Source organism: Pan paniscus, chromosome 10, assembly GCF_029289425.2.
Source record: "Pan paniscus chromosome 10, NHGRI_mPanPan1-v2.0_pri, whole genome shotgun sequence".
NCBI lineage: Eukaryota > Metazoa > Chordata > Mammalia > Primates > Hominidae > Pan > Pan paniscus.
In genome coordinates, this window is record NC_073259.2 from 98110713 (window position 1) to 98182801 (window position 72089).

At 34.3% G+C, this 72089-nt stretch overlaps 1 long non-coding RNA gene across 1 annotated transcript; it reads left to right on the forward strand.

Moving 5' to 3' along the window:
- Window positions 1–6567: 6567 nt before the first annotated feature.
- LOC117975499 (uncharacterized) lies at window positions 6568–30736 on the forward strand. The gene is made up of 4 exons (XR_008620458.2): window positions 6568–6859; window positions 18625–18763; window positions 25641–25728; window positions 27412–30736. It is a non-coding gene; the product is annotated as an uncharacterized LOC117975499 (long non-coding RNA).
- Window positions 30737–72089: the final 41353 nt, after the last annotated feature.

The window sequence follows — 72089 nt, forward strand, 5'->3', positions numbered from 1 at the left end:
TCAATTTAACGGCTTTCTGAAACTCTATGTTAAATAGCCCTTCTGGGAAGAAAAAGCATATAGGTTACATTGTAATTCTAAAAATAACGAGCATTATAATTTTACGTAGTTTTTACTGCAATGCCTTATGTAGCATTTAAGATCACTAATTGGAACTGATTTTCATTTCTTCCCATCTTCTCTAATTCATCACAAAAGATAACACTGGAGTGATTACCTTACTCACTTACTGGATTCCAATAATGGACTTATTATGATGTTGGAAGGCATAGCTTTTGATGATTCATAAATATACCTCAAGATTATAACTATTGACAAAATGAGATCTATGTAATTAATGACCTATTTAGGCCATAAATTTCCTTACTTATTTTCAAATCTTTGGGAAGCATTCATTTTAGTGACTTCTAATTCCTGGTCAGTTCTTTGGAAGGTTTGACCTGGAAGGGACCTGAAGAGTCATCTAGTTTTAGCTCTCTGATTTATTGATAAGGGCCTCAGGGGAAACATTATGTGTATGTTTTAAAGTCATCTAGTGACTGGTAGCAGAGGCCATAGTGGGTTGCAATTTCATCTACACATTAGAGTCACCTGAAAAGCTTTTTAAAATGCTCATGTCCGAGCTTACTGCAGAGAACTTGATTTAATTGTCCTGGGGTTGTCCTGTCCATTGAGATTTTTTAAAACCTTGTTGTATAATTCTAATGGACAATTCCAATTGGGGTAGCAGTCTAGTGGTTTAAAACTCAGGATTAGAAGGCAGAAAGAGTTAGCTTACTTATCCTATCTAAGCTTCATTTTTACTCATCTTTAAGATGGGGTAATATGATATTTTCCTTACAGCTTTGTACTGACAGTTGAATGAGTGAACACAGCTGGGAAGCTGATCACAGGGACTAGCAGCTTGGCTGAGTCACCTGACTCCTAGGATAGTGTACTTCTGTGTGGCTTCTGCAATTATTTGCGATCCTTTCCTTTCTGACCTGATGGTCATCTGCTTGCTTCTCTCCATTCCTTGGCTTTATTTCTTGTGTTTTTAGAGCTATGGAGCCAAAACTGTGACAGGACTGTCCACTTTTGCACAGTGAAAGCCCACGTATATTTTCTAAAGATTCTGATCATAATTTTGTGCTCAGAGTTACTTTCTCCAGCTTCCAACACCCTGAGATAGCCTTGCATGTTTTTGCATGACTAATTTCATGTCTGGTGGTGATACATTGGAAATTTTCTTGCATGACCCTCTGCTCTCATTCCTGGATTAGAGTAGAGAAGGTGCTTGTGCTGCATGTTCTTTTCACCCTGAAACACTCTTCATTGTCCTCCTTTGTACTGTTGCTGGTTTAGTTGTCTTTCTCACTCCAGTATGTGCTGCTGCAGGACAGGGCTAATGTAAATTCTACTCACCATGATATTCTTGAAGACTACCAAAGTGTCTATCACACAGGTGCCAGGCATTCAAAAATTGAAAAATATGGAAAGAAGTTGTAGGATGCTAAGAATAATGATTGCATCGTTTTCTAGGAATCTTAGCTGAAGAAAATATGAATGGAATATCTTGCTGGTTGCCTTCAGACTCACAGAAAAGTCCCTATTATTATGAAAATGTTTGACTGATATGCTTCACAGAGACTAGCAAACTGGTGTGCATGAGACATACAGAATGACACAGACTTCAATTTATTTTTTTTTCTGTTACAAAATTGCTGGTTCTAGTCTGAGTCACTAAGTCTCCAGTCTTTACCTTTCTTTGAGCATTTCTAAGAGCATTTCTAAGCAGTAGACAGAAAGTTCTGCTATGCTGAAAGTACTAGGTTTCACACTTGGTCCAATAGCTAGGGAGGCCTTGATGAGATAAAGGGTTGTTACTCTTAGTTTTCTATACTGAATAAAGTCTAAGTGCTATGGAGTTAAGTCATGCAACTTTTAAAATAATTTTTTAAAATTGTAAATTGCCAATGTATAATTGTATAAATTTATGAAATAAAAGTGGTTATGATTTATGGATACAATGTAAAATATAATTAATCAAATGAATTAACATATCCATCACCTCAAATACTTAATACTTTTAGTGGTGAGAACATTTGAAATTTATTCTCTTAGCAATTTTTAAGTGTGTAATACTCTATTATTAGCATAGAACTGAAAAAAAAATCTATTATCTTTCCTGCCTGAGATTTTGTGCCCTTTGACCCCCATCCTTGGCCTCTGTAACCCCCATTGTATTCTCTGCTTGTGATGTGGATTGTTTTAGATTCCACATATAAGTGAGAACATGTCTCTTTGTCTTTCTGTGCCTGGCTTATTTCACTTAGGATAATGTTCTCCAGTTCCATCCATGTTGCTGTGAATGACAGAATTTTCTTTTTTTAAGGTTGAATAGTACACCACATTTTCTTGATCCATTCCTTCATTGATAAACACTTAGGTTGATTCCATAGTTTGGCCATTGTGATTAGTGCTGCAATGAACATGAGAATGCAGATGTCTCTTCAACAAACTGATTTGAAATCTTTTGAATAAATACCCAGAAGCGGAATTGCTGGATCACATGATAATTCCATTTTCAGTTTCTTGAGGAATGCCCATTCAGTTTTCCATAATAGCTGTGCTAATTTACATTCCCACCAACAGTGTACAACAATTCCCTTTTCTGCACATCTTTGCCAACATTTGTTATCTTTCATCAACTGATATATAAAAAGATGTTCAACATTGCTGATCATTAGTGAAATGCAAATTAAAACCACAAAGAGATATAATTTCACACCTGTCAGAATAGTGTTTATCAAGAAGTCACGCAACTTTTAAAAGGCTTTTGGAGTTAATCTTTTGTTTCTGGAGAAAGAAATACTTTTGTCGTTTACCAATCTCAAATTTTAATTTATACCTGGCAAATGAACAAATGACGTTTTGTTTAACTCTATTAAAACCTTGAGAAGGAAATTGCAATATGATGAATTTTAAAATAAAATAGACCCAGGAGAAAAATTCCAAAGGAGTAAAAATCTTTCAATTAATGACAAGGGAAATTATTTCAGCAATAATCCCATTGGGATTAAAAGAAGAGTTGTTAGATGTTAGGATGTTGTCATCTTAGCATGCCTTGTAGTATTAAATTCTTTGTGGTATATAATCTCATTAAAGTAGAGCTGGAAACCTCTACCTGTTTACCTTTTCTGTTTTCAAATGTACTTGTGCTTATTTATCAGTTTAATAGTACTATTTAGGCTAGTGAGGGTGAACTAAGAATAAATTTATTTTCCAACACTTGGTGTGTAATAAAAATTTGCTTTTGCCCTAGTGAAAAATTGGAGTGAAGAATGTGCTTAGCTTTGTCTGCAAACCTTTTTCCTATGAAAATATTTATCCAATAGAAGCTAGAGGACAGGTGGAGCTTTGAGTTCTATTCGTGCTCTGCCGGGATTTCATTAGATTTAGACTTAACTTTCATTTCCCTTGACTGATTTTAAGATGTGTAAAATTGCTCTGAAGACATTCAATGACAGCCAGCCTCCTTAAAAGATGTGTTTAAAAGTGGAAGACTTACACAGTTGCAAAACATAAGAAAACAGAAAAAAAAATTGGAAGACCATGATACTCAACAACTTAGTGAATCCAAGAAGCATTTTATGGTATGTACTCCTTGAGAGAGGTTAGGTTATGCTGCAAACATACAACCCTCAGATATTGTTCACTTAAAACTGAAATGGTTTCTTGCTTTCCACAGATAGTTGACTGTGATCTCTGTCCTTACATCATTGTTTTCCGTCCTTGCTTATTCAGCCATGATCCAGAATGCTGCTGCTTAGTATGGGAGAGGCAAAAGCGCATGTGGCAAGGCGCATCATGTCTCTTCAAGCTTCTGCTTGAAAATGACACTTAACATCCATTTCTTAGCCCAAAAAAATAATACGGTCACACGTGAATTCATCAGGATGAGGCAGTACCATCCTAAAGTAATGGAAAATGTATGAAAATTAATATTTGTGAACAGGCTGAGACCTCAGGTACCCACAAAAGTCTTATTCATTATCAATTCCAAATCAATTCTCAAATGTAATTATTAGCCCTTACTCTGTGCTCACCTAGAGGGCCTTGATTTACAAAAAGTGTATATAAGGCTTAGTTGTTCAACCAACATGTCTGCCTGAGACCTGTACAGGAGATGGTGCTTTGCTGGACCCTGACTCTAAGGCAATGGTACCCCTATCTATGGTGCATCTGCAGACAGACTAGCGCTGCCGACAAGAGGACCCAGGCAAGAATGAGCTAGTAGAATTTGTGGATGGATCTTTTGTTTTTAAATTTTACTTTAAGTTCTGGGATACACGTGCAGAACGTACAGGTTTGTTACATGGGCATATGTGTGCCATGGTGGTTTGCTGCACTTATCAACCCGTCATCTAGGTTTTAAGCCCCACATGCATTAGGTATTTGTACTAATGCTCCCCCTCCCCTTGCCCCTCAACCCCTGACAGGCCCCTGTGTGTGATGTTCCCATCTCTGTGTCCATGTATTCTCATTGGTCAGCTCCCACTTATGAGTGAGAACATGTGGTGTATGATTTTCTGTTCCTGTGTTAGTTCGCTGAGAACGATGGTTTCCAGCTTAATCCATGTCCCTGCAAAGGACATGAACCCATTCTTTTTTACAGCTGCATAGTATTCTATGGTGTGTATGTGCCACATTTTCTTTATCCAGTCTATCAGTGATGGGCATTTGGGTTGGTTCCAAGTCTTTGGTATTGTAAATAGTGCTCTGATAAATATATGTGTGCATGTGTCTTTATGGTAGAATGATTTATAATTCTTTGGGTATATACCCAGTAATGGGATTGCTGGGTCAGAGGGTATTTCTGGTTCTAGATCCTTGAGGAAGTGCCACAGTGTCTTTCACAATGGTGGAACTAATTTACACTCCCACCAACAGCGTAAAAGTGTTCCTATTTCTTGTAGATGGATATCTTAAGCCAGCCTTAGCAGTGATGTGGGGATTATAGAAGAGGTGAATTTCAATAGGTGGAAGACAATTGGACATTTTCTAAGTAAAAACTCTTTACTTAGATGCAATCTCTTTTCTTTCTGTCTCTCTCTCTTTTATTTTTATTTTTATTTTTATTTTTTTGGGGATGGAGTCTCGCTCTGTTGCCCAGGCTGCAGTGCAGTCGTGGGATCTCCACTCACTGCAAACTACACCTCCCAGGTTCATGCCATTCTCCTGCCTCAGCCTCCCCAGTAGCTGGGACTACAGGTGCCTGCCACCACGCCCGGTTAATTTTTTGTGTTTTTAGTAGAGACGGGGTTTCACTGTGTTAGCCAGGATGGTCTCGATCTCCTGACCACATGATCCACCTGCCTCGGCCTCCCAAAGTGCTGGGATTACAGGCGTGAGCCACTGCACCCGGCCTCTTTTCTCTTTTCCTCTCTTTCTTTTTGTTTTCTTTTCTTTTTTCTTTTCCCTTCCATCCTTCCTTCCTTCCTTTCTTTCTTTTCCTTCCTTCCTTCCTTCCCTCCTTTCTTTCTCTTCCTTCCTTTTAATTTCTTTCTTTCTCTTTCTTCCTCTCTCTCTCTCTCTCTCCCTCTCTCTCTCTCTCTCTCTCCCCCCTCTCCCTCCCTCCCTTCCTTCCCTTTCTTTCCTTTCTTTTGACAAGCAGTCTCACCCTGTCACCCAGGCTGGAGTGCAGTGGTAAAATCATAGCGTACTGCAGCCTCAAACTCCTGGGCTCCAGTGATCTACCCACCTCAGCTTCCTGAGTAACTGTAACTTGATGTGCGTGTCACCATACCTAGCTAACTAAAATATGTCGTGTTTTTTTTTTTTTTTTTCATAGAGACAGGGTCTCACTCTGTTGTCCAGGCTGGTCTTAAACTGCTGGCCTCAAGCAGTCCTCCCACCTTGGCTTCCCAAAGTGCTGAGATTACAAGCACGAGCCACTACGCCTTGCCTGGATGCAATTGATAATTATGAAAATCCAAAAAATCTCTTAGGGTCACAAAAAGAAAAGTCAGATTTATTGAAATACTGTGTTAAGTTAGAGTTTACTATTTCTCTTAAAAATTTATATTTCTCCTCCCCATTCACCTCTTCTCATGCCATTGTACATCCTTCCTTGCACTTCCCAGGAAGCATTTAAAGTTTTTCAGCAGTCTGCAACCAGTAATACTGTTTCTATTTATAGGATTTTAAATCCTGGCTTCAAAGGTACTCAGGCAGTAGACTGAGAAGATTGTGGGAGTGTGGAGGATTAGCCTTAGGCAGCTGTATGACAAAGCAGTCTATTCACTCCAGATAAGAGTGAAGGAGGTTGAGACTTATAATTCATTTCACTTACATCTGTCTTCTAGACCCCTCCTTAAACATAAGGGGGAGAAAATTGTTCATTCCCCCTTTCTGCGTTTTAACAATCTCTTTTATTTCTGCTCTTGGGAGGTGGAGAAAGACACTACTGAATGCTGTTATCCTGAAGTGAGGCTGAATTTTGCCCACTCCAAGCAACTGCATTGCTAGGACTTTATGTTGCATCATAACCCAGCCACACCCAGTGATGCATCGGTGATTGCACCCACACCTAGTGGGTGGGAGAATGACTTCCACATCCTTTAGCACCTTGGGAAAAGTCCTCAATTTCTTTACACCACAGAGTGGAATGACTCACATGAGACATTTCCATATCAGCAGCCTTCCGAGACCTAACCATAGCTCTCTGACTTTCTGCATTTGGTGTCAAAACGCAAGTCCCTGTGCTTTGATTGATTGAAATGCAAACCCTACCTTGGGTGCTGGATTAACTGTATATCTGATTTAAATTCGCACTAATCCTCTCCTGGGATTTCTTCTTTTCCTGCGCACTAATTTGGTAAGGATGAGAAGTGGGCTTAATTATTTCCTGTCTAAGGAGACTCTAGGATATGTACCTGTATTAAGTAATAGAGAATGGCCTTGTATTTAACCTCTTTGAAGGAGCAAATGAATCGGTAATGTCAACATTTTTGACACCAAAATTTCATCTGAGGAATAGAATAGAATATAACACATTTTCATGGCTTCACGTAGTGATGGCATAAATTAAGCTGACTATTAACCTAAGTCTAAAATGAAGGTAATTATGAAAATGGCCTGTGCTCTCAGTTACTCAGGAGGCATAGGTGGGAGGACTGCCGGAGCCCAGGAAGTCAAGGCTGCAGTGAGCTGAGAAGGCACCACCACACTCTAGCCTGGGCAACAGTGTGAGACCCTGTTTCAAACATATATATATATTATATTTTATATATTATATAATATATAATATATAAAAATATTATATATAATTATTATATAATATATATTATAATTATATATCATAGTTTAGCCATTTGTCTTTAAATATATATAATATACATAAAATATATATTATATATTATATATGTTGTATATAATATATTAAAAATATATAAATATATAATATATAGTCTATATTATATATAAAATATTAAACTGTTTAGCCATTTGTCTTTATATATAAATATATTGTATATAACATATATTATATTATGTATTATATATGTTATATATATGATATATATATCGTATACATGTTATATGATAGGTGATAGATCATATATAATATATGATATATAATATATATTATACAATATATGATATATAATATAAACATATATATTTATAATTATATATTTATATTACATATATAATTATATATAATTATATATTTATGTTACATATATAATTATATATAATTATATATTTATGTTACATATATAATTATATATAATTGTATATTTATATGACATATATAATTATATAATTATATTATATAATATGTAATATAATATTATATATTCTATATTATATATAATATGAATATATATAATATGTAATATAATATTATATATATTCTATATTATATATAATATGAATATATATAATATGTATATATAATGTATATTTATATTATCTATAATATAACTATATATTTACATTATCTATAATATAAATGTATATTTTATAATATGTATATATAATATATAATTATATTATATATAATATAAATATATATTATATATTATATATAACAGAATTATATATTATATACATTATATAGTATATGTATATAAAATATATAATTATATTATATATATTATAAATATATACTATATAATATATAATATATAATACATATAATATTAAACAGTTTACCCATTTGTCTTTTTATATATAATTTATATATAAATATAAATAATATATATAAATATATAATTTATATTTATATATAAATATAAATATAAATAATTATAAATAAATATACAGAAATATAAATATATATAAATATATAAATATAAATTATATAAATTATATATAATTTTTATATAATATACATTATATATTATATACATGTTATATATGTTATATATAATATATATTATATAATATATAACATTATATATTATATATGTTATATATGTTATAACATATATAATGTACATGATATATATTATATATCATGTACATTATATATAATATATATCATGTACATTACATATAATATTTATGATGTATATTATATGTTATATATTATATATATTATGTATAATAATATATAATGTATATTATATTTATTATAATGTATATTCCATATAATATATAATGTGTATTCTATATTATATGTAATGTATATTCTATATAATGTATATAATGTATATTATATAATGTATAATGTATATTATATATTGTATAATGTATATTATATAATATATAAAATATATATTATATATTATATATAATATATATAATGGATATTATATATATTATATATAATATATATTATATATTATCTAATATATAATGGATATTATATATCATATATTATATATTATATAATATATATAACGGATATTATATATTATATATTATATATTATATATTATATAATATATATAATGGATATTATATATATTATATATAATATATATAATGTATGTTATGTATAATATATATAATGTATGTTATGTATAATATATATAATGTATGTTATGTATAATATATATAATGTATATTATATATAATATATAATGTATATTATATATAATATATAATGTATATTATATATTATATATAGTGTACATTATATATATTATATATAGTGTACATTATACATGTTATATATAGTGTATATTATATATTATATATAGTGTATATTATATATTATATATAGTGTATCTTATATATATTATATATAGTGTATATTATATATATTATATATAGTGTATATTATATATTATATATAGTGTATATTATATATTATATATAGTGTATATTATATATTATATATAATGTATTATACATATATGTATTATATGTATATATTATATATATAATGTACATTATATATGATATATATAATATTATATATACATTATATATATTATATATATATTATTTACATATATATGTACACATATATGTACATATATATTATTTATATTTATATAATTTATATATAAATATATATAAATATATATATTTATATATATTTATGTAATTCATATATAAATATCTATATTTATAGATATTTATATAATTTATATATATAAATATATATTTATGTAATATATATATAAATATATATTTATATCATTTATATATATAAATATATATTTATATCATTTATATATAAATATATATTTATATCATTTATATACATAAATATATATTTATATCATTTATATATATAAATATATATTTATATCATTTATATATAAATATATATTTATATAATTTATATATATCTATATATAGTCATATAATTTATATATATCTATATAGTTATATAATTTATATATATCTATATATCTATATATTTATATAATTCATACATATCAATATATATACTTCTATAATTTATATATAAATATATATTTTATATATTTATATAATTTATATATATAAAGATATAGATTTACATATATTTATATAATTTATATATATAAATTATATAAATATATTATATAATATATAAGAAATATATTATATATTACATAATATATTTATATATTTACATATATAAATTATATAAATATATATTTATATATATTTACATATATAAATTTTATAAATATATATATAATTTATATAATATATAGATTATATATATTTATATATATTCATATATATAAATATATATATTTATATATATAAATATATGTTTATATATGATATATTATTATATTATATATAATATATAACATAATATATATAATATAATATATAATTATATATACTATATATAAAGACAAATGGCTAAACTGTTTAATATTACATATAATATATTATATATGATGTATATAAAACCATATCATATATATTATATGTATCATATATATAAAATATATATCATATATATTATATGTATTATACATAAAACATATATTATATAGTATATATTGTATATATTACATAATATATAATATTATATATATAACATAATATATAATATTATATATATTACATAATATATAATATTATATATATTACATAATATATAATATTATATATAACATTATATATATTATATATCATATTATATACAATATATATGATATAATATTAGATATAATATAATATATATATTATAACATATATAACATATATAATATATAAAAATTATATATATTGTATATGTTATAAATATATTAGAAATATATCATATAATATTATATAATATATAATATATATAAAAGTATATATGTATAATAATATAATATATACATTATATATAATATATGTTATATATTATATATCATATAAAATATATATTATACATTATAGAAAATATATATTATATGTAAAATATATATTATTTATAGAATATGTATTATATGTAAAATATATATGTAAAATATATAATATATAAAATATATATTATATGTAAAGTATATATAATATGTAAAATATATATTACATGTAAAATTTATATAATGTAAAATATATATTATATGTAAAATATATAATATAAAAATATATATAATATATAAAATAATATATAAAATATATAACATAGAAAATATACTTAATATATGAAATATATAACATATAAAATATATGTAATATATGAAATATATAATATATAATATATATTATATATAAAATATGTATTAGATGTAAAATATATTATATATAAAATATATATTATATTTACAATATATTATATATAGATATATATTATATTTACAATATATTATATATAAAAAATATATCATATTTAAAAGATATTATATATAAAATATATATTATATTTAAAATATATTATATATAAAATATATATTATATTTAAAATATATTATATATAAAATATATATTATATTTAAAATATATTATATATAAATATATATTATATTTAAAATATATATGATACATGAAATATATATTATATAAAATATATATGATACATGAAATATATATTATATAAAATATATGATACATGAAATATATATTATATAAAATATATATGATACATGAAATATATATTATATATAAGATGTATATTATACCTGAAATATATATTATATATAAAATATTTATTATACCTGAAATATATATTATATATAAAATATTTATTATACCTGAAATATATATTATATATAAAATATACATTGTACCTAATATATGTATTACATATAAAATATACATTATACCTGAAATATATATTATATATAAAATATACATTATACCTGAAATATATATTATATATAAAATATACATTATACCTGAAATATATATTATATAAAATATATGTTATACGTGAAATATATATTATATAAAATATATGTCATACGTGAAATATATATTATATAAAATATATGTCATACGTGAAATATATATTATGTAAAATATATGTTATACGTGAAATATATATTTTACGTAAAATATATATTATACGTAAAATATATATTATATAAAATATGTATTATATGTAAAATATATATTACATATAAAATATATATTATGGATAAAATATATATTATAGATAAAATATATATTATAGATAAAATATATATAATATATATGTTTATATAAAGACAAATGGCTAAACTGTTTAATATGGCCAGCATGGTCTTGTAGAGGATGAGCTATTTACAATTGAGTGAACCCTTAAGCTTAAGTACTCTAAAACCCTATATATTAATCTATCATAGTACTTTTCACAGTATTATCAAGGTATATTTAGTTGTTCTCTCTTACCAGATTGTAAGCTAATGAGAGTGTCCATTTGTCATTATTACTATTATTTTATAGTCTAATTATATCACTGTGTTGTATTTAATAAACATTTGAACAGGGAATTACTCCTCCCAAGAATATTCTTCCAAGGTAAGAACCAGTGTCTTGTATATGCCCTTAGTCTTTGAAGTTTCTGGTTTATATGTTACATGTACATGCATAATTGAAAGACAATTTATCTGAAACTCATTCCTTAGATTATTACTAAAGTTTGTAGATCAAGATTGTAAAGTCCTTCTCATATAACTTTTTGTTTCAGAAGTGAATCCTGGTCTAGTCTACTTTGAAGGTAAAACCTTATATAAAAATATGATCATATTAAAAACCTAGACAAATTTTTAGTATGATGAAATATTTCTAATCTCCAACAGATGGCCTGCTTATTTGAAGTGTTATTTGGTAATAACAATAGCTAACATTTACTGAGTGCTTACTGTTCCACATTTTAACTTATTTCACCCTCAAAACAACCCTATTGTGTAGATACTGCAGTTTCCCTCCTTTACAGATGGGAAAACTGAAGCAAGGAGAGATTGGCCATAGTCTCACAGCCGGTAATGGGTAGGTCAGGGATTAAAATCTAGCAGTCTGAATTCTGCTACACTTACAGTGTAGTCCCTCTTAACTTTTACATTATTGAAGAACAATAGAAAAAATAACACTCCACACAGATCATTGGAGCTCATTAATACCATCATCTTTGATTTCACCCAGTAATATTTTAATTTAGATTTTTGAAGGTTAAGGCACTGAAATATTAGTTTGGGGCCTAAAGTAAGAACACAGATAAAGACATTTATATTACATTTTTATTTCTCTGAAGTAAAGCTCTTAGTAATTGGTGAAATTAGGTATGTTTTGGGGGTTAGAGAACTCTTGAAAATAATTTCATTGTGAGTATCTCTGCTGAATATCAAAATAGTAAGGAAAGTCCTGACATAAAATAGAGAAGTTTGAAGTTGATGATCTATGTTTCATAAGGACCGCTTGGTTTGTGCCGTGGCTTAGCTAGTAACTTCAATGCAAGGTTTTCAAATGTGTTGGGCACATTTTACATATGAGAATAATTGAGTTTTGGATTAACTGTGGTTTAAAATGTATAATCACATAGTTTCTATAATGTTTTAAAAAGTTAACAATTTATAAAGATCAAAATGTTGTAGCCAAAAAACTAATTCCTTAGGAATGCTGGAAAGAAATCTGCAAAGATTAGAGTGTTATGTTCAGGGTAAGGTGCTTTCAGTGCAGGGATAGGTTAGGCTGCTGTGAATTTCCAGAGTGTCCACTGGAGAATGGGGCTGAGATGCAGAAGATCACTGCAAAGAGCAGATATAGGTTCAGATTTTGTGAAGTCTGAAGCTTTTATTAATAGGAGAGGGACATCATTAAAAAACAAAATATAAATTTTAAGTGCAAATGACAAGAGTAGTTCCTAAGGCCTTGGACAGGGCATATATGAGGGGAATGGATGCTCTTGTATCTTAAGGTAAATTCACCCCCTGGAGATTTAGAGCTTGGAAATGGATCATCACTGAGGATGAGAAAATCATCTATCATTGTTCCAGTCCTTGAAGTAGAAAGGAAGCCTCTAAACTATGTGTCAGAGCCCTCATTGAATGGCAGTGGCGGGGGTGGGGTGGGGTGGTGAATAAATGGTAGCTTTCTACGTGGAAAGAACAAGGAAGGGAAAGAGGACAATCATAGTAATGTCTATCATGTGTAGAGCATGTGTCAGGCATGATACTAAGCACTTTATTTATGTATTTATTCTTCCTAGCAGGCAATGAGCACTTTTATTTTACAGGTTAGAAAAAAACCACAGAGAAGAGATTTAGTTACTTGTCCATGACTACACAGCTAGGAAAAGGCTGGAGCATGGCTTCAAACCATAGCCTCTGGGGCCTGAGTCCACATCCTTAACAATCACACTCACCAACCATAATATAAATTGAGCAGACAAGCCTAGGGGAAAGAGAATATTGACCAGGAAGGTAGGGGACTAAACTTCTGTAAATTGCAGTGGAAAGTGAGAGGACAATTACCTTAAAATATTTTAGAGGAACAGGATGAGGAGTCTCCTTAGTCAGCTCCCCGGTTTTCACACCACTTCACAGCACAGATTGGAAATTATTTATTTATTTGTTTCAGCATTGCATATTGTTTCAGCACTGCATAGACAACATTGCTCCTTTACTTGCTTTGCTTTGGTGAGAGAGAAGCTGGAGAGTCACCTTGGATATCCTTAGAGGAATTAACAATTCTCGAAGCACTAGAAAATCTTCCCATTTTACAAAGATAATGGTGCAGGCGGATGTAATCTTTCCTGAGATGTAAATATTGTGTCTGCAAGTAGTAGGACAGGCAGGCAGGTATAACATTGGAAAAGTGAATAATGATCTTATGCCTTCTGAATTTGAGGGTCTGAGGCTTTCTGGAGGCAAAAAACTACACTGAACAAGCTGAATGATAGCTTTGTTCTTTTTCAGAAAGGGAATATGATTTAAAAAAAAATCTTGTTATATAAATCTTAAAAGGAAAACCTGCTGGGCCCTGATAGTGTGCAGATCACTGGGGGCAGAGAATAGGGTGTTGATTTAGGTCTTCAAGGTGAAGGTGCATAATCCATTAGTGTCAGGCTGGAAAATAGACCCCCAAAAGATATTCATGTCTCATCCTTGGAACCTGTGAATGTTAATTTATATGGGGGAAACAGGGGCTTCTTGAAGATGTGATTAAGAATCTTAAGATGGGGAGATTATCCTGGATCATCCAGATGGGTGTTAAATGCCATCACAGGTATCCTTCTAAGGGGGGGATCAGATGTAGAATACACACACACACACACACACACACACACACACACACACACACACACTAGGAGAAGGTGATGTAAACAGAGAGGCAGATATTGGAGTGAAGCAGCCACAAGCCAAAGCTCTGGCAGCCATCAGAGCCTGGGAAAAGTGGGGAACGGAGTCTTCCTTAGAACCTCTGGAAGGAGCACAAGCCCACCAACACCTTGACTTCAGCCCAGTGAAACTGATTTCAGATTTCTGGCCTCCAGGACTGTGAGAGAATATATTTCTGTTGTTTTAAAACACCAAATTTACGGTAATGTGTTACAGCAGCCACAGAAAACAAATACACCATTTCTGTCAAAGAGACAGCCTTGGAGGGAGAGGAGTCATTCTCCTGAAGTTTTCACGGTGGCCTGTTTAGGGTCCTGTATCTGCAGAGACTTGCCTTATCTGTCAGATTATTAGGACTTGTCAATAGTCTTCTCTGTCCAGTTTATAAGGCTATGTGTCCGTAACTGTACTGTGTGGCAAAGAAAGGTGAACACAAGCGAATCAACCCAACCCCATGCTCTGACTGCTTAGACAATCCCATCTTAACTGTCATTGTGTGATCTTGGGAGTTAATCTTTTTAAGCTTCCCTACTTCATAGAACTGGTAAGTGAGGAGAGATATAGAGCAGCCAGTTTGGCCCCAGCATCTATGCATGTTCCTTCTATCCTATGCTGACTTTCTAGTGAGCTGCCCGTTAATATGACAGGTGAAGGCTTAGGTTGGTGAATTAAGAAATGAAAGTTATATGACCTATTTACAAGCCAAGTTTGTGAAGACATTCATAAATGTTCCATCTGTAATTCTAATTTTGAATCAAGAGGCAAAAGCCATTTCCTCGAAAAGATTATTTATGTGTGCAGGGCTGAATGAAGCTAGGAATTTTTTGCTTAGTGTCCTTCTTCTGTTTTTTGTTTTCCATTACAAATGAATGTTTAGAGACACTCTGTTTTCCTTCTTAAATTTCTCTGTGAGTTAGTCAAAGAAGAGTGTGTTAGAAGAGCTCCCTTCACTAGCAATCAACATCAATTGTGACTCCAAATAGTACTTTAAATCCTACTTGTTCTACCTGCCACTCAACCAAAGGTTGTTTCTAGAGGTCACATGCCTCCACTTAATTACTTCCGTTCCTATTCATGCTACAGAATAGGAACTTACTGATCTGTCTGGTGGGCATTTTAGTTTGTATAAATTGAGATTCGAGAGTTCATTTGGATAAAATAAGATGCTGGCTAAAGTTCAAAGCAAACATTTGCTGATGCTTAAAACCACCTTGAGACCAAAAAAGTTTACACTCCCTGGTTTCTCTAGGGAGTAGGGTTTGAGAAAACCACAGACAGTAGTTATTCTTGGAAATCCTGCTACCAGGCAAATGCCATAGGGCAAGGGCCCAGAGAAGCTGAGCTTCTCTCCCATGGCTAAAGGCAGAGCTTATCCTGACTGGAATTGCTTGGTCAGGGTTTAGAATCCTTCCTGCTGATGGAGAGAGAGGAGGAAGCTGAACAAAAAGAAAGATGACTAGACTGGCTCTTGGAATTATATCCTAGAATAGCTGCCCAGTTTAGGTCTTCTCCTGATACTACTGACTTCCTGGAAGCCCTCTTTACACGTAGTCTCTGGTTATTCCTTTTTTTTTTTTTTTTGAGATGAAGTCTCACCCTCTCACCCAGGCTGGAGTGCAGTGACATGATCTCGGCTCACTGCAACCTCCAGAAAACTCCGTCTTCTGGGTTCAAGCAATTATCTTGCCTCAGCCTCCCATGTAACTGGGATTACAGATGTGCACTACTGTGCCCAGCTAATTTTTGTATTTTTAGGAGAGACAGGGTTTCATCATGTTGGCCAGGCTTGTCTTGAATTCCTGACCTCAAGTGATCCACCTGCCTCGGTCTCCCAGTGTTGGGATTACAGGCGTGAGCCACTACACCTGGCTGATCCATGGTTATTCTTCTTGTGTACCCCTTTCTACCAGGATATATAAAGACAGTTGAAGAATGTATCTGCCCTGAAGTTTCTACTTAAAATAGGCTTTGGTGGTTTGGGATTAAAGACAATTTGTATCTCAGTTCACTTAGGATCTGGGATAAAAATTGAAGTGTTATAACTACCTGATAATATTGAGAATATTAAAGAAGTATAGTGTGATTCTTAATAAGTACCTTGACACCTTTCCTTCAGAGCTCAGGGTGATTCAATGGCCATTTTTCTTTGTGTTTTCTTTCCTGTCTCAGTCTGATATTACAGAGCAAGTTTATGTTCTGATTAGGAAAAACTGCAGTTCACTAAGATGCTATATTTGCTATTCAGTGAGTCATACTAAAAAGCCTCATGTTCTTAAATGACATAAGGAAATGGAATCAGGAGAAAAATCATGATCACAAAATGCACCATTCCAAAAATCTAGAGTGGGACAGAAAGATCAAGCATCTAAATGCAAACCTCCTTTGAACCGGAACTGCTATAACCAGGGCAGCAGATTGCTTGAGAATGGACATTGATTTTCCCAGGCAGAGGGTAAAGTTGTAAACAGTGGATTGTCTACTATTGAAAAACTCTTTCAACATGTTCAGTGCAGATCGGCTATCCTTTAATATTCAATGTACAGCACCATATCCACACACACTATAAATGTACATGAGCGTCAGTCATTTATCTCTGAATTTTCATGTCCCAACTCCAATACCTAATGTTTTAGAGATGCTTGGATGATTACATCATAAGGTCCTCACTCAATATATATTTTCACCTTTTTTTTCTTTTAATATACTTGATTTGTTTGGAATCTCCTTTCAGTTTTTTTTTTTTCCAATGTGGGCAAGTTTTTCAATAGGCTTTGGTATGGGGCTGCAGTGAACGGGAAATGGTTAAGCTGTGGTTACATGCTAAGTGACTGGCTTAGGGAATGAAAAAGAGAAAAGGGAGTCACCGATGGAGCCATCAGTCAGCCAACAAAGGTAGGAGTATAGCAGTGGGGAATAAAAACAGATCCAGAGAAACAGAAAAATTAATAAGTTAAAAGCCAATCTGAGTGTCACCTAATAAGAAAAGGAGGCTCATCTATGCATCTGAAGGCAACAATCCAAATAGGGAAGAGCCCAGAAATAGTTGATTGGATTTATTTTAAATAGTAAGGAAATAAGGAAATAGTAATAATAGAATAGGCAAATGTGGGCAAAATAATGAGATAATATACATATTGGTGTGCTGCTGGTGGATATTGTTGAATATTTAATACTATGTGAGCTTTTTGGGGCATGATAGTAAAGGCATGCGGTTATTACAGCCAATTGGAAGCAAAAACTATCATAAGAGAGTAATGATTGTTGTTGATAGGTTTCTTTTTAAGTAGAGATACTATGATCAGGTTTATGAAGTGAGAGAAGACATCTGTGCTGACTGTACCAGAGTCTCATGACTTTGTATGGTTTGCTGGGGGAAATGGAAAACAACAGCAACAACAAAAACCTAACTTCACTAGCTCCTTGCTCTCTATTGCAGGAAATCTCTGAAAAACCAGATGGCACAAGTTACTCAGAAGAAATGAAAGGATTTTCCATAATTCAAATAGGAGGTGGAAGAGGAAGTGTGGGAGTAATTACTGGATTAAGATCACTGAAAGACAAGATTGTCTCTAAGGGTGAGTCCTTTGGTTGGTAAACTTCACATAGGAAAAATTCTCAAGTGGTTGCCAAGAGCTAACCTTCAAGATGAAGTACATAAACCTGCTGACAGGCAAATATGACTCTCAGGTTCATTTCAAACTGCCCATACTTATTAAAGCTCTTCATTGCTCTAGGTCAGGGAAAAGTTACATAGGGTCCCTGATTATACTTCATACTTCATTTCTAAATCTGAGTTCTGATGGGGTGTGTGTGTATATGTGTGTGTGTGTGTGTGTGTGTGTGTGTGTGTGTGTGTAGAGAGAGTAGGAATTCTGAGACCTGATAGTGTTGACTCTGGAGTTTGATAGGGATAATACAAAGAGAGAGGCATATAAGGAGGAACATAAAAAAAAAATTGAAGACTAAGGACACACCCCTAGCTAGGAATACACATGACCCTTTTGCCACCCAAACCATACCATTGCCATTTGAATCACTACTTAACTAAATGGTAGAAAGCAATTACAGTAAGTGCTCAACTTAATCACTTTGCATCCATACAGAGACCCCTGGGGCTTCTCATAGATTTCATCACACAAAGTGTCCACAATTCTCTGCCTTGCAGAAATATGTTTCTTACAAGGATTTGTAGGTGGCTTTCCTACTAAATTTCTGGACTGTTAAACTCATTGTTCTATATTTCTGCTGTCTGCTGTTAAAAGGAGAGGCCAGCTCAGGTTTTGCATACTGTAGGAAGTTTGTTTTATCCATTTGGGAAATCAAGATCACATCTTTATGGGACTAGAAATTGTGGAGAACTCATTCCCTCCAACGCCAACCCCTAGTGATCTCATTCTAGTGAGTAAAACCTCAGGTCAGTTGATCGTAAATGGATTTTTTTTTAAAAAGCTTAATTCAGGCTTTTATTGCTCTTGTGTTCAGTGGATTCATCTTGTGACTGGCTCCAGATTGTGCCCTTCTCCCATCCCACACCAAGCTGATTTGCAAATTCACACAATTGTTCCCAAGGAGAGAATAATTGATGACTCAGTATAAACCCATCACTACTCCTAGAAAATATAATTCATGAATGCATTCCTTATTCAAAAACATTTAGTAGCATTTCATAGGGAGGAGATCAGCATATTATCAGAGAAAAGATTCATGCCACATTTTGTTTAAAAATCTGTTTCATTACTTCACAGTCACACTTCAGTAGGCCAGGCTATAATAGTTTCTTCTTGGCCTTTGAAATGCTTCCTTTGCTTCTTCTGCTTTATAGAGACTCAAAATGAATTATTCAGATACCTGTGAGCATTAAGAAAAAATGACCTAATTTCTGAATAATGCCAGTATTACCTTCTTAGTTAGACTGTGGGAAGAATATGTGTTCCTTCCTCTCCCAGAAACACCTTTCCTAACCTTCTTTCCCCCTAATACATCCATTTAAAACTTCTCAGCCTTAGATTTTAAACTGAGATATAATTTTATCTGAGAGGGTTTTTCATCTCTCCTTTACATACCCAAATACGGTGTAAGTTGATCTTTCATCCTATAGAATTCTGTGCTCCTCCTCACAAATCCCACTTACCAAATTGCATTGTTAATAACGTGGTTACTTATCTGCATCTTTGCTTTAAAATGTACTTGGGGAGAGTTCCCTTTTAACCTGCATCCCCCAATCTAATGCTTAAACCTAACAGGTGATCTAAGGATATCTTGGACAAATAGCTACCATGGAGAAATTCATGCCAGATACCATTCTAAATGTTTTACGTATTTAACTCACTTAAACTTTACAGTAACCTCATAAGGTATGTACCATTAACATTCCCAATTTCAAATTGGAAAAATTAAGGCACAGTGAGCTTTCATAATATGTTGAAAGTCTTGTAGCTAGTAAATGGTATAGCAGGGTCAGTTCCCAACAGGAAGAAGTGAAGGGTAGGCAAAGTGTAGTAGGTACGCACTATATATTCAATAGATCACACTATGGATTACCCACATTATCTAATAATCAAGGTTTGGAAGTATTGGAAGGCTTGTTTTTATGAAATGCTCATTAATGCATTCTACTTCATAAACTGAATGTTGGCAGTGGAATTTTATTCCATCAGCACATTTGCATATAAAGTTCTTTAAATTTACTTTTTTTTAAATGCAAAAAAAAAAAAAAAAAAAAAGCAAATCAAACCATTTCCTCCCTAGTTTCGGCTGCAATCAGCAGTCATAAATCCTTAAGTGTTAAGTTATGTTATTTTTGAGAACTGATGTGACATGTCCTAGATTTCGAATGTAGATGCTGCAGAGGACCACATGAGTTTTTGAATAAAAATTGGTATATAGGACATAAACATTAAGGAAGCAGGTAGAAAGACACAGCTATCTGAATAGAGTCAGATCTGAACTACTGCCACCTAGTGATTCAAGTCAACCATCAGCCCCCACACACTCACAGATATACACTAATTAGAATAAGTGACTTTTGTTGTGGCTTCTTCCTCACTCCAAATATCCTGGTAGCAAACTCTTCCTGCAACATTTTAAGGCCCCCCTCACATGCTTTAAAAATTATAGTAAAAAAGGAGGACAGAATGGTAGGATTGGGAAAGACAAGGGTTAAATGACAGAAGAGACATCAATATAAGGCAGAAACACCAGAACAGTCGTGTAAATTAGACGAAGAAAAGTAAAGATCAAAAGTAGTGGAAATTAAACATTATTGGTAATAGAAGAAAATAGAAAAATTGATGCAAAGATAAGAGAAGACAGCATGAAGGAAAGGGGGCTTTCTGATTTGTTTGTTTTTAAGCAAGTAACAGAAGACGATAAAACAACCATATGTGGGATTGTGAAATCACCTAACATAAAAAGACAGAGGGATAGATAACACCAACAGAGATAAAGAAAAATGATGAATGAAAGAAAGTGAATGAACTGATAGCTTAATCTTGGAGGAGGGACTTCGAGTTTTTTGTTGTTTTTTAAGTAATAAAACCAGAGTGGCATATTCCTTGTTCAATTTAATATAATTGGAACTATCCAACGTCCTAGATGTACAACTCGTTTTCCTTGCCATTTTTTCCCTCCTATATCTCCAATACCAATAGTCCTTCTTGATTTTTTTTCTTCATTAACAAAGTTTTAATTACCTTTTGGCTCCCTTGAGATACTTTTGAACTTGCACCTGGAATCATGGAAATGGACTGTATCCCAAACTGAAAATTTATTTAGGGAATTTTATTATTATGGCACTCTTTGCAATCAATCATATTGAGCAGCCACCCCTTAGCAATGTGCATTCAGGTGACTACTGATACTCAGGTATTGTTATAGTTTGCTGCAGGGTCACCTACATCAGCAGCAAATAATGACACCTAACATGTACTTCATTTCATGTTTTGAAAGCATTTTAATGTATGTGATATTTTATTTCCCAAAATATGGTGTTTGGAAGACAGGGCTGGTAGCATCAGCTCCTTTGATAGATGTGGCATTTGGGTTCTGAAATGTATCTGAACTTTTCCAAGTACTCGGCTAGTGAGTTCTTTGTCATCTGACTGTAAGTCTGGCAAATATGCTTTCATTAGCAGTATTTCTATTCTCTTTGAGAGAAGGGAAACTACTTTTCTTTGTTCCAAAGTAATATCGGAGTTTGAAGCCAGTGTGCACAAAGCTGGGAAGGAGGTGTTACTACCTCTTTTTTTTTTTACGGGAATCTCTTTGGAGAGAGATTGCTTTGCTTCCTCCTGAGGGACCTCATACATTTGAAGGGTTTCTGGCCAGGTTGGGAATGAATTTGAGAAGCCTTTACCTTGTAGGTTTTCCAACATCTTTCTACGATTTCTTCCATTTTCAGATTCTATTGTGCATTGCCATACTGAGAGTATTACTTCCTTTGGTGATATACATGAGTGCATATATATATTTGTAAAAAAATCGATCATTTAAATCTGTTCGAATGCCTTATCTGTGCAGAGAAATGTCCAGAACGCTACAGGGTGTAGAACAATATGCAAAATACTGCTTCTTATTTCATGAAGTTATAAATTATATAGAGCATTAGAATTGCAGTTTGGATAGATATCCATTGATTTATATTTTCAATAAATAATTATCTGGTATCAGCTATGTATCAGGTCCTAGATGCTATGTGCTGGGGATACAAGGCAAATACCACCCTGTTCTTACAGAGCTTATTGCTTCGGGAAGGATGGCATGAACATTACTCTTGCTCCTACACTACAGCAGCTACTCATAATTGCTTATGGATAATTCCAGGTGTTTATTAGACTTAACTTTTTTTCTAGTTAGGATAAAGGTAGTCCTGTAGCAACCCCTTCAATTGGTGTACTTCTTTGCAACTTCTACATTTGAAATCTAGGACATTTACTTTTGGTTTTCAAAGAAGAGTATAGCTTGGCTTTTAACAATTTGTTTTCAGTCTGAACTGGAAAAAAATGACCCAGTTCATCAGATTTACCTAAAATGGGAGGAAACAGTGATATAAATTGGTACAAAAATATCTATTTAGTTCAACTTGATTTTCATGGATTTAGTAGCTTTTAGAGCTATAAGATTTCATCCAGTGTTCAAGTTTTGTAGACCAGAACACTGTTGAATGGATGAAAGGTAAGGGGATAGGAGGCAAAGGGACAAATTAAGAGAACTTAGCAATACAGGCAAGAGTAGTTAATGATTCACCTTGGTTAGCAGCTGTGAAAATTGAGAAAGATGTAAGTAGAAATAAGAGAGATTATGGAGGTAAAATCTGCAGAAATTAATATTGATTGTGAGAAAGGAAGGAAACGGAGAACATGCAACTACTGTGAGAATTTTTTTAGCCTGGTACTGTTACCAGAACTATGGACCACAGAGAAGTTATTTGAAAGAAATTATAGCTAGACAGAAACTGCAGTGCTGTGTGACCTGACAACTTAAAAATAATATAAATAAGTCAGCAGGATGCCCCAGATGAATCTAAGCAGGGATTGAAATTTTGTAGCCAAGGAAACCTATTCTCTGACCACCAGAGGTCCGTGGGTATGTGTTCGTGAGTATGTGGGCTTTGGGGGTTTTGGCTGAAGAGGGAAGGAAAGGCTGGTGAAAATGCACTTGGAGAGAATAAATAGAGGACAGGATGGAGTTTCTTCTTTGGTTTTGATGCTACGACTAAGTTGATCTTTAATAGAAAGAGGGCAAGCAAAACCCATCAATAAAAGAAAGCAAGAAGAAGGAAGAGAGGGAGGGAAACCCTTCACTGCAATTGGAATATTCATTTAGTCCATGTGAAACTCACCCTGGGGACTCTCAGTAATATTTTTGTGTGTGGGAGGGGAGCTCTTTTGGGAGCTGAAGCTCTTTCATTAGTGAATGGAGACAGGAATCAGGAAATGTAAATTACTATTATTATTACAGTAGTCCCTCCTTATCCATGGGGGGTAGGTTCCAGGACTTCCAGTGGATGCCTGAAACCATGGATAGTACCAAACCATATATATATATACTATATTTTTTCCTATACATACATACCTGTGATAAAGTTTAGTTTATACATTAGGCATAATAAGGCACAGTAAGAGATTAGGCATAGTAAGAGATTATAAATTAATAGTATAATAGAATTATAACAATATACTATAATAAAAGTTATGTGAACATGGAGTATCTCCCTCTCAAAATATCTTATTGTACTATACTCATCCTTCTTGTGGTGATGTGAAATGATGAAATGTCTCCATGATGATATGAAGTGAAGTGAAGTGAATGACATAGGCATTGTGATGCAGCGTTAGGCTACTACAGTATTGACCTTCTGACCATACATCAGAAAGAGGATCATCTGCTTCTGGTGATCTTGGATTATCAAGCTATGACAATGTTGATGGTTGCATGTCAGGAGCAGATAATATTGATGACTAACAGGTAAGTGGCACAGACAGCATAGATATCCTGGGCAAAGGGTGATTCACATCCTGGGTGGAATGGAGTGGGTTAGCACAAGAGTTCATCACACTACTCAGAATGACAAGCAATTTAAGAATTATGAATTGCTTATTTCTGGAATTTTCTATTTAATATTTTTGTAGCACAGTTGGCCATGGAATAATGAAACTGTAAATAGAAAAACTATAGAGAAGGTGGAAATTTCTGTATTATTAATGTGACTTTTTTAAACAATAGGGTGATGATTACTGGAGACATCTGAGCTTTGGATAAGAACCTTTGAGAGTTAAACTATTAAATCAACACACAATGAATCATAATAAAGATATAAAAATGGGTTTCCTGATCCATAGGACTGGGATATAACTTGACATATCTAACTGGATAAAGAAAATGTGGTACATATAGATGATGGAATACTAAAAAGCCATAAAAAGGAACAAGATCATGTCCTTTGCAGCAACATGCATGGAGCTGGAGGCCATTGTCCTAAGCACATTATTATAGGAACACAAAACCAACTACAGTTTGTTCTCACTTATAAGTGGGAGCTACATATTGAGTACACATGAACACGAAGAAGAGAACAATAGACCCTGGGAAAGTAGAGGGTGGGAGGAAGATAGAGATCGAAAAACTACCTATCAGGTACTATGGTTATTACCTTGGTGGTGAAATAATCTGTACACCAAAACCCGGGGATGTGCAATTTACCCATGTAACAAAGCTGCATATATACCCCCTGAACCTAAAATAAAAGTTGGAAGGACAAAAAATTTTAAATAACAAAAATAAATCTGTTAATTAAAAAACATTGATTATCTATGGAAGCCCGGAGGGTGGAAATAATATCCTTCATTGATTGAGTGCTCACGAAATGCCAGGAACTATGCTAAATATTTTACATAATTATCTTATTAATCCTTACAACCGGTATTGATATTTTTTTTTCACATGAGGAAACAGAAGACTGAGAAGAAAAGAAGCTTGCTCAAGGTCACATAGAGCTGGAATTTAAATTCAGATCTATTATACTCTTAAGGACTGTGGAAGGGTGAGTAAGAATAAGTCACATATTTCCAGTGTTTTGCCCCTGTGATCAAAATTACCCTTATTATGAAGATAGAAATGTCATCATATCTGGGCCCAACTACACTAAATTTTAAATCACCTGACTATGCCTTTTTATTCTGATTCTCTGATCTCCAATGAACTGTGTCTCTTGGAAAATTATTTGGTAGACATTGATCTTATGAATGTGGCAGTTGATTCCACCAATGAGCACAAACTCATTCTTAGTCTGCTTAAAAACTAAGATAATACATTGAGGACCAAGGTAATTTCACCCTATGACAACTCTGGAAAGGCAACTAAATGATATCTTCATTCATTTGCTTGTCCATTTGCTATTCTTCATGATTACTATGTGCAAAGCACTGTGCAAGTCATTGGAGATACAGTGCTATAACAAGAGTCATATTTTTATTGTTCTCAAGACCTAGTATACTAGGAAATAGAGACATGGAAGAAATCTTTGTTCAAGTAGTTAACTTTAATAATTATTGTGGGACCCAAGAAGAATTGCAGGATGTGATGTAGGTATGGAATAAGCAAACTTATCTGATATAGGGAATCAGAGAAAGTTTACCTGTTGAAATTTCTCTGCATTACATTTTGAATATAAATGTGTTTCTGATACCTCAATAGATTTTTGGGAGATATTGGGCTTTTAATTAAAAATGACCAGTAAGTGATCTAAAATATCTTCCTGGAAGTTGGGGGAGAGAGAGAGAGAGGGAGCACAAGCTAGAAAATAATGCTGATAGTTTAAATGGTGGGAGTGGATGAAAGCAGATGCAAAGAGGAAATGACAGTCTTTGGGACACCTATCCTTAGAGGGCAGGAAGAAATTGAGAAACCAAGGAAAGTAAAGTTATAAAGTAACCAGAAAATAAAAAGTGCTGGCATAGTTCAGTATCACAATATTCAAAGGAAGATAAGATTTAAAAGAGGCAGGAAAGATTGTCACCAGGATCAAAAGCTATGGACAAGAGACATAGATTGAGGGCAGGAACTGAAGGTTGTGGTAGAGATTACTGACCTGTAATAGACCCATTCTGCTCTTTTCTTTTATAAGCAAATGGATTCCTGATTCTTAGCTGAGCACAAGGTTGCCCAGTAAAAGAATTTACATATATCCACCTATTTTGCATCTTTATGGGCCATATGAATAGTTCTGACAAATTACATAAACAAGAAATATTGAGTGGAGCCCCTGGTAAGTGCTACTCAAAAAAGGGGAACGTTTCTTTCTTACTCCCTTCATTTAGTTGGTTGCTTGGAATGTTGGTGTCATGCTAAGGTGTCCAGCAATCATGGTAGGCCCTAGAAGATGGATACTACATTCCTAACATTACAAGGACCTTGAAGAAGTTATACATCTTTCCCTTATTTTCTCCATCCTCAGTGAAGGGGTTAGTTTGAATAAGAAAGAAGAGGGCTCCAATAGAAATTTTGAAGTGTGTATAATGGTGAAATATTGAAGAAGAAAATAAGAGCCTTTCTTCCATTTTTCTGACCAAATAATGATGGCACTTCCTGTCTTCTTTCACAGTGAGAAAGATAATATAAACTATTAAAAATATATAATTCTAGATCTTACTCTGTAACCTATTATTAAATTTTTGAAGGTAGCATTTTCACTTTTCTCACCTGTATGTTTCTCCATGGTGTCTAGCAGAGGCTATGTCAAATTGCAGAAACTTATCTATTCTCCGTGACCATGACTCCTGGCCATAACTGAGTGGATGGTGGATAGGACACCCGAGCCAAGTTGGTGCAATCATATTGGCTCTTTCAGGATCTTGGAATTGGGATTTAGAGACCTGTGACTTATATGAGTATACTCGGGAGTTATAAGGTAATGGCTGTCCTGTATGTACATAGGCAGAGACAACAGGTATGGAGAGAGAGAATGATAAAGCAGCCATATAGAAGAAAGACAGACCATGTGTTCCTTGAGAGAGAGAGTGTGTAAGAGAGAAAGGTAGAGGTAGGTTGGGAGAGAGTAACAGAGAGAGAGAGAAAGAGAGAGAGAAAATGATAAAAGAGTAGCTACTTGGATTTTTGATCTGTCTCCAGGCCTTCTGAGGCCTGCTTCCATTTCCACATACCATCATTCAAGATAATCTCTGTGATGAGTCTTTGTAACTTGCACACCAAAAAAAAAAAAAAAAAAAAAAGTCTTCATGCATGATAAATTATTCCGTGCAGTTCCACAGAGATCTTCTAAGGGAAAGAAAATATAAGTCCACTTAACCCAATCTCAGAATGGCCTTATTTTAGTTTTGTGATGGTTGCTAGTGGTCCAGAGTATTTTTCAGGTTCCAAGGGAGACATGGAGATGTGGGACTATTCAAACAGCTGGAACTTGAGGATGTACTTGGGGCTATAGTTAGAGGTGATGATAGAAGTGAAAAAAGTGAATAAGATGCTCAACTTTTAATTTTACACGCTCAAACACTCAAGAAACCAAAACATCGTGAATGGAAAAGAAAAGATAGGGTACATTTCTAACTTTAAAATAATTATAATCTAGGTAGAGAAAAGTAAAATATACACATATGCACCCAGAACTAAATGAATGCTACAGATTATAAGCATTATAAGATATAAAGAAGATAGCTATTATTGCTGGGCTATTGTTTTCAGGTATTAATAACGTCAGGTTTGGCTTAGGCTATAAAGGACAACTTTGCTCTCACAATGGAAAATGTAGTGACTTGAGGTCAGCTTTTCTACTTACTAGATATGTGACTGTGATCAGTCACTTTACCTTTCCAATTTCACAGCAGTTTCCTCCTCTGTAAAATGAGGGCTGTGTATTGGATTCATTAATTCATTCAAAACATAAACTTTCAGTGCCCACTGTAATGTACAGAACTAGGAATACTGCATAAATACCAGTCTTCTAAAAAGACTGTCACTCTGATGTGTTTATGAACAAAAGACAGTGGGAGGCAACTAAGCTGCCTACAGGTAAAGAAAAACTCCATTGAGACCATGTTTGGATGAATAGGAGTTGTTAGGTGAATCCGATAATGATGGAACCTTCCGGAGAAAGGGTTGCATAGATCATTGCAAATGTTTCTTGTAGCATTAATATTTTTCTTTGCTTCTGCTTTGTTTAGAGGAGGAGGAAGGGAGTGAACAAATGTTGGGTAGGAGTTAAGCGTATGAATTGAAGAGAAGATAGAAGGAAATAATTTCCTGGGCTTCTTCAAACCCCTAAAATGTATTCAAAGTGAATTCCATGAAGGAAAATACATGAAAAAGCAGATAATTAAAACCTCCTTTGCCTCCTCTGTATTTCTGTCTTGTATAAGATCTTAGAGATACTGCAAAAATGATATAATAGGATTCATGTCCCTCATAGACGTTTAGGACTCCCATCCAGAGGCAGTGTGTGGAGTGCTTAAGAATTTGAGTTTTGAAGACAGATCACATGCTAGCTAACACCACCACCTACTAGTTGTAAGATCTTTAAAAAGTTTAAACTTTTTTGTGCCTTTGTCTTCTCATCTGTAAAATGGAGATGATAACAATAGCTACTTCCTCCTATGGTGAGAATTAAATGTATTAAACATATAAAGTGCCTAGAACCAGCACATAAAAGCACACTGGCATTTAAAAATAATAGCATATTAGTTATTATTACCTATTATTCCATAGAGAGTTCACCACCGAGGTGAGGTAATGGCAATATGCCTCCCTACATTAGTGAGTAACCTGAGGGTGCTTCCCTGTGCCTGGTCTTCAATAGGGATGGCTTAGAATTTGCTTATTTAGTCATGATACAAAAGTATGTCCAATGAGGCCCTATTTCAGGCACGGTGAACTATATGAAAGGAGAAATAAATAAACCGTGAAGTACAATATTCCAACACAAGGCAGTACATTTTAAATATAAAACAAATATTTAGGAGCTCAGAGGAGGCAGATGTGACAGCTGCCTGAAACATCAGGGGACACTTCTTGGGTGGCATGGGAAGTGTACAATGACAGACATCATTTCAGGGATTTAAGTCAGGATTTGCCTCAGCTGGTTTGCGCACCCTCTTTGCATTCACAAGCCTTTCTTTCATCTCCCCTGAGCTTTTAGAGCAAAATCTGATCCAGAGACTGGGGATGCTGGAGGAGCGTCAAGGCTGGGAAAGTAACATGCACTGTGTTCGCAATCAACAGAAAAGATATTTTTAAACAAAAACAATTTTCCAAGTTTCCAGGAAGAGAAACAAAAGGCTTTTCTAAAATGAAAGAAACTGTTCTTCTCATTCTGTGACTTTTATGTCACTTGGACAACAAGCCAGTGCTTAGGAACGGTTATTTTCCTGTCGACATCGCTGCATGGATACTTCTTAGAAGGACATAACAGCATTAGCACTCAGTCCCAGGTTCTGCTCACCCTCCAATGGCAGTCGTCTTCAAAAACAATAAAGATATCTGTGCTTGGTCTCTCTGTCTTGATTACACTGCAGGCACAACCTGTGTGGGGAAACAATATCTTGGATCATACTGAAGGTTCGCACAGATGGAACATTAGTGGGAGGGGTTGCCAGCTACTTCCCTGCCAACTTGTTAGTGCTGGAGACATTATCCTCTTATTTTGCCAGTTTAATAGAAGATCAGTCGTAAAGATTCACTGTAGGCTCAGCAACATAATTATTATCTATGGTCTCTGCATTAACTGTGAGAAAACATCATAGTCTGAATCTGCCTAATTTCAAATGCCAAGCTGTGCCCACATTCAGCCCACAACTGAACCTGAATACTCAATATATCCTTAGCATTGCTACTGTTGTCATCATGGTGGATGTTAAGTACAGGTTTGCCCAAGCTATGATGTTTAACTGTTGCCTTACTGCTTCTGTATTTCTTCTGTTTCCCTGACCCTTTTCAACACCAGCCCCATGCAATTTAAAACTATTAAAAAGGTAAAAATCGGTGTCACATTTAGTTCTGCTACTCAGTACAGAAGTGCCAAGCCCCTGCAAATCTGGAAAACAAACTCCTTAACAGATGGGCCACATAAAGTTTACAACATGTGCAATGTGGGAGGTAGTATGGCTCTGGGCAAGAAACAGAAGACTGGAAGTTTGGGAGCTCAGGGTTTTTGAATTTGCTTTTGCTTTTTGTTTGTAGGCAGATCACATAAGCTTATATCCTTCAATTCTCTCATATGACCTGATATCTACCTTATAAGTGAGTGAGTAATAAGAAATCAGGCAATTTTTTTCCTAATATGAAACAGTATCAAAATACTATTGCTCCTGCTGGGATCATGTGCAACTGGTAAATTGTTAATAAAACGTGGCAGCAAGATCTGGAAAAATCCATGATGTAATCTTAGATCTAAAAGACAGTTCTCTTTTATTGAGGACAGGTATATAACTAATGAGATGTTGTTACTGATAGAAAGGATGTTGCTAGCCTTAGACAAATCTTTGAAAAAGGTTGGATTGTGATTTCTAAATCTACACAAGCAAAATACCTTTGGAGTGGCCTTTCAAACCTGACATGTTAGAACAATTTTAGAACCAAATTCTTTTGGACTGAATTTGATAATAGCCTAAAAACAGAGGTTCTCAAACATAAATGACCTATTTAAAATTATAAATATCTGAGACTCACCACCAGCCTGTGATTAAGAATCTTTGGAAGCACAGCTAAGAAATGTTTAGTTTGAAAAAGTCCCCTAAATTATTCCAATGACTAGTTGTACTTGGGCATTATCATAATTCATAAAAATATATAAATCAATATGAAAGTTTTTGAACAAATTAAAGTTGACTAAAATTCCAAAGCCAAAGAAAGAAATATGGAAATTGTCATTTAAGAGGACAGATAATTGGCATAGGAGAAAATAGAGAGAGAGGAATGCTAAGAAGAAAAATCCACAGTTCAGTCACAAGGAAGAGAAAAAAAGCAGCCTTTGACAGTATGCCTTAGTCCACTTTCTGTTGCTATAATTGAATACCACAGACTTGGTAATTGTTTAAAAAATACATTTATTTCTTACTGTTCTGTAGGGTGGGAAGTCCAAGTTCTAGGGACCATATCTGGTGAAGGCCTTCTTGCTTGTAGGGACTCTCTGCAGAGTCCTGAAGTGGTGCAGTGCATCCGTGGTGAGGGGGTACATGACAGGCAACCAAAATCTATTTTACAACAAACCCACTCTCATGATAACTAACCCACTCCCATGATAATCCATTAATACATGAGCCCTTTAGTCCATGAATCCATGAATGGATTAATCCATTCATGAGGGCAGAGCCTTCATGACCTAATCACCTCTTAAAGGCCTTACTTCTTAATACTGTAACATTGGGGATTAAGTTTCAATGTGAACTTCAAAGGAGACAAAAATTCAAACCATAACAGAATAATAGGGGTCCTGAAGGTGAAAGTGGAAAGAGAAATTTATCAGTGTGAATAGAGAAAAATCTCTGCAGAGACTCAAAATATATGTGCCACCTTCTTTATAGAACTTCTCACATTTTGCTTCTATTTTTGCAGCATGTCCAATTTACAATCCATTTTCCAATCTGAATTCAGAGTTCACTTTTAAGAATTCAAATATGAATCATAGTTCTGGCTTGTTTAAAGCACCCGGTAGCACTCTTATGTCATGCAGAATCAAATACGAAGCATTGTCCTGTATAAGCTGATTTTGCCATACCTGTCCAGCTAAACTTTGCTTCACTTACCTGATTGCTGTTTTCTTTGTAGGCACACTGACCTTTTGCCATTCTTGAGATACGCCAAATTTCTTTCTTTCCATCTGGGGCCTTTGAACATATTATTTTTCTAGTAAAATTTCATTCAGCACTCCTCCAGCTCTGCCCACTGCCACTAGTCAACTGCAGATTTCTGGCCATCTCTTACATCAGAAATGATATGTCATTACTTGGAGAGGACTTCTCTGACAATTTAATGTAACTTAGGTCCCTTCATTGTAATGACAAGTTACCATATATTTTCTTGATAAAGCTAATCATAAGGCCGGGTGCATGCCTATAATCCTAGCACTTTGGGAGGCCGAGGCAGGTGGGTCACATGAGCCCAGGAGTTTCAGACCAGCCTGGGCAACATGACACAACCCCATCTCTACAAAAAATACAAACAATTAGCCAGACATGGTGGTGCATGCCTGTAGAGTCCAGGAGGTCAACATTGCGGTGAGCCTTGATGGTGTCACTGCACTCCAGCTTGGGTGACAGAGCAAGACCCTGTCTCAAAAATCAAACAAAAAGCCTAGCCGTAATTTGTAACTTTATATTTACTTATGATTATTTATTATTTGGGGAATTACTATTTTATTGATTATATTTGTACACTGTCATGGTGTACATTTGGTATTTTGTTACATGCATATGATGTGTAATGATCAACTCAAGGTATTTAAGATATACATCACCTCAAGTGTTTATCATTTCTATGTATTGGGAAGATTTCAAATCCTCTCTTCTAGCTATTTTGAAATATATAATATTTTGTTGTTACTTATAGTCACCCGACTCTTCTGTTGAACATAGGAACTTACTACTTCTACTTAAGTGTATATTTTTGCCCATTAACCAAAATCTCCTTATTTCCCTCTCCCAACTACCACAACACACACCCTTCCCAGCCTCTAGTATCTATCATTCTACTCTCTACCTCCATGAAGATCAACTATTTAAGCTCCCACATATGAGTGAGGACATGTGATATTTGTCTTTCTGTGCCTGGTGTATTTCACTTAATGACCTCCAGTTCCATTCATGTTACTGCAAATGACAGGATTTCATTCTTTTTTTTTTTTTTTTTTTTGGCCAAGTAGTACTTCATTGTGTATGTACTACATTTTCTTTATTCAGTCATTTATTGTTTAACACTTAGGTTGATGCCATATCTTCGCTATTATGAATAGTGCTGAAATAAACATGGGGATGCAGGTATCCCTTTGAAATAATAATTTATTATATAATATATTATTTTATATATAATAATTGCATTGATATATATCCAGTAGTGGAATTGCTGGGTATGATAGTTCTACTTTTAGTTTTTAAAGAAATCTCCATACTGTATTCCATAGTGGTGGTACTAATTTACATTCCCATCAACAGTACAAAGGAATTTCCTTTTCTCTATATCCTAACCAGTATCTGTTGTTTTGTGTTATTAATAACCATTCTTACTAGGGTAAGATGATACCTCAATGTAGTTCTAATTTGCATTTCCCTAATAACTACTGATGTTGAGCATTTTTTCATATACCTGTTGGCCATTTGTATGCCTTCTTTTGAGAATTTTTTATTCATATTCCTTTGCCCACTTTCTAATATGTTTATTAGTGTTTTTTGATGTTGATTTGTTAGTGTTTCTTGTATATAACGGAAATTAGTCTCCTGTCAGATGAATAGTTTGCAAATGTTTTCTCCCATTCAGTTGGCTGAGTCTTCATTTTGTTGATTGTTCTCTTTGCTGTGCAGAATCTTTTTAATTTAATATAGCCCAGTTTGTCTATTTTTTGTTTTTGTGGCTTGTGCTTTTTAAATATTTCCTGTAAAATCTTTTATTTTTATTATTATTATTTATTTTAAATTTTTTATTTCCATAGATTTTTGGGGAACAGATGGCATTTGGTTACATGAGTAAGTTCTTTAGTGGTGATTTGTGAGATTTTGATGTACCCATTTTTACCTAAACCAATGACCTATAATTTTTCTCCTGTTTTGCTTTTCTAGTAGTTTTATAGTTTTAGATCTTACCTTTAGGCTTTTAATTCATTTTGGGTTGATTTTTGCATATGGTGAGAGGTAGGGGTCAAGCTTCATTCTTCTGCATATGGTTATCCAGTTTTCCTAGCAGTATTTATTGAAGAGGATGTCCACTACTCAGGGTATATTCTTGGTGGCTGTGTTGAAGATCAGTTAGCTGTAACTGTGGATTTTTATCTGGGTTCTCTGTTCTGTTCCATTGGTCTCTGTGTCTAGTTTTATATCACTATTGTGCTGATATGGTTTAGCTCTGTGTTTCCACCCAAATCTTATGTCAAATTGTAATCCCCACATGTTGGAGGAGAGGGCAGGTGTGAGGTGATTGAATCATAGAGGTGGACTTCCCCCTTGCTGTTCTTGTGATAGTAAATGAGTTCTCACAATATCTGGTTGTTTAAAAGTGTGTAGCACCTCCCACTTCACTCACTCCCTCTCTCTCCCTCTCTGCTGCTGCACCATGGTAAGACATACTTTCTTCCTCTTTGCCTTCTGCCATCATTGCAAGTTTCCTGAGTCCTCCCCAGCCATGTCTCCTGTGGAACTCTGAGTCAATTAAATCTCTTTTATTTATAAATTACCCATCTCAGGTGGTTCTTTATAGCAATGTGAGAACGGACATTGCTTACTGTTTTGCTTACTAGACCTTGTAAGATATTTTGAAGTGAGGTAGTGTGATGCCTCCAGCTTTGTTCTTTTTGCTCAGTATTTCTTTGGCTATTCAGACTCTGTTTTGGTTCCATATAGATTTAGGATTGTTTTTTCTATTTCTGTAAAGAACGATGTGCATGTTTGATAGGAATTACATTGAATCTGTAAATTGCTTTGTGCAGTGTGGTTATTTCAGCGATATTCATTCTTTTTATCCACAAGCAAGGGATGTATTTCCATTTGTTTATGTTATTCTCAATTTTGTTTCTTTAGGGTTTTGTAGTTTTCCTTGTAGAGTTCTTTAACTTTCTGGATTAAATTTACTCATAGGTGAATTTTGTAGCTATTGTAAATGTGATGGCTTTCTTTATTTATTTTTCAGCAATTTTATTTTTAGTATATAGAAGCCTTACTGATTCTTATATGTAAATATTGTATCCTGCAACTTTACTGAATTTATCAGATCTAAGAGTTTTGCTTCAGTATTTTTAGTTTTTTTCTAAATATAAGATCATGTCATCTAAAAACAGGAACAATTTGACTTCCTCTTTTCTAGTTTGGATGCCTTTTATGTCTTTTCCTTGCCTAATAGCTTGGGCTAAGACCTCTGGTACTATGTTGAACAGTAATGGTGAAAGTGGGCATTCTGTCTTGTTCCAGTCCTTAGAGGAAAACTTTTTAGCTTTTCCCCATTTAGTATGATGTTAGCTGTGAGTTTGTTATATGTTACCTTTATTTTATTTTATTTTTAAATTTTTTATTGTTTTTGGAGATGGAGTTTAGCTCTTGATTCCTAGGCTGAAGTGCAGTGGTGCAGCCTCAGCTCACCGCAACCTCCACCTCGTGAGTTCAAGCAATTCTCCTGCCTCAGCCTCCCAAGTAGCTGGGATTACAGGCATGTGCCACCATGCCTGGCTATTTTGAATTTTTAGTAGAGATGACGTTTCTCCATGTTGGTCAGACTGGTCTCAAATTCCCGACCTCAGGTGATCCACCCGCCTCAGCCTCCCAGAATGCTGGGATTACAGGCGTGAGCCACCACCCCAGCCTATGATGTTACCTTTAGTATGTTGGGTTATGTTTGTTCTATACCTAGTTTGTTGAGAGTTTCTTTTTTTAATCAGGAAGTGACGTTGGATTTTACCAAGTGCTTTTTCTGCATCTATTGAGATGATCATGTAGTTTTTGTCTTTCATTCTGTTGATATGATGTAACACATTTATTGATTTGCATATGTTGAACCATCCTTGAATCAATAATGAAATCCAACTTGATCATGGAGTATTATCTTTTTGATGTGCTGTTGGATTTGGTTTGCTAATAATTTGTTGAGGATTTTTTGCATCTCTGTTCATCAGGGATACTGGTCTATAGTTTTTTTGTTGTTGTTGTGTCCTTTTCTGGTTTTGGTATCAGGATGATGTTAACCTCATAGAATGAGTTAGGGAGAATGTCCTCATCTTCAATTGTTTGGAAGAGTTTGAGGAGATTTGTTTTACTTCTTAAAAGACATGGAAGAATTATGTGGTGAAGCCATCTGGTCCTGGTCTTTTCTTTGTTGAGAGACTTTTTATTACTGATTCAATCTTGCTACTAGTTGGTGGGCTGTTCAGGTTTTCTTTTTATTCCTGATCCAATCTTTGTAGGTTGTATGTGTTCAGGAACTCACTCATTTCCTCTAGGTTTTCCAATTGGCTGGAGTATAGTTTTTCATAATAGTCTCTAATGATCTTTTGTATTTCTGTGGTATCAGTTTTTTTTTTCTTTTTTTTTGAGACAGAGTCTCACTCTGTCACCCAGCCTGGAGTGCAGTGGTGCAATCTCGGCTCACTGCAAGCTCCACCTCCCGGGTTCACGCCATTCTCCTGCCTCAGCCTCCCAAATAGCTGAGACTACAGGAGCCTGCCACCACACCCGGCTAATTTTTTGTATTTTTAGTAGAGATGGGGTTTCACCGTATTAGCCAGGATGGTCTTGATCTCCTGACCTCGTGATCCGCCCATCTCGGCCTCCCAAAGTGCTGGGATTACAGGCATCAGCCACTGAGCCTGGCTGGTATCAGTTTTTATATTACCTTTTTTGTCTCTGATTTTGTTTATTTGTGTCTTCTCTCTTTTTTACTTAAGATTTGTTTGTGGTCTAATGTATGATAAATCCTGGAGAGTGTTCTATGTGCCGATAGGAGGAACACATATTTGTAGTTTTGGATAAAATTTTCTGTAAATGTCTATTAGGTACATTTGATCTAAAGTCTAATTTAAGTCCAATGTTTCTTTGTTTATTTTCTGTTTAGATAATCTGTGTAATGCTGAGAATGTGGTGTGGAAGTCACTGACTGTTACTGTATTGAAATATATCTCTTTCTTTAGATCCAGTAATATTTGCTTTATGAATATGGGTGCTCTGTGTTGGGTGCATTATAAACTTAGAGTAGTCACATCCTCTTAATGAATTGATTACTTTTTCATTCTTTAATGAGCTTTTGTCTTTTTTTTTTTACTGTTTTTGACTTAAAGTCTGTTTTATCTGATATAAGTATAGCTACTCCTGCTTGCTTTTAATTTCCATTTGTGTGGAGTATCTTTTTCCATCCTTTCACTTTGAGTCTTATGTGTCTTCACAGAGAAGTGAGTTTTTTATAGGCAGCATATAGTTGGGTCATTAAAAAAAAAATCCATTCAGCCAGTCTGTATCTTTTAAGTGGAAAATTCATTTACATTCAAGGTTATTATTGGTAGATGAGTACTTATTCCCATTATTTTGTTGTTGGTTTTATGGTTGTTTTGTATATTCTTTGTTTCTTTATTTCTCTCTTATTTATCATTGTGGTTTGGTCATTTTCTGTGGTGGTAATATTTATGTCCTTTCTCTTCTTCTTTTGTATGTTTGCTTTGGCAGTACATTTTATGCTTTTGTGGATTTTCATGATAATTGATCTGTCATTTCACTTTCAGGTGTAGGACTCCCTGAAGCATATATTGTAGAGTTGGTCTAGGAGTAATGAATTACCTCAGTTTTTGCTTGTCTGAGAAAGACCTTATTTCTCCTTTATTTATGAAGGATAAATGTTTCTGGGCATGGTATTCTTGGTTTGTAGGCCTTTTTTTCCAGCACTCCTGGCCTGTAAGGTTTCTGCTGAGATATCTGATGTTAGTCTGATGGGGTTTCCCTTATAAATGACTAGACACTTGCTATTTTCATAATTCTCTCTTTACCTGATTTTTGACAACTTGATTATAGTGTGTCAGGGAAAGGACAAAATGTAACTTTTTGGGTTGCATCTATTTGGAGATCTCTGAGCTTCCTGTACCTGAATGTTTAAATCTTTTGCTAGACAGGGGATGTTTTCAGTTATCATTTCATTAAATAGATTTTCCATGACTTTGGTCTCTTCACTTTCTGAAATATCCAAAATTTACATATTTAGTTGCTTTATAGTGTCCCATATGTCACATAGGCTGTTTCATGCATTTTATTCTTTGTTTTTGTTTGTTTTGGGGTGTTTTTTGTTTGTTTGTTTTTAGTTTTACAGAGTTATTTCCAAAGACTGTCTTCAAGTTCTGAGATTCTTCTGCTTACTCTTGTCTATTGCTGAAACTCTCAAATGAATTTCTTGTTTCATTCACTGAATTCTTCAGCTCTAGGACATCTTATTTCTGGTTTCTTAAATGATATCTATCTCTCTGATAAATTTCTCACTCATGTCCTGAATTTTTAATCTGATTTCTTTGTATTGTTTATCTGTTTTGTTTTTCTGTATCTCACAGGGCTTCTTAAATATTATTATTTTGAATTCTTTTCCTGGGATTTCATAAAATTATTTTTTCTTTAGAATCTGTTGCTGAATAATTATTGTGTTTCTATGGAAGTGTAATTTTCTTTGTTTCTTTTTTGTGTTTCTTGAGTCCCTACATTGATATCTGGTGTCATAGTTGTTTCTACAAATTTTGAGGATTAGTTTTCATGGGAAATATTTTTCCTGGAGATGTATCTATGGTGTTGGTTGGGTAGGACATTTTATCTTTAATTCTGGATGCATGCAGTAGTGTAGTCTGTATGATTTCTTTGGCTACAAACAATGTTAGTGGTGCTTGTGATTTTTTTTGTGGCTTATGCTGCAGTTGTTAGTGGAGGCTGTGTTGGGGTTTTGCTGAGGATGAAGATGCAAAGCGAGCTGGTCTTTGGGCCCCATTGGTGACAGTGGTGGGCTATGCATGTGTGACCTTGGGCCCCTAGTCAGCATACAGAGTTTTAGTGGGTGCAAATGGGCCTACTTTTGGCCTTCTAGCTTGCTGGGATGCTGGCAGTGGCAGTGGTGGGCTGGGCAGATGGCAGGTCTTTGTTCTCCTGCATTATGTCTATGGCATAAAGAGATGGAAGTAGTGGTGGTGAGTCAACCCCTGGGCTCTGAAGCAGCAGATGTTTGTGTTAGCAGCGGCTGCAGTTTGCTGAGTGTGCCAGTCTCTAGGTGGCACATATGGGTGACAGCATCTTGCTGTGACAGTAGTGGCAGGTTGGGTGAACACATTCTCAGGTCCCCAGGAGGAATGCACAGATGCTGGTGGTGGTGGACAGAGCAGTGCAATCCCTAAGCCTTTGTGCCATGTGCTTGGATACTGGATGGAGAGCAGTACCAGGCTGAGAAAGCCTGTCCTTAGGCCCACTGGTGGTGCATTTGGATGCTGGCTGTGGTGGGCTGATTGGGGTGATCTCAGGCTCCTCTGCAGAGTGCTTATGTGGCTGCAGCAGCATTGGTGGAATGTAGGGGGAGTCTGTTCTCAGATAGCATGCAAATTCCCTATAGTCCTGCTACTTGGGGAAGGGGAGCAGAGTTGCTAACCTTGACTGTAACCATGGGCAGATAATTCTCAGGCTCTTTGGGGTGTGCTCTTTAGCCCCCTGTGGAAGCATCAGCAGTGGGGTAAACTAGTCCTCAAGGTACATGCCAGTGGATGACAGCAGTCCTGCTAGTGGGGAGGGTGGGTCGCTGCTAGTGATGTGCATTTTGGTCCCCAGCAGCAGTAGTGGCATTTGAGTTGGGTGACAGTAGAGCCTGTCCTCAGAGTGTGTGTGCAGCATCACTGCTGCTGGGGTGGGTTTGGATTGCTTTCTGTGGTAGTAATCCCAGGTGGGTGGTTCTCTGAGTCCAGGGAGTATGTGATTTGGCTCCCTTTGTCCCAGATGTAGCCTCCCAGCACACTGTACCATCCATTCCCCATGGTGCAGGACACTGTGTTTGCTAGAGTCCTGGGGATCCTGCTGCTCTGCTGGGTCTGACAGGTATTGTGCTGTGCAGACCTCTGGATGAACATAGAGGGGATGTTATTGAGGCTCCAGGAATATGGAGATGCAGGGATGTTGGGCTCCAGGGGAGGATGCAGTATAGTGGGGGCTGGGCTCTCAAAATAGTGCCATGCTGCAGCTGCCTATAACTTAGGATGTGTGGAATCTGGCATAAGCTCCCTCTCTGGAGCAATGCCATCATGCAGGTTCCAGGAAGGTGCCTATGCTATTCTCAGAACCATCAAGGGATTTTCTAGTGGCAACATTGCAGGAGTCCACAGTGGGAAGGCAGACCACTGGGAATCTCTCACTTACACTTTGCCTGCACGAGGGAGCCTCTGCTGGCTTCCAGCCAATCTTGGCTAAGCTGGCTGCCTTGACTCCTGCTCCTTCTGTGCGTCAGGTGTTTCCTGTCATTTCTCTCTTGAATTCCAGTGTTCTTTCTTAGATGCTTTATTTAAAGTGTGATTAGCTACTTGCTATTTTTGTTCTTCTTTGTGGAGGAGGCAAGTGTCAGATGCCTCTAGTAAGCTATCTTAAAGCCTTTTCATAGTTTAAACTTTACAGAAGAGAATGAACTTCATACAGGTGAACTGTTTTGTTCATTACTATGCATGTATATGGTATCTACCACAGGGTTTGGAACATAGTATATGCTCAATAAGTAATTATTAAAGTAATTAATGAATACATCATATGTGCTCAGAGACTCTTTCAGTGTGCAATTGATACTATGTCACACATACTATCTAATGGTATTGTTCTAAGTACTTTGGGGAATAAAAAGACAATTCAAATGGCTGGAAAAGATAGATATGTAGGCAAAAATATATAATAATTTGCAGAATGAATTGAATCTTATAACAGAGGCACAACAACCAGAAGTAACTAATTTTGTTTCCTAGATTCAGGCAAGACTGGTTACTGGGGATCATTTTAGGCACTTAAACTGGGCCTGAAAATGATATAGGATTTCAATAGTAAAATAGAGTAAACGCAGAAGTTCTGACTTAGATCACAGCCTCCTCCTGTCAGACTGATACCTTTTCTATTCCGTTAGATGAGACACTTGCTTTGCATTTATGTGTGTGTTGACAGGTAGACAGAACAGATTGCCACATTAGCCCACCACCTACAGTTGATTGGATTTGAATTGACATCCTGATCCAAAATGATCTAATCAATATTGTCCTCCTGAGATTTGTAGTTGCAATTTCAAAATCCCAGGCAGATAGTGGCAGGTCCTGATCCTTTTAGAAAATGTTAACTTGGAGTTCAGGACAACTTTGTTATTATTTTGTCATGAACATAGAGAGGCAGGGCAGGCTGGTTAGATGTAAAGAGAAGAGTGAAGAATATGTAAGAAGTGTAGATGAAAAGAAAAGAGAAGAGACACACACACAGAGTGTTATGGTCTTTATATATTTTTCAGATTTTATTTTCACTGCATTATGAGACTTACTTTATCCCCATTAATTAAGCTAGAGTTAATGTGTGTCTATTATTTCAACTATAGAGAGCCTTAATGAAGACAGATGAAAAGGTGTAGGAAGAATTACAAACAGAGGAAAAAGTGATGAGCCAATCTGTAGAGCAGAGCATAGAGTATGTAGGGACATGATCTATATGTTTTCCTATTTCATGATCCCATTTTTGAATATCAAGAAGATGAATAAGTTATTGATAGAAATCTGGCAACTTAAATCACCAATTATGGAGAAATAAAAATCTAAGTATAATATAGTGTGTGAATTTTATTTCCTAGTAGAAAGTATTATGAAAGGATGAAGAAACCATTGGAATTGAGGTCTTATCTGTCAATTGGGTTGCAGTCTTTACTTTGCCACTGACTAATTATATAATATTTTATAAGTTACTTGACCTCCCTGGGCCTTGGCTGGTAAAGGACAAAAATATTTGAGATCTCTGGGTTCATCTAACTAAAAGGAGTGATGAATAGCAACTGAAACTATTTTTATTGTCTGGCAATTTCTAGTTCCTCTATTTTCTTTTGTATTGTGAAATTCATTGAGAGCTTGTTCTGATTTTGGATCTTATGTGAGAGGCTGTGAGACCTAGATGCATAAGTCACAGTTCTTGTCCTTGAAAATCTCACAGAAAAAAATAAATAGTAGGAGAGAGTCACGTAAATGAATTTTGATTCAGTTTGCTTTAATGATATGGACAACATTCCAAAGAATTGTTTAATTTTGTTTGGGATCAGAGTGTGATGGTGGGAAAAGGCTTTAGCAAAGAGGGAGCACTTTAACTAGACAATAAGGGAAGGGTATTCCATGCTGAGAGAAAGATAAGCGCATATGCCAGTTACTGACTTATTGCCTCTTGGGTCTATGTTCATACTTAGCAGGCTTTTCACAATTTGTTGCTTATAGCAATGAAATGGGTGCTTTAATAATTTTCCATTGTCAGCTGGAAAGACATTAAGCTTTGTCAATAGTAGATGCTAGAGAAACTGTGAAGGGGAAAAGATTTTGCTTTATAGTTCCAGGGGGTTGGCCGAACAGGTGCCCTTATGGCTTCTGCAGCTTTCAGCTTCTGTAGAGCACAGTAGCCAGCAGTACCCACAAAGCTGCAGCTCCCCAAAGCAATACCTTGTGGTCATTTCATAGCACAGTGCCTCTGGCGAGACACATTCTTATGAGTGACTTACTCAGCAAGTCCCAGAGAGTGAATTTCCAGCAAATTTCTCTAGCTCGATGACTTCTGTGCCATCCCTGATTCATTGCCATGCACTCTCCAACAAATTCTGGATCTCAGCGTTTGGCAGAGGTGGGCTTCCTCATTGCTCTGTCTCAGTCCTGGAGGTGATGGCTTTTCCTTATAGCTGCTATTTCTATATTCTCTAGAGTTTGCTTTTCTTTTTTCTAGCCAATCTACTATAACTCAAATCCTCTGTTATAGTTAATCATTCTTTATATTAAACTTTTCCTGTCCAAATTTTTCTTTCTTGGTAAGACTCTTCCTGTTACAAGGCAAAAACAGAGAGGCTTCAGAACACATAGCATATTCAGGAAAGAAATACTGCATCCTAATGAAGTGTAGTTGGTGGGTGGAAAGGTGAATATAACATTGGATAGGTTGCCTGGCTCTCGGAAATCAAGAGGTGTGAATATTGTGGTAAGGATTTCAAGCTGCAAGTGATGGGTGTGCTTCTGTGTTCTAGGAAAACTCACTCTGAAAGCAGTGTGGAAGATTAATTGTTGTAGATGGGAAGGATTGGAGGCAGTATGATGCTTTTTTCGCTGGGGGGTATTACTATAATCCAGGAGACATATGAGAATGGCCTTTATTAAAGCACTGACAGCCACAGATAGAGAGGGATGAATGCAAAGGAGGCAGAATTGAAAAAACTTGATGACCTTTTTGATAGCGAGATGAAGAATTTTTGTTTGATGATTTTATAGATTTGAGATTTTCATACTGGATTACTGAGGGATGGTGATTTTATAACTTAGGTAGAAGTTAATAGAACAAACACATTTGGGGAAATAGGGAATACCTTTATGTTTGTTTGAGGTATGTTGATTTTAAAGAAACAAGAAGAAAAATACTGGGTATTACTCTGTTTAAAATATACTGGACAAGAGCAATCAGGCAAGAGAAAGAAATGAAGGGCATCCAAATAGGAAGAGAGAAAGTCAAACTATCTCTGTTTGCAGATGACATGATCCTATACCTAGAAAACTCCATAGACTTGGCTCTAAAGCTCATTAAGTTGATAAACAACTTCAGTAAATTCTCAGGATACAAAATCAACATACAAAAATAACTAGCATTCCTATGCACCAAGAACAGTCAAGCTGAGAGCCAAATCAAGAATGCAGTCCCATTCACAATTGCCACAAAACAAATAAAATACCTAAGAATACAGCTAACCAGGGAGGTGAAAGATCTCTACAAGGAGATCTACAAAACACTGCTCAGAGAAATCAGAGATGACACGAACAAATGGAAAAACATTACATCCTCATGGATAAGAGGAATCAATATCGTTAAAGTGGCTATATTGCCCAAGCAATATATACATTCAATGCTATTCCTATCCAACTACCAATAATATTTTTCACAGAACTAGAAAAAAACTATTTTAAAATTCATATGGAACAAAAAAGAGCTTGAATAGCCAAGGCAATCCTAAGGAAAAAGAACAAAGTGGGAGGCATCATGCTACCCAACTTCAAACTATACTACAGGGCTACAATAACAAAAACAGCATAGCAGTCGTACAAAAACAGATACATAGACCAATGGAATAGAATAGAGAACCCAGACAGAAGGCCACCCACCTACAACCATCTGATCTTTGACAAAGCTGCTGACAAAAACAAGCAATGGGAAAAGGATTTCCTATTCAATAAATGGTGCTGGGATAACTAGCTAGCCATACACAGGAGATTGAAACCTGACTGCTTCCTTATACCATATAGAAAAATCAACTCAAAATGGATTAAAGACTTAAATGTTAAACCCAAAACTATAATATCCCTGGAAGACAACCTAGGCAATACCATTTGAGACTTAGAAATGGGCAAGATTTCATGACGAAGAAGACAAAAGCAATTGCAACAAAAGTAAAAATGGACAAATGGGATCTAATTGAACTAAAGAGTTTCTGCACAGCAAAAGAAACTATCAACAGAGTAAACAGACAACCTACAGAATGGGAGAAAATTTTTGCAAACTATGCTTCTCTTAAAGGTCTAATATCCAGCATCTATAAGGAACTTAAACAAATTTACAAGAGAAAAAAAAAGAACCCCATTAGAAAGTGGTAAAGGACATGAACAGACACTTTTCAAGACACATATGCAGCCAACAAGCCCGTTTTACAAAGCCCAACATCACTGATCATTAGAGAAGTGCAAATCAAAACCACAATAAGATACCATCTCATGCCAATCATAAAGGCTATTATTAAAAATTAAAAAAAATTTTTAAAAAGTGCTATCTAGGTTGTGGAGAAAAAGAAATGCTTATAACACACTGTTCGTGGAATTGTAAATTTGTTCGACCATTGTAGAAAACAGTGTGGTGATTCCTTAAAGACCTAAAAATATAACTACCATTCAGCCCAGCAATCCCATTACTGGGTAGATGCCCAAAAGAACATGAATCGTTCTATCATAAAGACACATGAATGTGTATGTTCTGTATGCTCATTTACAGCACTGTTCACAATAGCACAGACTTAGAATCTACCTAAATTCCCATAAATGATAGACTGGATAAAGAAAATGTGGCACATATCATGGAATACTATGAAGCCATTAAAAAGAATGAGATCATGGCCTTTCCAGGAACATGGATGGAGCTGGAGGCCATTATCCTTAGCAAACTAATGCGGGAACAGAAAACCAAATACCACATGTTCTTACTTATAAGTCGGAGATAAATGAGGAGAACACATGGACACATAGAGGGAAACAAGAGACAATGGGGCCTATCAAAGAATGGAAGGTGGAAGGAGAGAGATGATCAGAAAAAATAACTGGTGGGTACTAGGTTTAATACCTGGATGATGAAATAATCTGTACCACAAACCCCCATGATACAAGTTTACCTATGTAACAAACTTGCACATGTACCCTTGAACTTATAATAAAAGTTAAAAAATATATACTGGACAATAGTTTTTCTGTTGAGCTAAACTAAATAATTATTTATCCAATTTCCAAAACTTAAAAAATTTTGAGTGAGGCTTTTGCTCCTAAAGTAAATAAATTCCTTGCATGTTTTCCCAGTACATTTTCTTCTTGGATTCCTTCATAGGGTTTCTGAAATTTCTTCTTAAAACACCCTACAGATGGTAACTATAGAAGACAATGAATATTTTACTTTTAAAACAATGTTTATATTTTAGTAGTGCAGAATGAAAATTGGAGGCCTAGTGAATAAAGGGTCAGTATTTAGCTCTTTTTCAGCTAAATACTTAAGAGTTTGGATTTTGTATCCCATTACTTCAAAAAGCCATTCTTTGGAGTTGTATTAATTCTGTGAGATATCTGCATTTCCAGAAGGCTCTGTTCACTCTCTGAGTATTTTGTCTGGTAATGATCGGAACTGTAGTTGCCTTCAAGGGACTGAAGACCCAGAGCAAAGCTCTCCAAAGAACAATGTGCATGCACAGACTGTGGCAGAGAATGCTGAATGTGGCACTTGCTGGAGCTGACAAATCCACTTGTGCTGCCAGGGTGTGGGATGCTGCCTGTTGCCTGAGGTGGGCAGCTGACAGGCAAGCGAAGAAGCCTTTAAAGACTGGCTTAGGATATTAACATCAGGCGGTTATGGTTATGGAATTGCTAGCCTTCAGCTGCCTCAGGAACATACCAGTGTGGGGCGCGTGGTACCTTCATCAGAATGCCATTTTCTGTGATGCAACAGGAATTTAGAAACATGCGGATTGTGATACATTAATATGATTTAACTTCAGAAAAGGAACCAGTAGTAAGCTTTATGAGATAGCTTAACAAAGCTCGGTTCCTTTTCTCTCTATTATTTATTCAGCTGCTTACTTAGCTCTTTAATTATTATAGGAAGCACACATGTGCAAGCATGCACACACACACACACACACAATTGAAAAAAAAAACAAACAAAAAGAATTCTCCTTGAAATGGCAATTATCAAGGACAGGAAAAGATTCACTCCAGTGTAATGAAGTGAGCATAATCCTGATGTGTGTTATCTTCTCTGTGCAAATACAGTGAAAACAAATGATTTATATTGTACTTGAGTACACTGTTTATTAAGATGGGAGGATGTGTTACCAGTCTGATTACTTTTTTTGCTCATTGCTGTAGTGTTATCAACTCCATGCGTGTATGTGTGTGTAACTAAAAGAGCGGCTCAATAAAATTTTCTGGTAGCCAAAGCAAAATATTTTAAGGCTTCTAAGAAAAAAAAAAAGAGTGCATAGGGTGGTTTCATTTAAGCTTTGCTTTTGCTAATCCTCTCTGTTTGTACATGAATTGCTGAATGCCACACCTAGAATTCTAATGAAAGGAATTTGAGGAAGAGTTCAAAGCCGGTCCATCTCACGTAAGTTGTCAGTTCCTGGGGAGGTACTTCCTTATTTTATATTGACAGTGTTGATTTCTTGATCTATAATGATACCAAAGACATTTTTGTTATTTCTTCATACACTTCCTTTTAAAGGACATTTGTATGTTGGATTGAGGGCCCCCAGCATATATCCCAGTATATACCTCGGCTTCCTTTGGGGAACCACCCCACCTGCAGTTTGTGTTGCTTTTACAGAATGGTAAATCCAAATGTAAATAACTTAGCTCCTTTGGAAGTCCAAAGGCCAAAATTCTTTCTCCATCTGCCTGGTACAACTAGGAGAAGGAAAATGATTTACCTTTGCTCAGCTGGAAACTTTCTTCAAGACTGTGAATGCACAGCAAGTGACACAGGGGCATAAAATGTCTGAAATATACTTATCTTAATGGCCAGGTATGAGCCAGGTGATTCTTGTTATGTGATGGTTTATGTGCTTTGTGCTGTCTGGCCTCCCAGAGCTGTCTAGGTCCCATCTACTCCCACATCTAATATTCACCAATTCTATGAAAATTTCAATTGTCAGCCTCCATTCCAATATATCCCCTCAAATTAGCCAGTGGTTTTGTGATAACTGCACATAATGTAAAGATGAAGACTGAGGATTGGAGGTCAAAAGATGTAGAAGCCTAGGCCCAGCCCTGATAAATTAAGTCTATAACTTTGGGTAAGTCACTTAACCTCTGTTGGTCTCAGTCCTTTTATTGGTAATTGAAGGGATCAAGCCAGAGAAAGTTCTATTCCAGCTCCTTGATTCTAAGGATCTTTGGGCTACTGGCCAAATTTGTCTTGATTTTCATCCAGAGAAGAATGCTAGTGTCAAGCTGATTGTGGAATAGAGTAATCAGAGATGAAACAGTGCCTCAAACGTTGTAAGTAACTGTGGAGGACATCTAGTATTATTGTTGCCCTTATTCTGATAAGAGCAACAGGATTTTCCTTTGGTAAATCACCAGCCCCCAATCTTGGCACATGTTCTTCAAGAGGGTCTGAAGCCATTCAGTGTCAAAGGGACGATGGACCTGGTAAATGACAGAATCGTAACCTTCAGCTACAGTAATTGTTTTGAGAGCACATGGGACCTAAGCGAGGCCACAGTTGCAGAAAGTATCAAGGAAAAAAAGAATACTCTTGAGGGTATTACTAAACTGGCCAGATAGCACCCCTGGGCTGCTAAGTCATTTTGCAGATGCACAGCCTGCCATGTGGAAAGCACAACCAAAGAGAGGAGACATGTTTGAAATGCTGAATCCAGTCAGTCAAAGTCAAACCTGAACCAATAAGTGGCTTCTACCTGCCTGCCCCCCCTAGCGCCCATCCAGAGGACGGCTGACTTTCAGTCTTTTGCAGTCAAAATTGTCCTGATTAACACAGCATTCAATATATCTTTTCAATACATCACTTGCTTGAAAGCTTCAAAGGCAAATCTAAGACTCAAGGATCTTCTCCAAGTGGGGAAAGAGAGATTGTTTAAATAGAGAGTGCTGAATTATGTGGGCAGATGAGAAGTGCAGAAAAGAATTTCTCATGGATTGTAGCGATGACTATGAACCAATACGTTACTACATTCCGTGCCCTCCCCTCAAAGGAAAAAGTAATCTATATGGGAATTATTTTTTTAACATTCTCGAAGGTATATTAAAGTCATAAAGGCTGTGAAGGCATGTTTTGGTCCAATGGAATGGCTCTGTTGCAACTTTGTGTATCTGGATTTGTTTTCGCTGTGTATATTCCTAGCTATGAATAGAACAACCAATATACACAGCTTATTACCCACCACTTCACTGCTTCTAGTGCTGCAAAAAAGTCATCTATCTCTTTCCTCATTTCTCTTGCCTCTATGACATGACACTTGGCTCTTTTATCCAATATTTAGACATAAAACATCTCTCAAAAGTATGTAGACTAACATATCTGTTTGTTTTTCCAAGTAATTGAGGGTCAGTGCTTTTCTAGTTAGTTTCTTTTGAAGACCAATTTTTTAAAAAATATATGCTGGCATCTTTTCATATCTGTATTTCAGATAATGCAGTAGAACAAGCACCTGATTACTATATGCAAATGAGAATAGGGTTTTCTTTTTAACCATAAACAATTTATAAAAATTAAGCCCACCAATCCAAGCAAAATAATGATGATGATGATAATGATAGTAAGTTTTTGTTGCAACAGACATGAATGATAACTTTCTAACTTTTTAGGACTGTTGCATAGATATCAGTTGAAAGACGTGTGTGATTGCAGGCAGATAAGCTGTAACTCCACTATATTCTTTCCCACTGATCTGAACACAATAGATAGAGTTATCACATCTAGTTAGAGATCTGTTACTCTAGGTAGCTAGCTCTGAATCTTTTCACCTGAGTATAAATGCTGTCAGAGGGCAATATCATGGTAAGTGACAGATTAAAGATATATAATATGCTTTGCAGCATTTCATTCATAAAAGAAAAAACAAGAACATTACTTTTTAAATTGGGGAGAGAGGAGAAGCTGGAGGAGAAGAGGGATGCAATCTAAATGGCAATGTAGTAATCAAAAACTTAAGATGTACATGAAATTACATATACTTTATTTTTTGACAGAATTAGTACATATTCATTGTCTAATGTTTAGAAGATGAAATCAAGTCAGAAGAAGAAAAAAAATTATTAATTTGTAATTTTCCCAGACATAAAGTCTAAATATACTGTAATCCACGATTAGTGTTTTCAAGCGTTACCATGATCCCCAGTAAGAAATACCCTTTACCTTGTAATGTCATATATACACACTTGTTCATATATGTACAATTAAAACAAAATTTCACAAAGTAGTATTTACTTATCCTTACTATAAGTGATATACTGTGTCATCCTCTGCCTTTCTCTTCTTTTCTCTTCTCTGCTTTCATTTAGAAAAGAAAATTGCCTATTTATTATGCTGCACAATTTAAAATCACTGGGAAAATTCCTGTGGAATGAGAGTAGGTCATTTCTTTTGAAACTCTTATATATAATTATGTTTATGTGGATATTTCTACTTTCTCATAAGGCAGCATTATTAAAATGGAAGTATTGCCATTTACATCATGGATTATATAACCATTGGTTTAATCTAGATTGTGCAGAAGTTATAAACAACCCAAATCTCTGTGATTTAACATAACATGGACTTATTCTTGCTTATGCTACATATCCATCATGGCTCCCCAGTTGCACTCTGATCCTAAGAAATCCAGGTGGGTGGAATGACTACTCTCTTCATATCAGTTAGTATACACTAAATTATGCTGCAGTAATAATCATCCTCAAAATCTCAGTAATTTACAGCAAACCAGTTTATTTCTTGTTCACATTAATGTCTTATTTTGGCCAACTATAATCTGCTTCATCTTGTCTTCATTCCAGCGCCCAATCTAAAGGAGTACCTTGAATCTGGGCATGCTAATATCCTGGAAGGAAAAGAAAGAACAGCTGAACAAAGTAGTTGATCTTAAAGCTATTTCTCAGAAGGGGCACACATCGCTTCCACTCACATTTCACTGATACATGGCTATTGTTCAGCTCAAGCTTGACGTCATTAGGGAGGACTTCTAATCCTCTAATAGGAAGGGGACTTTAAGGAGGGACTCTGTAAGAGACAGACAATTATTTTCACAATAATACAATTTACCATGGTTTTATGTGTTGCTGGTTGCCATGACAGAGAAAAGAGAGCTATCACAATGACACATACTTATCCTGTAAGTGGCACTTTATTTCAATCTTCTACTTATTGGCTAAAAGAAGTCCAATGCTCCAATCCAAGAATAAGAAGACCAGAAAGTACAGTATCCTGGTCTGGAAGTGGCAGAGAATGTGAAACCTTTGGCAACCAGCACTAATTAAATAGATAGAATGTTCTTCATCTTGGCAAGCTGCCTCCTGGTTGTCCATTTGGACAGTGTAAGCTTCAAATGATAGAGCTGAAATCATGTATACAAACAAAGAGTTTTTAAAACAGAAGTTAGAATGCAATCTGTTGTGTTGGAATTGAATATCTTCTATGTGACAGAACCATGTCTTCTTTAGCACTAGAAAATCTGAATCAGAGACTCATAGAAACTTGAGTGCAGAATAGAAATGCACGGTTCCGTGTTCAAAATACAAAGCGTTTTTCTTTCTTCCTAGATCTCTTCCTTGGCCTGTCATTGTGTTTTTTACATGCTCTAGTATCACCCTTCCTGGAGCACAGGGATACTTGCATAGCAGACATAGACTGTCACACACATCATGTCTTATAATTTGCTGTTCAGGACATGAATATCTGACCTCAACCCTCTCTAACACCCCACAAAGGCAAAGACTCGCAGCAGTTGCTAGAGTGATGTGTGGAAGTGGATTATTCAAAGCCTATTCCAGGAAGGTGGAAGGGACCGGAATGCCAAACTGTGTGTAGTCAAGGCTCCAAGCCCATCATGCATGTTCCATTGTCTCATTGGATTTCACTTACAAAACACAAATTCAACAGAAAATTATTATTAGGAATTTCAAGATGGTGACCACAAAGTATTAAACTCCAAGTGCAGAGATTCTTTCTAGTTCTAGGCCATGTGTGGCTGCACTGGTTGCATGCCCATGACGCTGGCCCTGAGTGGAAGAGTCAGAAAAGGCCAAGTACATTTAATATCCAAGTCCACCCAGGAACCTTCCTACACTTGTTCTGCAGTTGTATAAAATGATGTCTCATGTTTCCAAAATTAAGGATAAACTATGATAGTAAAGGGGAAATGTCATGCTTCAGGCACCGTCAAGTTGAATATTGGTTCCGGGGTAGGGCTCCATGGGGACCTTTGGCTTTGATGAGAGATCTGAGCTGGAGTTCCAGTGACAGTGAATATGTTGCCTTGGCCAAATCCAGCTCTGAGCATGAGCATCTTCATCTATAATGTGTAGGCTAAGGATAACTGCCTTAGTCTGCTCAGGCTGCCATAACAAAATATCCCAGACTGTGTGGCTTAAACAATGGAAATTTTTGTTTCTTACAGTTCTAGAGGCTGGAAGTCCAAGATCAAATGCTGGCAAGGTAGGTTTTATTATGAGACCTCTCGTCTTGGCTTGTTGGTGGCTCTCATCTTACTGTATCTTCAAATGGTGGGGAGGGTGGAGGGAGAGAGGGAGGGGGAGAGAGAAACTCTTTGGTGTCTCTTCTTATAAAAGCACTAATTCCATCAGACCAGGGTCCCGCCATCATAACATCATCTAATCCTAATTGATTTCCCAAAACCCCATTTCCAAATACTATCATGTTGGGGTTTAGGGCTTGAACACATGAATTTTGGGTAGACACAAACATTGAGTCCATAAAAATAACTAGTGGTAATTATCATCTTGGTAATCATTCCAGATATCATATTTAAAGGATCTGGAATTCAGTCAGGCTGGCACATTATGAATAATAAATGGTGCCTAATTTCTGTGGTACTCAGAATCAATATGCAGTAACCAATTGAGATGTAGCAAGTTTTATTTTATAAACAAAGCAGGTGGCTAGAGAGGATTTGTTATTTTCTGTATTAAATTTTTTAATTTTTCTAAACAACATAGTTACATTTTTAAAAATTTAATATTGACATAATCAACATGATATTGATAAATATATCTATATTATAAAGCATAACATTAAGATGGACACCTTTGAACCCTGCAAAAATTTAAGAATTAGCATATCTCAAATATTTCATGTTCTCACTTTTACGTGGAAGCTTAAAAAGTAGATCTCATAGAAGTATAATAGAAGAATAGTGGTTACTAGAGGTGGGGAATGGTAGGGGGAGAGAGGATAGCCAAAGGTAAGTTAACAAATACAAAAGTACCACTAATTAGGAGGAATAGGTTATATTGTTCTACAGTTTATTAATAACAACTTATTGTATATTTTCAAATAGTGAGAAGAGTAAATTTTGAATGTCCCATACACAAAGAAATGATATGTTTTTGAGGTGCTGAATATTCTAATTATCCTGATTTGATCATTACACATTGTATACATGTATTGAAATATCACACTGTATCCCATAAATATGTATAATTACTATGTGTCAATTAAAAATAATAAAAGCAAAAAAGGACTATCATATCTTCACTATAGTTAAATATATTCCCCTCTATCTCATGTCTGCCTTCCTCCTACAAGTAAACACTACTTTGAAATTTGTGTATCATTCCCTTACCTTTTACTCTTAGAACTGTCACACATTTATATAGTTCAAAGCAATATGTGTATTAGTTATCTACTGCTGCATAACAATTTAGTCTAAAACTCAGCATAGCATCTTGAAACAGCAAACCTTTATTATCTTCACTTTTTGTGGGTCAGAAATAAGAACAAGGAAATCAATTTTTTGGAGCTGTCATAACAAAGTACCGCAAACTGGGTGGATTAAAACAATAGAAATTTGTTCTCTCACAGTCTTGGAAAAATATATGCGGTATTTTTCTTTCTTTGCCTGGCTTATTTCACTTAACACAATGACCTCCAGTTCCATTCATATTTTTGCAAATGACATAATTTCATTCTTTTTTATGGCTGAATAGTATTCCATTATGTATATATACCACATTTGTCTTATACATTTGTCTGTTGTTGAGCACTTAGGTTAATGCCATACCTTTTCTATTGTGAATAGTGCTGCAATAAGCATCTAAGTACAGGCATCTCTTTGATATACTGTCTTCTTTTCCTTTGGATAGATATCTAGCAGTGAGATTGCTGGATCACATGGTAGTTCTACTGTTAGCTTTTTGAGAAATGTCCATGCTGTTTTCCATAGCAATTGCGCTAACTTACACTTCCACCAACAGCTTATGAGAGTTCCATTTTTTCTTCATCCTTGCCAACATCTTCTTATTTTTTGTCTCTTTAATAATGGCCATTCTATCAGGGTGAGATGAAATCTCATTGTGGTTTTGATTTGTATTTCCCTCATTGTATTAATCAGTTTTCACATTGCTATAAAGAACTACCTGAGACTAGGTAATTTATAAAGAAAAGAGGTTAATTAACTCAGTTCCACAGGCTATATAGGAAGTATAGTAGCTTCTGCTTCTGGGCAGGCATTAGGAAGCTTTTACTCATAATGGAAGGCAAAGCGGGAGCAGACACCTTACATGGCAGGAGCAGGAGCAGTAAAGAGAGAGAGGAGGTGCCACACACTTTTAAACAACCACATCTGATGAGAACTGTATCATGGGAACAGCACTATGGGATGGTGCTCAGCCGTTCTTGAGAAACTGCTTCCATGGTCCAATCACCTCACCTCTCATCAGGCTCCACTGCCAACACGGGGGATTACAATTCAACATGAAATTTGGACAGACAGATCCAAACCACATCACTTGTGATCAGCAGTGTTGAGCTTTTTTTTTTTCCTTTAACATATCTATTGGCCATTTGTATGTCTTCTTTTGAGAATTCTCTGGTTATGTGGAAATTTATCTTTGCTCATTTATTAATGGGATTATCTTTTTTTTCTGTTGAGATATTTGAGTTCCTTGTATATTCTGGATATAATCTCCTGTCAGAGCAGCTACTTAAAAATATTTTCTCATATTTGACAGATGGACTCTTCACTCTGTTGATTGTCACTTTTGCTGTGCAGAAGCTGTTTTAGTTTAATATAGTCCAATTTGTCTATGTTTTTTGCTCTTGTTGATTTTGCTCTTGAAGTCTTACCTGTACAATAATTGCCTAATGTCCTGAAGAGTTTTCTCTGTATTTTTTCTAGTGTTTTTATAGTTTCAGGTCTTACATTTAAGTCTTTAATCCATCTTGAGTTGATTTTTGTATATGAGGAGAGTTAGGCGTCCAGTTTCATTCTTCTTCATGAGGTTATCCAGTTTTTCCCTAATGTATGTTCTTGATTTGTTGAAGATCTGTTGACTGTAAATATATGGATTTATTTCTGGGTTTTCTATTCTGTTCCATTGGACTATGTGTCTGCTTCTTTTTGTTTGTTTCTTTGTGGGCTATGAATAATCTTTTCAAACTGCTTCCTGAGGCTATTTCTAAAACTGTTTTCTGCCTCATACATCAAGGAAATAGTGAGGTCTACAGGACTGTCCACATAAGATATTCATGTGTCTGCTTTTATACAAACACCATGCTGTTTTGGTTACTAGAGCCTTGTAATACATTTTGAAGTGAGATAGTGTGATGCCTTCAGCTTTGTTCTGTTTGTTCAGGATTGCTTTGGCTATTCAGACTCTCTTTGATTCCATACAGACATTAGGATTGTTCTTTTCTATTTCTGAAAAAATTGACTTTATTTCTTTTCTGATAGAAATTGCATTGAATCTGTAGATTGCTTTGGGCACTATGGTCATTTTAACAATATTAATTCTTCCAATCTATGAGCATGGAATGTCTTTCAATTTGTTTGTGTTCTCTTCAATTTCTTTCATTAGTGTTTTACAGTTTTCCTTACAGATGTCTTTCACATCCTTGGTTAAATTTACTTCTAGGTTAAGTTTATTTTTGGTAGCTATTATAAATGGGATTGCTGTCTTGATTTCTTTTTTGGCTATTTTATTATTGGTGAATAGAAACACTACTAATTTTTATATGTTAAATTTGTTTATCATTTCTAAGAGTTTTTTGGTGGAGTCTTTTGGTGTTTCCAGATATATGATCATGTCATTTTCAAAGAGAAACAATTTGACTTTCTCCTTTCTAATTTGGATACATTTTATTTCTTTTTCTTAACTGATTGCTTTGGCTATGACTTCCATTACTATGTTGAATAGAATTGGTGAAACTGGACATTCTTGTGTTGTTCCAGTTCTTAGAGGAAAGGCTTTAAAGTTTTCCTCATTCAGTATGATGTCAGCTGTGAGTTTGTCATATATCATCTTTGTTATGTTATTGTATGGTCCTTCTATGCCTCGTTTATTGAGAGTTTTCTTCATGAAGGGTGTTGAATTTTGTCAAATGCTTTTTCTGCATCTGTTGAGATGATCATGTGGTTTTTGTCTTTCCTTCTGTTTATGTGATGTATCACACTTATTTATTTGTATATGTTGAACCATGCTTGTATCAACAATGAAATCCCAGTTGATCATGTGTTATCTTTTTGATGTGCTTTTGAATATGGTTTGCTAGTATTTTGTTGTGGATTTTTGCATCTGTGTTTATCAAGGATATTGGCCTGTAGTTTTTGTTGTTATGTCCTTTTCTGGTTTTGGTATCATAATAATGGTGGTCTCATAGAATGAGTTAGGAAGAACTTTAATTTTTTTGAAATCGTTTGAGGCAGATTGATACTAGTTCTTTTATAAGCATTTGGTAGAATTCTGTAGTGAATCCAATATCCTGGGCTTTTCTTTGTTGTGAGAATTTTTATTATGGGTTCAATCTCATTATTCACTATTGTTCTGTTCTGATCTTCTATTTATGTCTGATTTAATCTTGGTAGATTGCATATTTTCAGGATCTTATGTATTCCCTCTTGATTTTCCAGGTTTTATTTTTTAGCATATAGTTGTTCCTAATGGAGTCTGAAAATCTTTTCTATTTCTGCAGTATTAGTTTTAATGTTTACTTTTTCATCTCAAAATTTATTTATCTGAGTCTTCTCTTTTATTTACTTAGTCTAGTTGTGATCTATCAATTTTTTATGTTTTGAAGAATTAATTTTTAATTTTGTTCATCCTTTTAATTTTTATAGTCTCTATTTTGTTTACTTCTGCTCTGGTCTTTTATTTTCTGCTTCTAATTAGGGTTCTTGCTTTTCTTGTTGCTTGAGGTGCATCATTCAATTATTTATTTGAAGTCTTTCTGTTTTTTCAGATGTAGGTACTTATTGCTAAAAACTTTTTTCTTAGCACTGCTTTTGCTGAGATACACACGTTTTGGTATGTTGGTTTTTAAATTTTAATTTATTCCAAGAAATTTTTTGATTTCCACTTTAATTTCTTCATTCAGTAGCATGTTAATTTCCATGCATTTGCATGGTTCCAAATTTCATTTTTTAAATTGATTTCTAGTTTTATTTTATTATGGTTTGAGAAGACACTTGACATGATTTTAATTTTTTAAAATTTGCTGAGACTTATTTTGTAGCTTACCATATGCTTAGTACTGGAGAATGTTTTATGTGCTTATGAGAAGAATATGTATTCTGCAGGTGTTGGATAAATGTTCTGTAAATGTCTGTTAGGTCCATAGGTATAAATTTCACTTTAGTCTAACTTTTTGTTAATTTTTTGTCTAGGTGATCTATTTAATGCTCAGAGTGGGGGTGTTGCAGTCCCTTACATTATTGTATTGTAGTATATCTTTTTAGATCTAGTAATATTTCCTTTATAAATACGCATGTTCCAGTGTTGAGTGCCTATGTATTTAGAATTGTTATGTTTTCTTGATAGATTGGTATTTTTATCATTATATTCATTACATTGTGAACTTCTTTGTCTTTTTTGGTTTTTACTGTTTTTGACTTAAAGTCCATTTTATCTGATATAAGTATAGCTACTGCTGCTTGCTTTTGGTTTCCATTTGTGTGGAGTGTCTTTTCTATCCCTTTATTTTGAGTCTATATGTGTTTTTACAGGCAAAGTGAGTTTCTTGTAGGCAGCATATCATTGGATCATTAAAAAAAATTTATCCAACCAGTTTATAACTTTTTAGTGAAGAATATGATTCATATATGTTTAGGGTTAATATTGATGCTTATGTTTTGTTCCTGTCATATGGTTTAATTATTTTCTGGTTGTTTTTTATACTCCTTTTTCCTGTCTTTTTCTCTTACTATCTGTCCTTGTGGTTTGTTGATTTTCTGTGGTGGTACCATTTGAGTCTATTTGTTTCTAATTTGTGTGTTTGCTTTGTTTGTGAGTTTTGTATTGTTGTGTGTTTTTGTGATGGTAACTGGCATCCTTTCACGTTCAGGTTTAGGACTCCCTTGAGCATTTCTTGTAAGGTAGGCCTAGTGGTGGTGAATTATCTCAGCATTTGCCTTTCTGGAAAAGAAGTTATTTCTCCTTCATTTATTACAGATAATTTTCTTGAATATAGTATCTTTGGGTGGCAGTTTTCTTCTTTCAGCACTTTGATTATATCCTCCCATTCTCTCCAGGCCTATAAGTTTTCTACTAAGAAGTACACTGTTAATCTGATGGGTGCTCATTTATAGGTGAGTAGATGCTTTTCTCTTGCAGGTTTTAGAATTTTCTCATTGTCAATGACTTTATGCAGTTTGACTATAATGTGACATGGAGAAGCCCTTTTTGCATTGTACTGTTTAGGAATACTGGGTCTTCTGTATCTGGATGTCTCAGTCTCTTGCTAGACTTTGTACTTTTTAATCTATTATTTCACTGAACAGGTTTTGAAAAACTTCCATTCTCTCCTCACTTTTGGAGATGATGATAACACATATATTTGGTTGCTTTATGGTATTCCATATAGCATGAAGAATTTGTTCAGGTTTTAAATTCTTTTTTCTTTATTTTTGTCTGGGTGGGTTATTTAAAAAGATCTGTTTTCAAGTTCTGAGATTGTTTCTTTTGTTTGACCTAGTCTATTGTTGAAGCTTTTGTGTGTATTTTGTATGTCATTCAAGGAATGCCTCATTTCTAAAATTGTGTGTAGTTCCTTTGAAATCTGTCTTTGGCAAGTTTCTCATTCATATCCTGAGTGTTCTGCAATTGTTTTCTTTGTATATTTGTTTTAATTCTCTTGTTTCTCCCTGAGCTTCTTTAGTTTCACAATTTTGAATTTCTTTTTTAGGATTTCATGAATTTCCTTAATTGGAATCTGTTTCTGGAGAATTATGGTATTCCTTTGGAGGTGTTATATTTCCTGATTTTCATGCTTCCTTTGTCCTTCTGTTGATGTCTACGCCTCTGGTGTAATAGTTGCTTCTTTCAGTTTTTTTAATTTGATTTTGTTGGGGAGAATTTTCTCTTGAGGATGCCTCAATGGCGTTGGTAAGGTATGGCACTTTGACTAACTTGGGGTGCAACTGGTAGTGTAATTTCTTATAATTCCTTTTTCTGTAAACAATGTCAGTGGTATCTGTGATTTCCTCAATGGTTTAGGATGTAATTATTAGTGGAGGTCATGGTGAAGTTTTCCTTGGACAGGGATGCCAGGTTTGCCCATCTTTATTGGGCTGAGAAGCAGTGGCAGCAATAGGCAGAATTTGCCTGATCTTGGGCTCCAGGGTGGCATATGCTGGTGCTGGTGTTAGTGGGACCAGGTGGGCTAATTCTTGGGTCTCCAGATGGTATGCTTGGATACTGGTATCGGCAACTGTGGGCTGGGCATGTAAGTGGATTCCCTGGTCCTTGGGAAGTCAGCATGGTGTGGGTAATGGCAGTAACAGTTGTGGAATGACCCTCTGGGTCCTAAGTAGTGTGCATTGGTGTTGGTGGTGGCTGTGGTGTGGGATTGCCATCCATGGCCCTAGAACACAGCTTTGACTCTCTTGCTCTCTACAGCAGAGTTCAGGTGGGTAGAGGAGCCCACTCATGGTTTGGATTGCTGCAGTCTACAGTGGAAATGTGGACTGCTGACATTCTCTCAATTATGTTTCCCCTAAAATGCCAAGCCCCTCTGAGCTCCTGGCTGATGTTGGAGGAGCTGGCTGCTTCCTTTTTCTCCTCCTGTGCTTTAGGTGTTTCCCATGACTTCTCTGTTGAACTATAGTGTTTTCTCCTAGATGTTCTATTTGAGGTATGGTTGTCTATTCATAATTTTGATTATTTCTGGGAAGGGTGGGTGTCCAGTGTCTCTAGTCAGCCATCTTTTACACTGAAAGTGTTACACAGAAAATCTTTGCTCCTAATAACATTTTTAACATTAGCATAATTACTTATTAACTTTATGTGACTATGTATAAAATCATATTAAAACTAGTAAAGTTTCAAATTTATTTAAAGCTCAATTTGTTTATGAAAATTATTCTATCAAGAATTTTTAGTCAAATTACTATGCTCCCAAATGATATGAAACATTTTTATTTCCTCATTTGGCTATGATGTCAACTTGATATGTGGTTAAGTTAATTTATTTCCATTTGTTTTTCATTCTTAGGGTTTGCTTTTTTTCATGTATATTAATTTTGGAATTAACATTTTTAGGCTTCTAAAATAAAAACATACAACAAGGTATCTTAAGAAAAGTCTTCTTTCCTCATGACTTTTCTTATTTTTCCATGTCCTTACATGTAATCATTTTAGTTTTGGTTTTCCTTAGTAGGATTTCCTTTTGCAAATATAAGCACCTATGCACTTCCACATTTGTGTCTCTTTACATTCTTTTCAAAACATTAATATATTATGCTTATTCATCTGTTTTTTTGCTTTTTTCACTTAAAAATACTGAAGATCATGTCATATCAATAAAAATTGTCCTCCCTACTTTTCATAGTGGTATAGAATGTTATTGTGTAAATGTACTATAGTTTATTCATCCAGTTCTCTATTGCTAGACATTTAGATTCTTTCCAATATTTTGTTACTGCAAATAATGCCTTAATTGACTGTTGTGTGTAAAAGGTTTTTCTTTTTCTTTGTAGCCAACGGCAATTTGGATTATTGCTTGGAAATAAGATTGCTGGATCAAAGTGCACAATGAAATATTTTTAGCTATGCAAGCTAAATGTTTTCAAATTTTCCATCATAAAAGTTCTATTACTTTATATTCTTATCCGAAATATATGACATTGACTGTATCCATGACCAATACAGATGTTGTTAACTTGAATTATTTTAATCTGATGGTGACAAATAGGAATTTGTACACAATTTAATTTGTATTTTCCTGTTAATAGTTGTATTAGTCAGGGTTCTCTTAGATAATTAATAGGATATACATAAAGGGGAGTTTATTAAGTATTAACTTACACGATCACAAGGTCCCATAATAGGCTGTCTGTAAGATGGGGAGCAAGCAGAGTCAGTCCAAGTCCCAAAACTGAAGAACTTGTAGTCCAATGTTCAAGGGCAGGAAGCATCCAGCATGGGAGAAAGATGTAGGCTGGGAGGCTAGGCTCATCTCTCTTCTTCATGTTTTTCTGCTTGCTTTATATTCGCTGTAAGCTGATTAGATTGGGTCCACCAGATTAACGGTGGATCTGCCTTCCCCAGACCACTGACTCAAATGTTAATCTCTTTTGGCAACACCTACACAGACACCCAGGATCAATACTTTGTATCCCTCAATGCAATCAAGTTGACTCTCAGTGTTAACAATCACAATAGTTGATTGCCTTCTCAGGTGATTCAGAATCATTTTCATTTTTTCTTCCCTGAATTTTCTTGCCATATATTTTCCCCATGTTTATATCAATTTACTTATTTCTTCTTCATTTTTAAGAGTTAAAAAAATGGGTAATTAACTTTATTTATCACACAAGGTTCAGATAACATTTTTCCTCAATTATTTTGTTTTTGCTTTGTCTATGGTGTTTTTCCTCCATAGGCAATAAAAATAACTTGTAAATTTTTTTAATCAATCTTTTTTTGTTTGTTTTTCTGATGTTGGACATAGTTTAAAATATTTTCTCCAACTTCCAGTTATGAAAGAAATTGCTTATGTTTTTCTTCAAAAATTTATTTGTTTTTTAAAACCCTTTCAGTTCTCTAATTCATTTGGAATTTATTATAGTATTTGGAGTGAAATATGGATCTAACTTTACCTTTTTTGCCTCTAAATATTGTATGGTTAACTCATTTTCTTAATGTTTTACTTTCCACTCCCTAATAGGTCAGAATACACACACGCACACAATACGTGTGTGCATATATACATATATTATATCTTATAGTATATATACACATAATATTTCTATTAGTAATTGTTGAAATTTCATTTTGCATTTTGTAAATAACCAATTACATTTGAGTAAAACCAACATATAAAAAATTGCAAAAATCATATGATTGTGGAAGTGTTCTAAATGCTCCAAATCATTGCCATCCATTTGTATTGTTACCTTAAACTTTTCACTATTCTTGTGAAGTATAGTAGTATCGCTTTATAATTTTAACATGGTTCATTAATGCCAAATGAGGCTGAACAACTTTTCTTGTATTTATATTTATTTGGAGATCCTCTTTTGGGAAATGTTATTGTATCTTTTGGGAAAGTCTTTGTCTTACTGATTTGTAAGCTTTTCCTCTTTTTAAAAAATACTTTGGATGTTTGCTGGTTACATGAACTGCAAACATGTTTTTGAACGTGCTCTGTTGTTCATATTTTTACTCAGTGTTGTCTTTTGCTAAACATTTGATAAAGTTTCTAAGTTTCATGAAATTAAATTTATCATTCTGGTTCCTTATGGATAGTGCTTTTTGTGTTATTGCAAGAAATGTTTGTTTGCCCCAAATTAGTGCAAATATTAAATCTTCAGATGAATAAGAATAGAGAGACTTCCCTACCAATTACTTATATAAAGTAATTTTGAAGAATATAACTTCAGGAAGAGGAAAAAAAGCCCAACAAAATGGCAGTCAGAAATACAAGAATTAATGATCAGTGAATAAAATTGTTAATTGGAATGAAACCTTAACAGATATTGCTGTATAAAATATGAATAATCTCTAGTTTGTAGGATAAGAAAAGGACACTAAAGTAATGACAAACAATATCATGTAAATATGTAGGGAGTTATTAGTGTTAAAATATATTGTGTGGCATGGGGACTAAAATAGTATTTAACTTTAGACTTTGTTAAATTAATTATGGTTTAAAAAAAGAAAAGCTAGGTAATAAATAACTTCTGAAGTTCTAAAATAAAACAATGCATGTGCTCTGACCACAGTGGCAGAGTTAGAAATCAAGCCATATACTTTTAAAAAACCCATTGGGCAAAGAGAAAATCACAGTGGAATATCTCAAACCAAATGAAATGAAAATATGACATAAAACCATGAGTGATAGAGCTTAGACAATAACTTATAGATCTAAATGCAGATATAAGATATAAGAAAAGAAAAGACACAATTAACTGTCTATCTCAAAAAGTCAGGGAAAGAACAGAAAAATAACTTCCCTCCTCCCAAAAAACAAAAGAAATAAAATAATAATGTTAAAAGTACAAATTGATGAAATAAAAGGCAAATATACAATAAACAGTACAAAAATAAAAATATTCGGGTTTTTGAAAAGATTGATGAAATTGCTAAAACCCGAGTAAGACTTAAAAACCTGGTAGGCACAAATAACCAATTTTAGTGCTTTTAAAAAGGGAAATCACTCTGGATTCTGTAAGCATTAAAAATACACACAGATTATGTTTTAATAAGCACATTGTAGGACAGCAGGTAACGTTACATAAGTCATTTTCCATTGAAAGCTGTTTTGGAATATAATCTATTTAAGAAAATGCTTCAATGAGAGAAAGTTAAAAAAAATAAGAAATATTTGTTTTGGAAAATGTTCTCTCTTTAACAAGGAAAAACAGCTTTACTTAGCTACCAATAAAGGAAAATAAGTTATTCTACATTGTTGAATTTTCAGAGATGAAAAATGGCTGCTTGAAGTGCCAAAATTAATATTTTCTACTTTTATTTGAAATATTTTAGAAATGAGTTATTCTATTTCATGTCTTTGCTTTCCAAAAAATATTTAAAAATTCTCATCTACAGCAATGTTTAAATGATTTTATAAGAATTCAACTACCCCTGACCTGTGTAGATTCTGTTATTACCATTTTATGATATGATCTTTAACATACATTGATTCATCTATTCCTCCATCAGTTTGACAATTAAGTCTCCTTAATTTTAGTTTATTTCATAATAAATTATAGACATCAGTATACTTCCCATCAAATATGTCAGCATATTTATCCTCTCCTATTTATTTTTCTTTTGAGGTAAAATTTCTATGCAACAAAATCCACAAGTATCAAGTGTACATTTGCTGATTTTTTACTAATGTATGTACTCATGCAACTCAAATCCCTATAAACTTATTATAGGGAATTAATATTATAATTACCCTGAACATTCCCTTACTCCCTTTCCTGCTCATTCTCCACCCTCAACCCACCCAATGGCAAAATTTTTAGTTTTTTGCCAAAACATGTTACTTATATTTATTATTATTTATATTATGTTACATTATCAAATATATTTAGCTACACTTTCAAGGTTGCTTTAGTAATTTTAGGTCTTTAAAATTTGTATTGTACAATCAATTTGTTAGTTTCTATAAAAAAGCTCACTGGGATTTCATTAAAGGAGATAAATACTTAAAACAAACACATGAAAAAATTCTCTAAATTTTAATCATCAGAGAAAAATAAATTAAAACCACAATGAGATACCCTTATATAATTCAGGAGAATGGCTAAAATTGAGAAATCTGACAACTCCAAAAGTTGGTGAACTTTGATTCAAGTAGAATTCATAGACTATTGGTATAAAAGAGCAACTAATTTTGGAAAAAGTCTTTGAACAAAATTAAAAACACATTTAACTTGTGATCAGAAAGTTCATCACAAAAGCAATGAAAGGAAAATATGTCTTCACAAAAATATGTGTTTAATAATGTTCATATCAATTTTATTTATAACAGCCAAAAATCTAGAAATAGCTAAATCCAGAAAACATTTGGAAAAGTTATCCATCAGTAAGATAAAAGATAAACACATTGTGGGTATATTCAATGGAATACTTCTCAGCAATAAAAAGGAACAAATTACTGATATACATATGGGCATGAATCAACCTCCAAAACTTTATGCTGAATCATGGACAAGCCTTATATGAAAGCACACCAACTGTGTGGTTTTCTTTTTATGCAAAACTTTATATAGTAACACTTAAAGATTTTTCTAATGTTTATGACTTTTATTTAATTTTATTGCCGTATTGCAAGAACTGGAACCTTTAGTACAATGTCAGATATAACTTACGAGGATAGGCATTTTTTGCCTTACTACCAAACTTAGAATAAAAGCATTCAATCTTTTGCCATTAAGTATGATGTTACCTGAGAGCTATGTTTTGTTTTTGAAATCAATTTGAAGAAAGCTGCCTCCATGGCTTGCTTAGTGAGAGTCTTTACCATGAATGTATGTTGAATTTTGTCAAATGCGTTTTCTGCATTATTGAGATAATCGTGTATTTTTTGTCTAGTCCATTAATATGGTAAATTTAAGTTGATGAATGTTAAACTGGCATCGTATTTCTTGAATAAACTCTACTTGGTCATGATGCATTATACTTTTATACATTGCTGGATTCAATTTGCTATGATTTTGCTAAGTAGCAACTATTTTTGAAGAATATTGGTTTAGAACTTTTAAATAATAGCTTTATTGTCTTCTCTATGTTTTGATAGTGTTTGTATAAAACTGGTGATACTTAGTTTTAAAATGTTTGCTGGAATTCAACATTGAATGTATCTGAGCTTGAAGCTTTCTTTTTGGTAAAAATTTTGATAAAAAATTAATTTTTTAAATAGCTATATGGATACTCAGATCTTCTGTTTCATGTTGTAACCATTTTGGTGAGTTGTATTTTTTCAGATAATTTGCCTTTTTCATTTAGGTTGTCAAGTATGTTAGTATAAAAATTTTGTACTACTCTCTTATTTTTCTTTTAATTTCTATAGAATATGTACTGATAGTTCGTGTTTCATTCTTTATATTGGTAATGTGTCTTCTGTCTTTTTATCTTGTATATTTATCTTGTCAATCTTTTCAAATAATCAAATTTCAGATTTGTTATTTTTTCTAGCTTCTTAAGTTGGAATCATAAGTTATTGATTTTAGACCTGCTGTCTTTACTAATAAAAACATTTCCAGTTAAATTTAACTCCAAACACTAACTGAATCCATCAATTTTTGATAAACTGTATTTTTGTTTCCTTAAATTCAAAATGTTTTGTAATTTTCTCCTAATTACTTATTTGACAAGTTGATTTTTAGAAGTGTTTTCTTTAATTTTAAATACTTGGCATTATTTCAGATAATTTTTGTTATTCATTTTGCATTTAATTTCATTGTGGCCAGCAAACATACTCTACAAATTCAATTTCTTTAAATTTATTGAGACTTGCTTTATGGTTCTGCATATGTTTCTGTCACAACAAATATACCATGTACACTTGAAAACAAGAATGATCCTGCAATTCTAGGGTATAGTGAGCTATAAGTACCAACTAGGTCAAGGTGGTTAACAGCTTTGTTCATATCCCATATCTATACATTGATTTTTTTGTTGTTATTTTTCTATTAATTGCTGGAATCTCCTTCTATGATTTTTGACATGCTTATTTCTCCTTTTCATTCTTTCAATTTTATCTTTGTAAATTTCAAATCTCTATTACTATGTATTTACACATTTATGGTTATTCTCTGCTTGATGAACTGACCATTTTATCATTGCGATGTAGCCCCCTTTTTCTCTGGTAATATTATGTATCTTAAAGCTTACATTGTCTGATATTATTTTGGACCAATCATCCATCTTGTTTATTTTCATAGTATATCTTCTGCCAGGTACCTACTCTAGACCTATCTGTCTTTATATTTAAAATGCATCTCTTATTGACAGTATTTGTTAATGCTTTTTAATCTATTCTAATAATCTCCATCTTTTAATTGAAGTATTCATTTCTATTTGACTTTCTGTTATTGTCCAAGAGGGCACTAGAGCTTTCTAATTTTCTCTCTTTTTTTCTCTGCATTCTTCAGGTTGAATATTTTCTATTTATTTATTTTTCTATTCAGGAATTATTTCCTATGTCATCCTCATTATGTTATTAATCCCATCTAGCTAATATTTCTTTTATCTTTTGTGTTTTGCAATTCTAGAATTTCCACTTTTAATATAGTTTATATTTCTCTACAGAGTTTTCTTCATTTTAAGCATTTCTCGTTTACCTCAATAAGTATAGTTATAAGAAATTCTTAAAACTTCTTGCCTTGTAATTCTAAAATTTGAGTTATCTCATAGTAGTCTTGATTGTCTTTCCTCATGAAACAACTCAGATTTTGGAATTTGTCACATTTTTCTGGATCTTCATATGTCAAATAATTTTGGGTTGCATCATAGGTATTTTGATGCTATATTATGAAGACTATGGATTCTGTTATACTATGTGTTTCTTCAGAGTACTTTTATTCTTGTCTTACTGGGCAAGTAACTTTTTGGGAATCAAACTACAAATTTTATTTTGTAGGTGGGAGCTCAGATCACAGTTCATTTTTAAAAATCTTTACCTGGACTGTTTTGAATCTGTTCTATGCATGCATGGCTTATTGGTCAGATAATTGGGAAGATTTACACACAAAATTTGAAATTCCAACTCTCTACGACTCTTCTTTCTGGGATTTCCTCATCATTTTCCTTTTGATAAATTGATTTATCTAAATCTTCAAGTCAGAAAAACTACAGATTTTATATTGGCATTTTTATGGCATTTTAGTGCTGCATGTTATAAAAACCATCAGCTCATTTCTTGCAATCCATTCGTTCAACTTTCAAATTCCCTCCAGAATCTGCCTATTTTTTTATTCTCATGCGTTCAAATAATGCTTTAAGAAATATTTTACTTAGAGTTTCACATGTTACCTTCAATGGGGTCAAGTAAGATAGGAGCTTATTCAGGCATATCAGTATAACTATCATCTCATGTACTCTTAAACTGTTAAACAAGACTTTTGACTATATTCTAATACCATATTATACAATTCGGCAGAAGATTGATGTTTCCATGAACTGAGAAGATCTGCAACACTTGGGTTATGCATTAAATAGACTTAAATTTCTTTTGCCTTTGTTGTTGTTGTTGTTGTTGTTGTTGTTTGGGATTCCTTTTCTAGAGATTTCATCTTTTCTACAATCCTGGACAACAGGAAAACGGCACCCATCACCATCTGGATTCTTCATAGCCCAGATAACGTAACGCCACATGATTTGAGCTGTGTTTGAAAAACGTAGTTAAAAAAAAAAAAAAAAAAAAAAACCGTGAGAAAAGTCCTGAAATGGTGCCCTTTGACTATGTGTGATTAAGTAAAATAATTCTGTGACAAGTAAAATACTTTATTTTTTTCCTTATTAATTTCAGCTATATTCTGGCCTTTTGTGCTATTAGACAAAAGAACTCTGAGCAAGTCAGAAATGTTTAAATCAACAAGTCTTGACTTAATTGATAAGTGCGTATGTTTTTCTTTTAAGCTTGAGGCCAACTTTGTCTCCTTGGGAGAAACATTCCATTATTAAAGTTTACCTACTTAATCTACCTACTGTATTCATCTGTTAGCTATACTCTTAGAAAGACAAAAGAAATACAAAAGTAATGATGAAAAATAAATCTTTGCCACAAAATTCCCTTAGCCTATTATTATTGAAATACGTTTTTGAATAAATTTTCATCCAAAATTTAAGGTAATGACTTTACTGAACTTTGTAGTGGTAAATAATAATAAACCAAAAAAAAATTAAAAATCTTTACTTACTAGCAAGACTATTGTCAAAATTTTTCCATAATACCAGCAAGGTTTTAGGGGAAAATTTATTCCCAATGTGGGCTAGTATTTTCCACAGGAAACAGTGGTTCAAGACTCATACTAATTTTGTCCATGGGAATTTAAAACAAGACACATTTTCGTGGTTTAGGTTACACATAGTCATTTGGAAGCCAAAACCCGACTTTAATATCCCCCAAAGAACCGTGATTTGAAAGGATTCTTTTTCTCAGGGTAGATACAGTTGTAAAAAAAGTATTACTTTTTTTAAAGTGAACATTCTAATTAAAATGAACACCAACACACTGAGCTCCTTTAGAATTGTTCCAAAGGGAAATATTCTGTTCTAATTAATCTTTCATATAAATTCTTTTACTGCTGCTCTTTGATTCAACTGAGCATTTATATAATTTTGGAATAATAAATACCCAGGATAAATGAGAGCCATTATGCATTATTTTCTTAAGAAGTTGAAAGTCTTTGAATAGTACATTTTAAAAATGTAGGTTTTTAAAAAAATTCCAAGCTTTTATGTTTTTGGAATCCTGTCCATAATTTTCTTGACAATTGTAATAAAAATATCATTAATATTTCACTTTAATGACATAGTGCTCTGGAATAAAATTATAATAGAACAAAATTTCTTCTGAAGAGCTGTACCACACCCCATAATCATGCTAAATGAATTCATTATGATTAGTTTTATGAACCTCAGACACAAAATTAGAGTTTGGGTCATTCTAGAAAAGGAAATCATTTTTATTATTTTAATAAAACAATATTTTATTATTTAATAAATTATTTAATATTTAATATTTTAAATAAATAAAATAATTATTTAATAAAATAATAAATTTAAAATATTATTTTAAAAGTGATATATTAAAATTTTTCTTATATTGTTGTTACCTCTAGGTCAATTTGGAAAATCCTGGTTTGTTATCACAGTGCTTCTTATTAACATATTTCCTAGTTCCTTCTTGAATGAAGTTTGAGAATTAATCTTGTAAGTGATTTTTTACTCTGTTCTGTTATTCTAATGAAACTCCCAAATTCAGATGTCTCTGATTTCAGTACCGTCTACTTCTCTTGGTCCCTACTATTGTAATGAATAGCAAGGGTCTCCTTTATTGAGAAGTTAAAAGACAATTAATTATAGATAAATATTCACAGAAACCTAAATAATATGCCAGCAGGTATAGAATTGCTTGCCTATATCCAAGGCAATCATCTGTTTCAGTGGAGACCAATAACTATCACCCCCAGCATCCCTACTCAAGAGAGGAGCATGTTCCAGCCTTACCAAAACTGAGAATAAAGTAAGAGGGTAATGGTGGAGGCAACAGAAGGGAACCACAGATAAAGAAATTGAAAGAAGACTGGTTGATAGCATCATCATAAAATACTGCCATATATATGCCTCTGGCAGTTGCCTGGATTTTCACATTCACCTTCTGGCACTGGAAGAAGAGATTATTTATATATTTTTACTTTATTGTTTTTAGTTATTTTGTGCCAGATTGGCTTTTTATTCCATTGAGTCTGAGTTTATTTACAGGGTTGTCTAAAATATATTCTGAGTTTCCAAAACCTTTGTTTTGACTCAGAAACATTGACTGAGTGCCTGCTGTTGCCAGGCATGCTGGCTGGCAAGAGGAAGAAGTCAAATATATAGTTGAGTACTTATGTGACAGGCACTATTCTAAGCGCCTTGTAAAGATACTTTCCTAGGAATAGTATAATTATTAGCATCTCTCTTTAATAGATGAGAAAGCTGAGGCACAGAATACCAAAAGTCACATGGTGTTAAGTGGATTTGGGCCCATGTACTCTCTTTGAAGCAGGTGTACTGAACCTACTTACACTGTGGTGTAGCTCACAGATAAGCTGCAGTCCATGCAGCTAAAAACCTTCCAGGTCCATCTCCCAAGATGCCATCCTTGCAGCTAAAAACAAACTCAGACATGGGAGGTTTTTAGCTGCAAGGATTGCTTTGCTCATATATTGAGCAAAGTACATTTCCCACTGTGATTAAAAGGCTCAGTATGTGTCATAAAGGCTAAATATTTAATTCTGAGTGAGGGCTTTTGCTTATGTGATCCCATAGCACCCACACATCACTTACTCCATCTGTATTCCCCAAAGAACTGTCAGCTCCTTGAGGGCAGGAGTTCTATCATGCATGCAATTATACTTCTAGTGCCTGTGCAATGAATAAGTATTCCAATGTCTGTCTGGAGTTAGACCTGGCATCCAGTGACTTTTTCTAGTTTAATGACTTGCTAATGGACATGCTACTGAATCTCTTGTGCTCTCTAAAATGAGAAAAGTATTATTTTTTTTTAAATGAGGGCAATGCAAATCTACCTCTGGCTTGTAGTGAACAATGAACAAGATGAGATATGTAGAAAGCATGTCACATATATAATGTTCAATAAAATGTTCAACGCAATGTTCCATAAAAAAACATTGGTTGCCTCTTTTGCAACATTTATTCAATAAATACTTATTTACTGAATAATCCCACACAATATTTATTTTTCACATGGTCTCCAGAGAGAGCTAGTATGCACAATAGTGACATTTTGTTTCTCTTTTGATTTTCTCTTCCCCAGTTATGGGAGGAGGTCTGTTTCAAGGAGGGCAGGTCTATGCAAACCTATACCAAAGTTTGAGGAAGCTGAAAGGCTGAAGAAAGAGGCTGACAAACCCAGTTTCTTAGGAGAAAACATTTAACAGAGACTTACAAACAAGAGCTATGTTTGTGTCTCCAGCAGTGGTGAGACAAGATGGTGGATCTCCATGCCATTACCCCTCAGAACCGGGACTTATCTACCGCAGAGAAGGGGTTGTTCAGAAGGGATGTATAGGACAACCGAAGTATGATAACTTCGAGGTTGTTTGACCTAAGAACAGGATTTATAGTAAGTACCTGGTATTACACAGGAATCATAGATAAACTGGAAATCCTAGAGGCCCTCCCAGAACTAGGGTTAATCAGAAGCCAACATGGTGGATTAGCATCCAAAGTGGACTTGCTTTAGCCTCTACAGAGTCTCAAAAATAATGAAATTCTCTTAAACTTTTGCAATCTCTTTACACATATGAAGAGATAATAAGCCAGGAATATCT